General features: G+C 35.3%; 4 protein-coding genes across 4 annotated transcripts in view; 3 read left to right on the forward strand and 1 right to left on the reverse strand.

Annotated features, from left to right (window-relative positions):
* LOC117322976 overlaps positions 1-6,284 on the forward strand; it is a 9,561-nt gene extending 3,277 nt beyond the window's left edge. The window contains exons 4-8 of the mRNA XM_033877947.1: positions 527-633; positions 1,100-1,267; positions 4,180-4,314; positions 4,872-5,006; positions 5,838-6,284. Of these exons, the coding sequence (XP_033733838.1) occupies positions 527-633; positions 1,100-1,267; positions 4,180-4,314; positions 4,872-5,006; positions 5,838-5,972 (680 nt within the window). The 3' untranslated portion in view covers positions 5,973-6,284. The remainder of the gene's footprint in view (positions 1-526; positions 634-1,099; positions 1,268-4,179; positions 4,315-4,871; positions 5,007-5,837) is intronic.
* Positions 6,285-8,411: 2,127 nt separating this feature from the next.
* LOC117322977 (ADP-ribosylation factor-like protein 2) lies at positions 8,412-14,565 on the reverse strand. The gene is made up of 5 exons (XM_033877949.1): positions 14,378-14,565; positions 11,549-11,659; positions 10,889-11,051; positions 10,256-10,336; positions 8,412-8,868 (listed from the first exon to the last, which is right to left on the reverse strand). The coding sequence occupies exons 1-5, from the start codon at positions 14,440-14,442 to the stop codon at positions 8,734-8,736; spliced, it is 555 nt and encodes a 184-aa protein (XP_033733840.1). The 5' UTR covers positions 14,443-14,565; the 3' UTR covers positions 8,412-8,733.
* Positions 14,566-14,705: 140 nt separating this feature from the next.
* On the forward strand, positions 14,706-48,772 carry LOC117322978 (ribosomal protein S6 kinase delta-1-like). The gene is given in 16 exon segments (XM_033877950.1): positions 14,706-14,854; positions 26,900-26,935; positions 27,848-27,965; positions 28,580-28,695; positions 29,443-29,648; positions 31,020-31,258; positions 31,753-31,823; positions 32,715-33,189; positions 33,846-33,967; positions 35,000-35,155; positions 36,314-36,766; positions 36,768-37,939; positions 38,940-39,067; positions 40,659-40,741; positions 42,417-42,512; positions 47,422-48,772. Coding segments are annotated over 16 exon segments (3,693 nt in total). The 5' UTR covers positions 14,706-14,752; the 3' UTR covers positions 47,542-48,772.
* An 11,241-nt stretch (positions 48,773-60,013) lies between these two features.
* Positions 60,014-70,669, forward strand: LOC117324571 (protein enabled homolog). The gene is made up of 6 exons (XM_033880491.1): positions 60,014-60,233; positions 62,141-62,185; positions 65,429-65,475; positions 67,562-67,963; positions 68,710-68,835; positions 69,147-70,669. Exons 1-5 carry the CDS (start codon positions 60,014-60,016, stop codon positions 68,761-68,763), a joined length of 768 nt encoding a protein of 255 aa, XP_033736382.1. The 3' UTR covers positions 68,764-68,835; positions 69,147-70,669.
* Positions 70,670-72,089: the final 1,420 nt, after the last annotated feature.

The following is a 72,089-nucleotide window of genomic DNA, read 5'->3' on the forward strand; positions in this document are numbered from 1 at the left end:
TTCCGTTATATGTAAATTGAGTAAACTGGAAGAACATAACCCAAAACAAACAAGTTTTTAAGTTTTCTCAAACACTGTAACACAAACCTGTGCATGTATGTGTCATAAATCCTTCTCTGGTGAAACTTATCACTCCGTATGTCGCACACTTAAACATGGTCGCCGCCATCTTGGAAAATAAATCTTCCAGCTTCGAGACGGAAGAGGTAGAAGATCTTCCAGAAGCAGGACAGCTACAAATTTAGTGACCGGAAGTTATATTCTAGAAGGAGAAGAGTGCAAATTGAGTTGGCCTCTGGATGGCAGACGGACAAAGTGTACTAGAGAGTAGTGTAGACAGGCTATGAATATTCGTTCTAGTTTTGCTACAGCAATCCTATATCACGTGTTTCAATAAAGATTTAAAGTTTTACCAAAAAATGTTTGCTTTTACACATTTGTAATATTTTATAAGTGAAGTCTAGTATCGACAAATAACCATGAATACTCTACATTGTACATGTTATCCCCTGTATGTTTTATTTAGCGGGAAATGTTGTGATTGTGATGAGCACAGAAACTGGAGTGATCAGTGGAGTGCTGCCCTCTAGTGAGCTGTGGCGAATCAACCTCCATGATTTGAGCACCAACACGGTAGGGAACTGTTATTCAAATCTTTTTTATTTTTTTTTAACAAAAAATATTTTATGGGTTGAAATTTGTCTATATTACAAGGGGTGAAATTTGTCAATATTATAGGGGCTGTAATTTGTCAATATTATATGGGGTGAAATTTGTCAATATTATAGTGGATGAAATATATGTCAATATTATAGTGGATGAAATTTGTTGATATTATATATAGCGGGTGAAATTTGTCAATATTATAGGGGGTGAAATTTGTCAATATTATAGGGGGTGAAATTTGTCAATATTATAGGGGGTGAAATTTGTCAACAATATAGGGGGTGAAATTTGTCAATATTATAGGGGGTGAAATTTTTTTGTATTTAGAGATTGAAATTTATCGCTATTTTGAGATTGAGTTTTGTTTTGGTGTACCTGTATTAGCTATTTAAGGTGTTGAATTTTGGAGAGTTTACAATTCTAATTTTGCAAGAACCCTAAGGAGACAATTTCTGTGCGGAGTCTGTTAGCAGCTGAACTGGTCAATCAACATGGGCACAAATCAAGTTACATCATAGCTGCTGATGACAACAAGAACCTGATCGTGATCCATCAGGGTACAGTTGTATCTATCCTGAAGACTTTGTCAGTAATCACCGCTGTAAGTAATGGATATTGATGTCGATAATCACCGCTGTAAGTAATGGATATTGATGTCAGTAATCACCGCTGTAAGTAATGGATAATGATGTCAGTAATCACCACCGCTGTAAGTAATGGATAATGATGTCAGTAATCACCACTGTAAGTAATGGATAATGATGTCGGTAATCACCACCGCTGTAAGTAATGGATAATGATGTCGGTAACACCGCTGTAAGTAATGGATAATGATGTCGGTAATCGCCGCTGTAAGTAATGGATAATGATGTCAGTAATCACCGCTGTAAGTAATGGATAATGATGTCGGTAATCACCGCTGTAAGTAATGGATAATGATGTTAGTAATCACCACCGCTGTAAGTAATGGATAATGATGTCAGTAATCACCACCGCTGTAAGTAATGGATAATGATGTCAGTAATCACCGCTGTAAGTAATGGATAATGATGTCAGTAATCACCGCTGTAAGTAATGGATAATGATGTCAGTAATCACCACCGCTGTAAGTAATGGATAATGATGTCAGTAATCACCACCGCTGTAAGTAATGGATAATGATGTCAGTAATCACCACCGCTGTAAGTAATGGATAATGATGTCAGTAATCACCGCTGTAAGTAATGGATAATGATGTAAGTAATCACCGCTGTAAGTTATGGATAATGATGTAAGTAATCACCGCTGTAAGTAATGGATAATGATGTCAGTAATCACCACCGCTGTAAGTAATGGATAATGATGTCAGTAATCACCACCGCTGTAAGTAATGGATAATGATGTCAGTAATCACCACCGCTGTAAGTAATGGATAATGATATCAGTAATCACCGCTGTAAGTAATGGATATTGATGTCAGTAATCACCACCGCTGTAAGTAATGGATAATGATGTCAGTAATCACCACCGCTGTAAGTAATGGATAATGATGCCGGTAATCACCGCTGTAAGTAATGGATAATGATGTCAGTAATCACCGCTGTAAGTAATGGATAATGATGTCAGTAATCACCGCTGTAAGTTATGGATAATGATGTCAGTAATCACCGCTGTAAGTAATGGATAATGATGTCAGTAATCACCACCGCTGTAAGTAATGGATAATGATGTCAGTAATCACCACCGCTGTAAGTAATGGATAATGATGTCAGTAATCACCACTGCTGTAAGTAATGGATAATGATGTCAGTAATCACCGCTGTAAGTAATGGATAATGATGTCAGTAATCACCACCGCTGTAAGTAATGGATAATGATGCCGGTAATCACCGCTGTAAGTAATGGATAATGATGTCAGTAATCACCACCGCTGTAAGTAATGGATAATGATGTCAGTAATCACCGCTGTAAGTAATGGATAATGATGTCAGTAATGGATAATGATGTCAGTAATCACCGCTGTAAGGAATGGATAATGATGTCAGTAATGGATAATGATGTCGGTAATGGATAATGATGTCAGTAATCACCGCTGTAAGTAATGGATAATGATGTCAGTAATCACCACCGCTGTAAGTAATGGATAATGATGTCAGTAATCACCACCGCTGTAAGTAATGGATAATGATGTCGGTAATCACCGCTGTAAGTAATGGATAATGATGTCAGTAATCACCGCTGTAAGTAATGGATAATGATGTCGGTAATCACCGCTGTAAGTTATGGATAATGATGTCGGTAACACCGCTGTAAGTAATGGGTAATGATGTTGGTAATCGCCGCTGTAAGTAATGGATAATGATGTCAGTAATCACCGCTGTAAGTAATGGATAATGATGTCGGTAATCACCGCTGTGAGTAATGGATAATGATGTCAGTAATCACCGCTGTAAGTAATGGATAATGATGTCAGTAATCACCACCGCTGTAAGTAATGGATAATGATGTCGGTAATCACCGCTGTAAGTAATGGATAATGATGTCAGTAATCATCGCTGTAAGTAATGGTTGACCAAATGTTGACTGGATCACCTTGTTTGTGACTTGTTTTATACGATAGATTTATGTTATGTCCTAGCTATTAGCTATTATTTGTTTGAAATTCTACACTCGATTGGATTTTGATTGTCAAGGTCAAAGGTCATATGAACCACTGGAGCCTCCCTCTGATTTCAGTTTTGTAATATGGGCAACAGGATGATTTGGTCAGATCAAACGTTGGTTTGATAGAGGCAGCAGGTTAATTAATGTCTGATTCAACAGTGATGTGAAAGGGATGGCAGGTTGATTTAAGTCTGATGCAACAGTGATGTGATAGGGGCAGCAGGTTGATTTAAGTCTGATCCAAAAGTGGTGTGATAGGAATAGGGGCAGCAGGTTGATTTAAGTCTGATCCAAAAGTGGTGTGATAGGGATGGCAGGTTGATTAAGTCTGATCCAAAAGTGATGTGATAGGGATGGCAGGTTGATTAAGTCTGATCCAACAGTGATGTGATAGGGAAAGGAGGTTGGGTCAGACTTGATAAAAGTTTTGTATATAGGGGCAACAAGATGATTTGATCTGATCCATCAGTATTGTAATACTGGTAAGTGCACAGATTGACTGGTCTTATACATGTGTTGTGATAAGGGCAATAGGTTAATAAAAATTTGTTTTATATGATTGCGAAACAAGTCATATCATCTTAATTTATGACTCTTTTTGGGCTGGATGAAAGTGTGTAAGATTTTACAAAAAACCATGTGCAGGGCAGGTGACCTTTTCCCTTCAGATCGGTGAATCAAACCCGACTGACCATGTCCCCAAGGTAAAAGGCGAACGTTTTACCACTCTGCCACCTGGCCACGTGCACCCAGGTTTAAGGTTCAAGTCTCATTATGAAACATTTAATTGTATTACACAGGTTTTTGGGGGAATATAAGTTCTGATTTACCTTTGTATTCTGAATTAATTATTTTCCATTTCACCAACAGATGTGCCATGGAAGGTTTGTGGTGGATGACAAACTGCTGCCAACAGGACTGCCTTCCGGGGGAGGACACTCAGCCTCGTCACAAGTAGCTCTGGGGTCAGAGAGTGGCGCAGTGTATGTCTTTCACAACTTCAATGTAAGCATAAAAACATAACTGGAAATGTTCAAATTATAGCAATCAATAACATTATTTAAATATAATTTACCCTTGTTCGAATAGTGACAAAAGAAGTATATCTTTCACAACTTTAGTATATAAAAGCTTGAAACTAATATGAAAATGGGTAACTGTGTCATTAATTGACTCATATGTTTTCATTGGGTAAATGTGTCAATTAATTGACTCATGAATAAGTTTTCATTGGGTAACCCTGTCATTAATTGACTCATATGTTTTCATTGGGTAACTGTGTCAATTAATTGACTCATGAATAAGTTTTCATTGGGTAACCCTGTCATTAATTGACTCATATGTTTTCATTGGGTAACGTGTCATTAATTGACTCATGTTTGATGCATGAATGTTTTCATGGGTAACCCTGTTATTAATTGACTCATGAATAAGTTTTCATTTGGTAACGTGTCATTAACTCATCAATACGTTTTCATTGGGTAACGTGTCATTAATTGACTCATGAATAAACTTTCATAGGGTAACATGTCATTAACTGTCTTGTAAATTTGTTTCATCAGGTAACCGAAGATGAATATGCTAATACTCAGTATCCAATCACAAACTTGCGAGCTCTGACCGTTGCTGACAAAGACACTGACCTACTTCTGTGTACAGGTCACTTCAATTCCTTAAATATCTACTCAGATGGAAAGGTCAGTATCGATAAAGAGAAGAGTTTTCAGCCAGTTTACACAAAATAGTTTCTAGCAAGCTTAAGGAGTATCGTCTATATCTACAATAACAAAAAAATAAAATAAAAATAAAAGTAAATTCCAGGATAACATTTATCCAAACCAACCCCAATTAAGTGTTTTACCATTGAATTGAGAAAAAAATACATGGAGGGTATTGATGATCTTCCATTGCTGGCTATGTCAAGGCTCATGTAATATCAAATTAATGAACTCTTTTAATAATTTCCATGTAAACATTTCTATATGTATTACTTCTATTTAAAAGAATATACGAAGCGAAAATTCAGACAAGAAAATTTCAACTCGGCAGTGTTTTCCTTTACAGATAATTTATTCATTTGATGACCTTAAACCTGGCATACTAATTTCCTTTCATAGTTAGACAGCAATCATATTCATCCAATATTACTATTCAGTATGATTTAAAGGAAACTATACCATCGGGGATAAATATTTCCCCTCAAATTTAAGGGAGACCTATTGTTTTGGAACTACATGTCAAACTCTTAGAGATCATCACTACCTAATGTAGTTTTTTGAAAAAGCTGTGAAATATCAATGAAATACCCATAAAATTACCATGAACCCATGAAAATGTGCCATTAAAATTTTTTTTTTCATGATGCCATGAAAAATTCATGAACTGTATTTTTCATGGTCTATTATATAGTATTATGTAGTAGAGCATGTCATTAGAAAAGAAGGTTTTCAAGTAATCAGTTTCATTAGTCCTATGTCTTTTAGTATAATTTTCTCTGGCAATATGTCGTGTACTTTTTCCTTTCACAGAAAGTTGCCCAGCACCAAACTCCTGATTGGATCAATTCCTTGGAGGTTGCTGACCTAGACGGCGATGGAACAAAGGAGGTTGTGTTTGGTTGTCTTGACAACAGCGTCCATGCTGTTAAAGTGTCCCCCACTTGAACACCGATGGATTGAAGTTTGTGATGAAGACGCAGAAACTAAACAGATCAATTGTATTTCACCAAGAGCAGGACTCTTTGTGTTATTCAAGGCATGGTGTAGTTGACAGAACCAGTTCTGGACAACAGCTTTCCTGATTTATTCATCTGTGACAGTAGAATGATTTGTGCAAGAGGAATACTTCTAAAGCATTCGTATGATTGTGCTGTTCATTTGGTCAGGTCGAAATCTCATTTTGATATTATAAACATAAATATAATATCAGAGTGGGTCTTTTTATATCAAAAAGAAATAAAATTTTATAGTAAAACATTCAGATTTTGATTTATTTGTTCATTTTGAAATTTTATTAAAAAAAAAGATAATCAACAACTGAATTTTTTTTTTCTAAATAAAAATATTTATTTTGTTTCATAATTTTAATGCAAATTGTCATACAATCGAATATTGGATTCTTTATTGATTATTATGAAGCTAATATTAGGAAATGAACGACAAACACAAAATTAAATTTCAAATGATAGAATAATACAGATCTGACATTTATCACAGTTTCTCTGCAGAAAAGCAAGATTGGAACTACTCAAAGATTCAGTGATGTGTTGATAATATAATACATGTAGTTTGAAAAATATAATCAAAATGAAACAGATTTTGATTTTAAACTATGAAATGTGATACCAAGGTAATTAGGATAATGAGTACTGACATATACTTTCACTTTTCAATGACAAAAGTAACAATATTGCTTCAGAATAAGTGTTAAATAAAACCAAAACATTATTTAACGAAACTTCAATGTTAATTAAGTTCAAAATTTTGTTCAACTATTCTCGACAAGTTTTTCTGGAAATATTTTCAAAACATTAATAAAACAGTTAATAATACATTTAGTATTAGGTTACATGCATAGACTTAATATGATTATTTCATCGGAAATTGTCTGGTTGGCAATAAATCATTTCATTTATGAATCTCCTGTGATATCCATGACTACGGTACTTCTATGTTCACATACGTCGTGTAGTTTGGGATACAGCCAGAGTATACGATACTTGTACAGTTTTAATAGAGATTATGGGTGTGAATCTTGAAGTTCTAGTGGTATTTGAATATTAACCACTTAAAATATGGAAGTGTGGAGCAGGATATTTTTTATAATACTAGATTATCCTTCCCGAGTTTAAAATTCTGACTTGGCCTGGAACTGTCACAAGTATTCAATTTAACCTTTTACAAGTATAACCAGAGTGCTTGCATTACTGATGATATTGCTAACCAGTGTTAAAAATATTAATACTTTAGTCACCCAAATGTTTGAAAAATGTCTCTCTCGTTAGAAATCAATCATGCATATACCTTGTGTAAACAGATAATTTAAAAAAACATGTAATAACCTCTTTCTTTTGTAGCATTACTCACACTCAAATCTCATCCTTACACAACCAAAATGTTTACTCTGCTAGAGATATATAGGAATATAGGTAGTGGGTAATAGAAAGATCTTAATATATACATCTGTACTGTGTCGACGCCTCATTATAAGGAAATATTTGTTCCAAGTGCTTTTATAAAGCATTGTTCCCAGGGGTATGTCAAAAATAATAAAAACATGAATTCCTTGCACTCAATCAGCATATCGGTATCCTACAAGCATAGCAATACAACCACAGTCATACTTTCAAGCATCTGCTAAAATTTTTCACATATGCAGACACACCATGACACAATACATATTGTTATGGTTACCGGTAGCAATCATGATTAAGATACACATTAATCTAAATCATGATTCACTACGTTAGTAGTGATGTGACTCTGTTTTAGTTTTATAATCAACAATGGAACCTTGAATTCGATTGATTATCGATTATAATAGGTTTTCTAAATTTAGCACAGAATTGCTGTTTTGTAGAAAATGCATGTATGTCTCAAGTACATTTTTACATGTCTTTGTTATCAAACTTTTTAATACTGAATACAAGAAAGCATTTAATGGTTATTAATATATTCAAATTTTCTTAATCACTTGTATAAGACCAATGAATATATCAGTAAAATAAAAGATCATTTACTAAATTAATGCTGAACCCAGAAGTCACATGCAACACTGACTGCACATTGCATATGATATGAAAAAGACTGAGCAAAAATACTTTCTAAATTTAATTTCTACACCGATGAAACAACTCCCGCTTGTGATGGATAAAAAAAAGCTAATATAAGTAGAACATGTCCATGCAGTGATAAATATAGATGCAAGTCGCAAATCATGTACAGTACTCGTAGAATTTTGATGGGACTCACAGAATTTCTGGAAAAACTTCAAGTTAACATTGTGGGACTCATCTTTTAACCAAAACAGTTGATAATAAATTGAAGATTGTTCAATGTCCATACAGAATATTTTCTCCCTTGAACACTACACCTGTGATTTGTATGGTGAATTATCTCCCTTAAAAAATGGTTCTGTTCTCAGGAGTTGGTACACAAGACCTTTCACATACACTGAATAGGTATGTAAAAAAATCAATTATGCAGTATTTTCCACACATAGTCCCATCTTTCCACTCATTATAGTCCCATCTTTCCACTCATTAACTTTCTTAAATTTTACAGAATCTTAAATTTTTGAACAGTAACTAAAATGTGCATCACAAGTATTAAGCCTCTCCAAACATCTTTATAAGTAAAATTCAGCACTAGGGGAGGGGACTTATTTGAAAATGTATACAATAAATAACATTGTGCAAATATATATTTAGTCCATGGTGAATATACGAGATGCTATATCATCTATGACCCAATCAATGCCCTTCAGTAAGTTGTCCCCGGTTACAGCACTGCATCCCTGTATTAACCAGTGGTGAGTAGTAATGGCCTCTAACTGCAGTGCCTGAAAGTACAACAAGGATTTCAACAGACTTCAACAACTGAAATCAAGATATAAATATATGCTGGAAATATTATGAAAAGTCCATTTGAACAACAGGTGTGTGCTTCTGGTTCGTATTTATATTAAGCAAGAGGCCCATGGGCCTTAACGGTCACTTGAATTTTGAAATACATTTGTATTTAAGTTCATTTAATTGACCCTGTTTGGCCCTGCCCATCAGCCCAGGAGGTCAGTCAGGGCCAACATGTACATACCATCAAGCTGCCATTCCATGGTGATAATTTTAACAAAGTTAGAATGAATTCCAATAGAAATCAAACAAATGAGATTCAAAATTGTCATTTCCCTATATTTCACCTTCCCCAGGGGCAAACATGAGATCCCAGGGTCATGAAATTCACAATATTAGCAAAGCACCTTTCATATATGAAGATTATTTGATTCTACCTTATTTGGGTTTTGAGAAGAATTTTTTGAAATTTCAGTTAATTTTACCCTTTTCGGTTCCACCCTACAAGCCCCTTGCGTTCAGACAGTACATATATACATGTAGTTTACAACAGGCATCCGATACAGATAATGCTAACAAAGTTTGTATTATTTCCAATGGCAATTGGAACAAATAATGGTCAAACATGTGATTTTCCTATATATAAACTGTAGTAAAGTTTATCCCCTCCCCAGGGGGAAACATGAGACTCCAGGATCATGAAATTCCCAGGTAAATTACCTTAAGACCTCTCTATCTGTGAAAAGTATTTGATTCTACCATATCTGGAGGGTTCAGAAGAAGATTTAAATTGTTTTTAGTCAATTTAACCCTTTTTGGCCAGGCCCCTCAGACCCCTGGGGGGGTTGGGACCATATAATTCACAATTTTAGTTCACCTTTGGCCATAGAAGCTTTCTGCTAAATTTCATTGTATTTGATTCAGCAGTTTTGGAGAAGAAGTCAAAAATGAAAATGTAAATTGTTTACGGAAGGATGATGACATACAAAAAGGTGGTTTAGAATAGGTCACTTGAGACTTTTTCAAGGTCAAGGACAAGAATATCCTTGTCTTCATTATAGTGGCTTTATTTATAAAAGTTTTTTTTATTTCTTATTTTGGTCAAATATGAGGCAGAATACCTGAAAAGAGTTGGTCACAGGGCTTATATAAGTTACTGGAGAATTCACCTGGTAAATATGAGGGCATTTGTATCATTTCTGAAGCCTTAATCTTTAAGCTTTCGGTCAAGAAAACAATATGGCATCAAACCTATTTTATGTCTAAATATTTCAAAATCAAGCAAATTATTTTCTATTTTTCTTAAACAAGCTTTACAACTTTTTCCCCTTTATTATCTCCCTTGAGCTAACTATTAAATACAAAGAAAATACTTACATCTTTGATTGATTCTGCTGACAAAGCTCCAGGTAAATCTTGTTTATTTGCAAATACCAGTAATGTAGCTCCTGCCAATCTCTGAAAAAATGTGGAAAGGTAACAACTTCAATTATAAAGACTTAGCAGTTTTCACTTTCTTAATGAAAGATTTGTATCTAAATTAATTTCATTTCCAAAATAAAGATTTTGATAGAGATTTAAACATTTAAATTCATGAATTAAAGATATAAGATTTTCATTCTGCAAAAATTGTTCAAATACTTACAATAGTTAGACAAGAATTTTACTGCAAAAATTAATCAAATACATAAATTATAACAATTACCATTATGAACCATTTTGATTATGAACTAGTATTATTTAGTTAACTGGTCTGAGGGTCAAAGTTCATCATATATCTGATGTTCAACCTCTCAATATAGCCTTCAAATGCCGTGTTGGTATTGGTATCTGTATAAAACTGGGTATTATACTGTATAATAGGGAAAATCCTGAGATCTTATTACAGTAGACCGCTGTCAGAAATATCAACATCAAAAGGAGTAATTGTTTATAAAATTGGAATGAAATTGAGGGGTCATTTTTCATTTTGAGTCATAATTTAAAAAAAAAGTCATTTCCATTACTTACCTCTTCCACTAATAGGTTCTCCAGTTCTTGTTTACAATCTTGAAGTCGCATCCTGTCAGCACTGTCTACCACCCATATTAAACCATCTGTACTCTCAAAGTAGTTTCTCCAATAGGACCGAAGGGACTTCTGACCCCCAACGTCCCACACATTCAGCTTAAACCTAAACAGGAAGAACATCACATGGAGTAATTTGAGAAATCCTAGATATCACTGAAATTTAAATATCGTAAAATACCTTATTAAAAGTCATCAAGCACCTGAAAATACATAATTAAATGTCACCAAGCACCTTTAATTCCTAATTGATTCCATGCATGCACCTTAAGATAGCTACAATGTAGGTATTTGTAATTAAAAGATTTTTGTTAGAGTTATCTCCCTTGAATACTTGTAGTGGCATCATCACACTTTAAATTTAATCTACAGTATAAGGTACACGTCAAATATATATATTTATTGAATAAGAAATATAAATATATTTTTGTGAATAATCATCTCAAAGCTACTGTTCATCTTTTTGTATGGCATGTACATTTTGTAACATTAACATGTGGCATTAAAATTACTTTAAAAATTATCACAACCACAGTTTTTCATGGCAGAAAATACCATACATGTGCAGAAACCTGAATTCCAAAAATCTTCATTAATACATACCCTCTATGTTCAAGAGTCTTGATATTAAATCCTAGAGTTGGCGATATGGTATCAATATCCTCTCCATTAAACTTTTTCAATATTGTGGTCTTGCCGGCATTGTCAAGTCCTCTATAAACATCTGGTTAAGGTATATCATAATTATGTTATTCAACAAAACTTTTGTTGCTCTTTAGAAAAGAGTCATTGTTTCCTTCGTCCAATGGATCAGGAAATGTTAAATAAAACAATCTCAAATTGGACCAACATACACATCAACCACATAACATCAAATGTAAACAAATCATTAGGTCATTTAAAATGCAAAAATAAAATCACCACAAATCATTGAACACATACCAAGCCACAGCCAGACTAAAACAAGCTTAAGCATACTGGGTATTTCAAAAACAATACATGTCCCCTACTTCCCCAACCGCTTAAAATAGTAAATGATAAAAAAAAACCTGTAACATGAACTTGTCTGAGATATTATTGTCCTTTATCATTGTGTAAAGTTTGATCAAAATCCTTAAGGATTTTTTTATACACCTCTAAAGGGGCAACTGGCATACTCTGGCATTAGGTACATACAAGATGGGCGCAGAGGAATCACTGCTAGCCCCACAATTGATTAACTCAGGTGCTTATATTTTTTTTATTTTAAATTATCTTTTTGAAAGAACTTAGAGTCAGAGAAAAAGTGACATAATTGTTAAGATTGTTCCATGTGCATGCATATGACATCAGAAAAGAACAGTTGTAAAGTTCTAGATTAAATAAAATGTAAAAAAAAAAATCTACATTGTATATGCAATTGGTGATTGGCTTGTTTGTTCAGAGGTTCAATGATTATCAAATAAATAATCAGGTGTTAGATGGTTTAGATGAATCTACACAATGTACTTTAAATCTTTTAATTTTTCAAAACCTCTGTCATAGTGTAATTCACAGTGAGATGTTCCATTTCTTAGGCAAGTTACAACTTTCGAACAGATTCAATTAGTTTTTTTGTCACCAATATTACAGTTGTCCCAGACAGCAGTACAATATTGAACCACACTAGCCGACTTCAAGCAACGTAACCATTGAAGCCTTAAATTCACATACTTATACACCAGATCAGCTTTAATTTTTATCCTGCATAAATATCATGTAGTATAAAACTCACTGTAAATCACAGGGGCATGTCTAGTTTTATATCATTATAGCCAGAAATACCTATATATAAAGACCATTTTTAATATAAGACTAGACATGCCCCTGTGGTAAATCAACCCCTCCGCAATGCCCCTGCACACAATAATAGATACTCGATAGAATGCAACCAACACTGGTTAATCTGTAGCGGGACTGGACTGGGTCGATCATCAGTGATCAGGTAGCTCAATTGGTAGAGCATCTGGCTAGTGTTTGGAGGTCCTGGTTTTGAACCCCAGTCTGGCCGCTACATTTTCTCCTCTCCTGTAACAAAATTGGCGCCCAGCTAAAATACCCACGGTGGTGTATAAGGGTCTTGTGTGTCTTCAAGGGCAAAAAATTGGAAAAAATGAGGGAGGTGAGTAGTGGGACGGACTGGGTCGATCTAGGTTACCAGGTACCTCAATAGCTAGCCTGAGTTTCCTCTGGCCCTGTCACCATGTCTGGTGTAGGGCCAGAGCGCACTACTATATGAAAACGTGGAATTCTTCGACACCGTTTGGTGTCGCTAAGAATCTGGTGCAAATACAATAAAATCGGGAGTGACATAACACCTACCTTACATATATGGATAAATGAGATATTTATTTACCCCAGAACACCCATTTAGTCCCACATAGGTGTTTTATTCCGTCCGTATAGACCCTCGCTTTACGCTAGTCAAAATTTCATACTGTTGACCCGCCATTTTGTAAGTGATAGTACGACTAACCACCCGAATCGGAACGCAATGGACCGAAAAGACCACATATCAATTATTGTGTTTTTCTTCTTACATAGTTAAAATTAAGAAAACTAAGCTTATTATTTCCCAAAACCTGTTATATTCAATTCAAAAATTTATTATTTATAAACTATAAGCGGTAAAATATATAAAAATAAATGTTGTATTTTTTTTTCTTTTCGCTCCATCACGCACTGATCAGGGTAATTAGGCCGCCCACGACCTACATAGTTAGCAATATGGCGTCGAGTCAAGTATGAAATTTTGACTAGCGTAAAGCGAGGGTCTATACGGACGGAATAAAACACCTATGTGGGACTAAATGGGTGTTCTGGGGTAAATAAATATCTCATTTATCCATATATGTAAGGTAGGTGTTATGTCACTCCCGATTTTATTGTATTTGCACCAGATTCTTAGCGACACCAAACGGTGTCGGAGAATTCCACGTTTTCATATAGTAGTGCGCTCTGGCCCTACACCAGACATGGTGACAGGGCCAGAGCAAACTCGGGCTACTCAATAGCTAGTGTTCGGAGGTCCCGGGTTCGAACCCCGGTATGGCCGCTACATTTTCTCCTCTCCTGTTAAAGATCAAAAGTAACTAATATAACCACTGTGATTTGATGGAAAACCTACAACAAGAACATGCACCTAATTCCCCAAATTGATCACTCCCAGTGAAAAATACAAATAAGAAAAATATTTTAAAATCTCAAAACCGATTGCAACATATGATACCACATGTATTGTACCATAGGCACTTGTATCTGGTCATTAACACCAGAGTTATAGTACATATCGAGGATAATTTAACCTCTGGTGTTAATGATCAGATACAAGAGTTTATTGATGACTCACAAAATCAAACAACCACAGGCACATGGGCTATTAAAATTTTTGAGTAATGAATTACAAAAGGATACAGCATTAGGATTCTGACTTCTTTCTCCTTCTGTTTCATCTTCTTTAAAATTGTGAGTAGACCCATTGTGTAGAGTTGATTGTACAGATTTATGTTGTTTTTTTTCCAGATAACGAACTACTAGCTAGTCTATTCGGTCTACTTTAACACTCCATGTTGTTTATTTAGAACTCTTCAGTCGTGGAGATAACAACACAATATTACCAAAAATCGTCATCAAATTATTGCGACATTATTAAAGTAATTATTCAATAAATTCGGAAATCATGATCAGTTTTCAATGCAATGATTTGTTTTGACGTGGAATATATATGAACTATTTCTTTACATGATTTGCTAATAACTTTGTGTATGTCGCAATCCGTCACAAGGGAAGATGGCGGCGAAGAACAAGACTGCTGATCGGCTCTGGCAGTTTGACGTTTCCGACCCCACCAAGCACCCTGATGGCTTTACTATATACAAAGTATCGTGCAAGGTTGTTCTTTAATTAATTTTTTATACAAATCTGATTGATGATATCGTAAAACTGTTTCAAATATACATATTTTAAATGTAGATCCAGCTGTCCGCTAGCCGGTCTGAATGTGGGTCGGTGTTTTTGACATCAATGATGAATAAAACATATATATACATTATGCAACATCGTCAACGTTGACGACATGTCATTTTTATGAAAACCGTCGTGTAATTGACATTTTGTTTCTACTTGTTATGATATCGTGTTTTCAAAATGAATGATTTGCTCTTACATAAAGCCGAAAATATTTCATTAATTTTGTAAACCTGCACGTCAGCAAATTCAAATAATTGATAGAATCACAGGGGCCTGTTAAGTTACCTGCAGTATATATGTCCAGCGGAAACGATTATCCAGAGCGTGTATGCTGCAGAATCGGTAAAAAAACCGCCTGGCACTCATTATCAGATTATGTTTGTTATTAAAGTGTAAACGTATTTTGTGCAGTTTAGTTGGTTTAATCAGCGCTAGCGTGGCTCATCATTTATAAAGTCTTATTTAATTGTATATAATCGAAGACTGTGGCCAATGTTATACAAAATGCATTAGCGTTGTACTGCACCCAAAAGTGATGGGAATCGGATGATATGTTTTACTTGATTAATCAAAACAATGGGATGACCTCCCCAGTCAATTATCGATTATACATTTTAATTGGATTTTGTTACCTAGCTGATGGTAATTTTTGTGAAAACTGTTCTTAGGTTACACAAAAAAAGGTTTATATAACATTCACGCATTCTTATTTCTGTTTGTTATATATTAACACTAGGGATTAGAAAAGTGGAAATTCGCTCGCCAAAGTGGAAATTCCTACCACTTTTGGCTTAACCTACCAGAGGTTTTTAGTAGTTTCCACTTTATTTTTTATATTTCCGCAAAATGTTTCCTATTACCACTGCTTTAATAGTCTTTCCACGGATTTATCACTCTTACCACTAGCTGTTTATTCTTTCCAGTACAATTTAGTAATTACCACTAATTATATATAATTTGGTTTAATTGGTAAAAGTAGACCGCTAGTAACTATAAATCGTTCATCTGTTTCAGAATACTTGCCGATGGCCTCGTCACGGCTGAGCGCGTTCACCTGTGTGTCAAACGTGCCCCGTGACGATGGCAAGTAAAGGCTTCATACAGTGAACGCGCTGTAAGTTTAGCTGAACCATAGCTCTTGACGACCATGGAATTATTAAATGTATATGAACCAACTGATTTATGGTTGTTTTGTTTTCATTTCCATCCACTATTTTTACAGTTGAAATCAAAATCCTTTGATGATACAGCGCTGCGTTTGCTGCGTACATATCTGATGGTAGGTATCTAGATGTGCTGCTAAGTGAATCAAAATTACCATGTAAAACCATATGACTATCTTCTGAGAGATGTATTTACCGAAATTATTAAAATGTCCCACACAAAGTTGTATTACGGTGTTTGTTTTCACTTCCAACGGAGAGATCTCGACATATGTGTCTGTGTGTTGATAGCAGATCGAGAGCACCAACACTGTTACGTAGGTGTGACACGTGGGAACACACTGTAAGTTTAGCTGAGCCATAGCTCTTGACGACCATGGAATTATTAAATGTATATGAACCAACTGATTTATGGTTGTTTTGTTTTCATTTCCATCCATTATTTTTTTAGTTGAAATCAAAATCCTTTGATGTGCAGCCGGGGACGTCGTCCCCGATTCAGCGCTGCGTTTGCTGTGGGTACATATCGGTAGGTATCTAGATGTGCTGCTAAGTGAATTAAAATCACCTTGTAAAACCGTATGACTATCTTCTGAGAGATGTATTTACCGGAATTATTAAAATGTCCCACACAAAGTTTTATTACGGTTTTTGTTTTCACTTACAACGGAGAAATCTCGGCATATGTGTCTGTGTATTGATAGCAGATCGAGAGCACCAAAACTGTTACGTAGGTGTGACACGTGAATCTCGGCCGAGTTGTGTGCGCTAGACTTTATATTTTGCTGAAACTGTAATAGATTCTACTGGATTATTCGATTTTAAACGACAATACATTGTAGATATCATTTTACTGTTTTGCATGACTTCTGCATGTACGGACTATCCGCGTTGTCTTGGTGACCTTTCACCTTCAATAGATGGCGCTGTGATTGGGAACGTTTGTGTGCTTTTTTCTCGAGTTATATTTTGTGAAATAGTGCGGTAGCGCGATATTGTATTGAAATTTGTTTGGTACAACAATCAGACTACTACATTAACGGTATTGTAAAGAATTCCATGATAAAAGTGAACTAAATTCTACGTCCCGGATTGAGGTAAATGTGGTTAGCAGTAACTACAGATTGGTACTTTTATTGTAGGTTAGTCTACATCATCCTCTCGGATACAATGAAGTGTACGGGTAATAGGATTATCTGCGACGGACATGCAATCCAATGATTATTGATAGTTTCTTATTATTATTTTGAATGAAATATGCCACCGGGGAAAAAAAGGTATGGTTGATAATCAGAAGTGTGATAGATTTTACTTCAGGAACTGGAAATTGGATGACGACGGGTCCATAGTTTCATTTTATTTTGGTATGTCCATTATATACAGATCTGAGGGTAAAATATATAAAGCAATGTTACTACAAAAGACCACCGGTTTTATTAATTAATCCAACTCTTATCTGTTAATAATGTTAGAGAGTTGTCAAAAGGTAAATATCTCTACTTGGCTAGCAAAAGACAAAATTGATTAGTGTTGATTATATATCGAACAATTTTCATGTACATGTATGCAACACTCTCCTGTACACCTCAGTATTTGTTTAATGTTATATATCTTGTATACCTGAAGGCCTTAGGGCTTTTGGTAAATAAAAAAACGGGACGGCACCATCCGCATTCATAAAGACAATTGTTTTATAGATCATTCGATTGGGAATTTTAACTGGTCGGATTGGGAAAAATATCCAATTTTACCATGGGAAATGGGGCCAAAATTCTACCCCAAATCGGCCCCCAAAAACATGTTAGTGTGTTACTGTCGTGGGAGGGCGATCAGGGCTAAGAAGATCAACAAGATGTAGTATAGAAATATATTTTGTGCATATTAAAAAAAAATAAAAGGAGTGAGATAAAAAAAATTGTGTAAACAGTTTAATTTCTGTTGGTGTATGTGTTGATATGTGTTCCTATGGTTGTCCGTTTACTGCCCCGGGTCTAAGCAACCGGTTACACTGGACAGACAGTAAAGGATGTCACTGTTCCCACGAGGTACAGTATACAGTATTTGTAAGGTTTTGTCGGAAGCTTTGACCGTCCGGGGAGTCTCTATGGTGTGTGCTACTTCATGTATTGTCCAATAGTGTACATGCACACACAGTGATAGAGATTGAAAAACCAAAAATACAACAAAAAAAACAAAAAAACAATATTCACAAGATGTTATGTCAGATATAGATTAATTTGCAAAAGAAGTTGCCAAAATTCAGGTTTTGTAATAAGTATGCGTTAATAGGTATCAAGATTCTAGTTAAAATATCTTCATTAAGAGAAAAACACTTTCCCTTTCGACTTTTATGCTAAGTTATCGTGTGAATAAAATCAATGGATCCCATTTTGCCACTATTTTCAATCAGGGTACAGTGGACCCGCGATAATCCGAACGCCGATAGTCTGGAAAACTCACAGTCCGGACGGAATAGCACGGGAACGGATTTCCGTAACGTTATTTGTACTCACCAGTCTGGAAATTCGGATTCCGTTTTCGGAACCCTACTTTGGGAATGGAACGTACTTTTCATTAGTAAATTCACCCAGTAATCCGGACGATGCCCGGTTAAGTCAACCGTGTCGACAGCTGTACAGACTATCGCTTGACACTGTGCGTAGTCATAGCGACCGCTGCCAGGTCATAGCCCCGGGTGTTTACCTGTGTGACAATGTTAGCTTCTTTACCGGGTCTTTTATTTCAGGTTTTTAACTTACGTAAGAATCATAAAATCATGGACTGATCGTAAGTAAACTAATGTAAACAAAATCAACAACAACAAAACGAAAAAAAAAAACGGACTGATTCGGTGACATTACATCAGAGACGCCATATAGGAAAATATAGAAACGCGTGAACACGTACCTGCAATAAATGCGAATTAGACAACAATAATGTAAGTGCTGAATAAACTTTTGTGAATTAACAAGTGCTACCGAAACCAGGGACATATATAAGTTTCTATTATAACGGGCCATATTAATATAACATGTAACATCTTACTAATATTCTATTATAACGGGCCAAATACAACGAGTATCATCTTACTAATTTCTTATCATAACAGGTTGTTTATAACTTGTAACATTTGATTCTACTATGTTTGCTATGCAACGCCAGTTTTGATTCGTTTAAAACCATGTATTATTTTCAACTAATACAAGCTCGAAAGTCAAGGCTGTAATATTCACCCAATATTGGTAATACGGTTACTTTAGCTGAGTGTGCTAACGGGTTAGTCTCTCAATGACTTTTTATCAGGAAGTGTATGATAGATGTTCTTGATCATGGTACTGTAGTGTCTGTACAAAGACATGCATATTTTATACAAAAAAAAAAAAAAAAAAAATTCGTTTGATTTTAATCAACCTGAATTCCCTATAGTATAAACGCAATTCTTAACAGAATTCAAGTTAAATTTACGCACAACCTGTATAAGCATATTTTCGGAATTTTTTGAAGTGCACGGAAACCAAACGCGTCAACTCAAAAGTAATTATCGGCGCGTGCCAATTAGAACGCCAGAAATCACAGACACCTGTGGTGTAAGAGACAGGTGTGACGAGCGTAATCTCACACCTGGCAATTGTTTCTCTGAGCATGTTTGTTTATTTATTAAAGTCTGTTGACTTGCGACACACGAATTGAAAGTAAAATTACAAGGATCTCAATCAATTCACGATTATTACACAATTACAAAAAGTCATACACTTTAACCATTGCGAATTCATAGATTATATCTTTCTCAAGCATTTAATCGTCGATAATCCATGAGACCGTGACATGTAAAATAAGGGATAAAATCTGTATAATTATTTAGAAGTGTGTTGGAGGCTTCAACACGGGTTTTCATTCGGGAGAGATTTAGTCTATTGCAGATCGTGATCTATACAATATATTACTCTCTGAATGAAGTATCCTTCATGACTAAAAGAGGGTTTTGTATAGAATACAACGCATAAGTTTACTGTATCTTTGTATTTCGTCTTTTCTCACAAACCAGAGTATCCAGAACTGTTGTATTTTTGTGGTATGCTTATTTGAATATTAATTTGCGAATAAAATAGCACATTATTTTATTAAAAGAAATATTGATGCCGTGTTCCTTTTATAGTAACGAGGAAGAAATGGTAAACACATAACTAATATACCTTTATTGGTGATTGACCGATTATTGGGTCGTGTATGGCATCTGTTTGCCCCTGGTATAATACATTATTCTTTGTTACCCAAGCGGTCATTTTGAGAGTCGATTTCACTAAAATCTTCTTTTTTTTGAACGCTCAAACTGATATTGCTGGATTTCGACTTCTTGTCGCAATATTCGCCAAAATCATCAACCTCAAATCTCATGTCCAGATCGTATTCAGACATGCTGTGTTGTTTCTGTTCACACTGTCGTCTATACTGCTGGCCACCATTTCAGTTACTGTTAAACCTGTGGCGTCATAGACTTTAAAATCAGCGTGACTGACCGATACGCTGATTAGCAGTCGACCGACAGCGCTGTAATAAACAAATAAACTAACAACCGAAGGCAATCGTCATTTTAATGGCCACGTGTTTCATTGACAATCATTCATCCTTATGATATCAACCTAGGAGGTTCTTAAAAGTTTTTTTTTCTTTCTCAAATCAATCCACCGCAACTGAGGGACCTACATAAGTTGCGATGTCGTAGCTCAAGACGACGGGTGCATGCTTAGTGCAAGGATATAAGTACTTCAATGTAATTTGGCTATCTAGGATATGAATCATTTGATAAATCTTTCTGCCATTATCGCATCACAATGAATGGTACAATATATTAAAATTGCGAAATGCGCTGATGAATGATCTACACGTGACGTTATGGACACATTTACGTTTCTGGGCATGACGATATGACAACTGATTGTAGTTTTTTAGCCCACCATCATCAGATGGTGGGCTATTCAAATCGCCCTGCGTCCGTGGTCCGTCGTCCGTCCGTCCGTCCCTCCGTCCGTCCGTCCGTCCGTCCGTAAACAATTCTTGTTATCGCTAATCCTCAGAAAGTACTGAAGGGATTTTTCTCAAATTTCATATGTATGTTCCCCTTGGTGTCTAGTTATGCATATTGCCTTTTGAGACCAATCGGAAAACAACATGGCCGACAGGCAGCCATCTTGGATTTTGATAATTGAAGTTTGTTATCGCTATTTCTGAGAAAGTACTGAAGGGATCTTTCTCAAATTTCATATGTAGATTCCCCTTGGTGCCTAGTTATGCATATTGCATTTTGAGACCAATCAGAAAACAACATGGCCGACAGGCAGCCATCTTGGATTTTGATAATTGAAGTTTGTTATCGCTATTTCTGAGAAAGTATTGAAGGGATCTTTCTCAAATTTCATATGTAGGCTCCCCTTGGTGCTTAGTTATGCATATTGCATTTTGAGACCAATCGGAAAACAACATGGCCGACAGGCAGCCATCTTGGATTTTGATAATTGAAGTTTGTTATCGTTATTTCTGAGAAAGTACTGAAGGGATCTTTCTCAAATTTCATATGTATGTTCCCCTTGGTGCCTAGTTCTGCATATTACATTTTGAGACCAATCGGAAAACATCATGGCCGACAGGCAGCCATCTTGGATTTTGATAGTTGAAGTTTGTTATCGCTATTTCTGAGAAAGTACTGAAGGGATCTTTCTCAAATTACATATGTAGATTCCCCTTGGTGCCTAGTTATGCATATTGCATTTTGAGACCAATCGGAAAACAACATGGCCGACAGGCAGCCATCTTGGATTTTGACAATTGAAGTTTGTTATCGCTATTTCTGAGAAAGCACTGAAGGGATCTTTCTCAAATTTCATATGTAGGTTCCCCTTGGTGCCTAGTTATGCATATTGCATTTTGAGACCTATCGGAAAACAACATGGCTGACAGGCAGCCATCTGGATTTTGACAATTGAAGTTTGTTATCGCTATTTCTCAGAAAGTACTGAAGGGATCTTTCTCAAACGTTTTTGTAAGTTGCCCTTGGTCTGTAGTTCTGCATATTGCATCTTGGGACCAATAGGAAAACAACATGGCCGACAGGCAGCCATCTTGGATTTTGATAATTGAAGTTTGTTGTCGCTATTTATCAGAAATTGCAGAAGGGATCTTTCTGAAATTTCATTTGTAGGTTGCCCTCTGTGCCTAGTTATGCATATTGAATTTTGAGACCAGTCAGAAAACAACCTGCCCGACAGGCAGCCATCTTGTATTTTGACAATTGAAGTTTGTTATCGCTATTTCTGAGAAAGTACTGAAGGGATCTTTCTCAAATTTCATATGTAGGCTCCCCTTGGTCCCTGGTGTTGCATTTTCGGACCAATCCGAAAACAACAGACAGCCATTATCGCTAAATCTTAAATTGTTTGCAAAGTACTAGAGGGCTGTTTCTGAATTTACACAGATTAGTAAGACTTAGAGGAAGGGAAAAGTAGAGAAAAGCTCAATCTGACATGGAACCTATAAAGATCATTCAATGGTGGGCGCCAAGATCCCTCTGGGATCTCTTGTTAATATATGCTGGAGTATTAATCACGTACCCGTCCTTCTAGTACATGTTTTGTTTTAAGTACAGCAATTTAAATATTGCTACAGAATGACAGTTTAGAACAAAAAAATACTGATAAACACATGGGACCAATTCAAATCCGATCACTCAAGCCTTTCCAATAGAAACAATATAGGTCAAATCATCTTACCTTAGTTGGTCACCGAACAATTCTTTGCTTGCAATAATTGATAAAAGTGGGTACCAATGATAATAAGCCTCTTGATTATCCCATTTTGATTGCGGACTCTGTCTTTCGTTGTAATTCATTGTGATTAGACGGTTCTTCTGGAGATCTTTTTTATTAACAGGTGACGGTGGGTCCACGCGAGATTTGTATACTGGTCATAGTATAAGTTGTTGAAATCGACAGGCGTTAAACAAGTGAATACATTTCTACGTCTATGGACCTGGTACAAATGATGGTGTTTACCTTTAAAGTTAAATGAATGTTAATAAAACCAAAAATATCAATTCCAGCGGTATTTACAAATCAGTGTCACTTCAGTTCATTTAATTTCGTAGACCTATCTGCCCACAAGTCGCTACCAGACATCTTGTGAAAACAGAAAGGTAAGAACTCATTGTTATCTTTCGTGGGATGATGAAAATGACTGACGTCGCCATTTTTTTGTACCCTATAATGGTAAGTAATAACATCATGAAATTACTAGAAAAGTTCCGTTGCGTTAATTATAATAGGTCGTTTATGTATACCCTGGTACCAGGGACCTATATATTTAGTATATAGGTCTCTGCTGGTACTGTACATTAAATCCAATGGAGATATCATTTTTAAACCAATGATAAAATTTAAGACGATGCATTTTGAAAATTAGAAAAAAAAAAAAAAAAATGAAATCCACTAAAGCAGCCGACTATTTTTTAATGGCGGGAACCTTGCAATATAACGTGTTTAATTTCCGATCATAAATTTATTACATGTATTTGAGATTAATCAATTATCGTATCACGTAATGTATGATTGTGCATAAATTCTGTAACATTTAGGTCGTAGAGAAAAAGCAATGTACCGTTATAAAAACAAAAGCTACACATTGTAACACAGGTAAACACCCGGGGCTATGACCTGGCAGCGGTCGCTATGACTACGCACAGTGTCAAGCGATAGTTTGTACAGCTGTCGACACGGGTGACTTGGCCCGACATTTTTTTCTCCTCGTGGTGAAAAAATCGTCCGGATTATTGAGGGAAATTTACTAATGAAAAGTACGTTCCCTTCCCACTGGTGAGTACAAATAACGTTACGGAAATCCGTTCCCGTGCATTTCCGTCCGGGCTGTGAGTTTTCCGGACTATCGGCGTCCGGATTATCGCGGGTCCACTGTAATGTGATTTAAATCGTGTTTTTATTTTTTGACGAGTTTATGGTCACTGGTTACTTCGGTGAATCCAAATTTCAACAATCAAATTATTTTGTCACATGTAAACAGATTGCAATAATACTATCTTTGAAAATATGTCTGTCAACCCACCGTAATAGTTAATTTGGTAGACTTACGAATCTTGGTTCATAACGGACTATCACACGTTTATCAGTTAACTTGATTGACAGCTGACACTTTTATAAGACGAGTCCGTACCCGACCGAGCAAGATACGTGTGTAATAGGACTATAGCAGGGTTATACCAGGGACATAGATATAGAATACTTCTGGAGAAAACTTGCTAAAACCGACTATACATTATTTGATACACAATTTATTTCAAATATTTAATGAGTGAATGAGGAATGTATTCCGCTTTTTACATAGTTAAAACGCTAAAAGAGAACAAACAAAAACAATAATCGTTTTGTTATTAAAACAAAAAATTTCTTGATAATAACTTATAACCCATCTTGAAAATCGAGTCGCCGCGGGTAAACTTTCAGACGCCTACTTTTACCAAAATCATCACATGTGATATAGGACCTATATACACTTTAGGTCCGACACCCATATGATCTACGAAATGACTTAACCCATGGATGTAATGAAGACAAACTATTGTTTTCACTTATTTGACCATCGACGTGCATATATCAGTTAATCACGTGTAATAACAGGTCTCTGGTTTGACGATCCTTCTGAAATGAATTGAGAACAAATATCGTAAGATATCCCATCCTCGCTGTCGCTGGCCGTATTTTTCAAGGACTAAATACCAAGTCCGTGGTTGGAGGCCTAGCAGTCGAATTGCTGTAATCTACAAAAATCAAAAAACAAAATCTTGCCTTATAAACGTGACCGTTGTGTAGACTTCCTGAAGTTATTAAACAGCGCCGTCTATTGAAGGTGAAAGGTCATCAAAGACAACGCGGATAGTCCGTACATGCAGAAGTCATGCAAAACGGTAAAAACATATCTACAATGTATTGTCGTTTAAAATCGAATAATCCAGTAGAATCTATTACAGTTTCAGCAAAATATAAAGTCTACCGCACACAACTCGGCCGAGATTCACGTGTCACACCTACGTAACAGTTTTGGTGCTCTCGATCTGCTATCAATACACAGACACATATGTCGAGATTTCTCCGTTGTAAGTGAAAACAAAAACCGTAATAAAACTTTGTGTGGGACATTTAATAATTCCAGTAAATACATCTCTCAGAAGATAGTCATACGGTTTTACAAGGTGATTTTAATTCAATTAGCAGCACATCTAGATACCTACCGATATGTACCCACAGCAAACGCAGCGCGGAATCGGGGACGACGTCCCCGGCTGTACATCAATGGATTTTGATTTCAACTAAAATAATAATGGATGGAAATGAAAACAAAACAGCCATAAATCAGTTGGTTCATGTACATTTAATAATTCCATGGTCGTCAAGAGCTATGGTTCAGCTAAACTTACAGTGTGTTCCCACGTGTCACACCTACGTAACAGTGGTGCTCTCGATCTGCTATCAATACACAGACACATATGTCGAGATCTCTCCGTTGGAAGTGAAAACAAACACCGTAATACAACTTTGTGTGTGACATTTTAATAATTCAGGTAAATACATCTCTCAGAAGATAGTCATATGGTTTTACAAGGTGATTTTAATTCACTTAGCAGCACATCTAGATACCTACCGATATGTACCCACAGCAAACGCAGCGCTGAATCGGGGACGACGTCCCCGGCTGTACATCAAAGGATTTTGATTTCAACTGTAAAAATAGTGGATGGAAATGAAAACAAAACAACCATAAATCAGTTGGTTCATATACATTTAATAATTCCATGGTCGTCAAGAGCTATGGTTCAGCTAAACTTACAGCGCGTTCACTGTATGAAGCCTTTACTTGCCATCGTCACGGGGCACGTTTGACACACAGGTGAACGCGCTCAGCCGTGACGAGGCCATCGGCAAGTATTCTGAAACAGATGAACGATTTATAGTTACTAGCGGTCTACTTTTACCAATTAAACCAAATTATATATAATTAGTGGTAATTACTAAATTGTACTGGAAAGAATAAACAGCTAGTGGTAAGAGTGATAAATCCGTGGAAAGACTATTAAAGCAGTGGTAATAGGAAACATTTTGCGGAAATATAAAAAATAAAGTGGAAACTACTAAAAACCTCTGGTAGGTTAAGCCAAAAGTGGTAGGAATTTCCACTTTGGCGAGCGAATTTCCACTTTTCTAATCCCTAGTGTAACATATTAAAGAACTGTTGAACCAAAATTTTGCCAAATTTCAAAGAACTTGCACTGGCCTGGGATGATTGTGCAGATCGTCCATGCTATATATAATTACCGTTTGTACAGTTTAGGTCAGTGAGATGCTTGAATTCTATATACAATAAATGTACATGTAGTCTGATATTAAAGCATCTACGGATCCCGTAATGAGTAATGAAGAAAACGAACGTCTAATTAAGAACAATTCCAGAATACGGGAAAATTCAGGATGAAATTTAATTGATCGATTATGATGATTTATGATCAATGTCACTAGAATTATTATCAATCAATTGATTTTCAATTATAATTGATGATAATTATAAGCCCACCACTAGTACCCGAGTGATGAAATCATGTCTGTATGTTGGGGAATTTACCTTGGATCTTGTAAACACTCCAGTAATGGACACATACTATTTCTACTGAACAAGTGGTTATATTCAGTTCATTGAATTAAACTAGTGATTATAACTGGAATATTGAGGATTTCTCTTTATTTTTTAGGTGTTTCAAATCCACTCACCAGAAAGTTTGACAGAGGTAAGTGTGACATGCGAAAGTGATTACGTGATAATTACTGTAACTTTTTAAAAATAAGTGACAAAATACCCTTTCTATATGTCTACAATATTGGATTTCCTCATACTGATGTACCTGTATGTGCATATATGCTTCATCATTAACTATAGTGTAGTGTTAACTCTGGCTTTCTCGAAAAGGATAACCTACTGTAACATGATTATTTGCGTGTGGGGTTAATTTCGCAATTTTCGAAATGTAAACTATACGCGTGGGAGTCATTTTCGCAATTGATTCACCATCATTTGTAGTTCGAGATTGCGCAAATTGATATCAAAATAATACATGTGGGGGAAATTTTCATGATCAAAAGGACTCCACATGAATAACGTAAATTTCCCCTCACATAAATTTCCTCTTTTACAATATTTTAGTATTAAAGACTAATGTATATAAATGATACTGACATATTATATTAACAAAGTTTCATATACTACAGTTTATGAAACTGCAAAAAAAAAAACACATTTTATTCGTAATATTGAAAGAAATTCATATCAAACCACATAGTATAAAAAAATCTATATAGGAAACAACAAAACTTTATATTAACCAATACATGATATTAAAAGGAATTTAATTTCAAAGCATGTGATCTAAAATAAAATTTCATAAAACATATTATAGATACATCAAATGGAATTCATTAAAAACACATTGATCATATCTTGATATTTTAAGGTAAAATTGAAAATAAAAGCAGAGTTATCTTGACTCATCATCATAATCAAAGCTCCACTCATGCTCATTGTCTGTACCATAAGATTTACATTAGGCAATTATACACCTACATAAATATGTCATTAATATTATAAGCTATAAATGATACCAAATAGTTAAAATGGTATGATATCATCTTTTTTTTTCCTGCAGATACTTATTTGGAAAAGATACAATGACTTCAAGAACTTATTCAGAGTGATGCTGGCACTTCACAAGGCCCTTCATAGAAAAGAAGAATTTCCCCAGTTTGCCAAACCCAAACTTTTTGGTATGGAAATCTTTAAAACATCAAAATTATGGCGTTTTTAATAACTTTTTAAGATTTAAAAAAAAAAGAATTTTGGATCCTTTTAAAAAAAAAATTATCAGCCAAGAAAATACTTTTTTTTTTTCTTCTTTTATGTTAAAAAGGTATGGTAAGTTTCGTAAGTATATATATGTATATGTGAATTAAATTATATACTGTTACACTGAATGGTAAGATTTGATGGATTTTTAAAAATCTATCTTTAAGTATCTATCCGTGTACGTTGCATCAACTGTTTTGCAAAATTTCACAAAAGGGCTGCAGTTGCCCGATATAAAAAAATAGATAAAAAATATATTTTTAGATAGACCAAGTACAAAGACATATGTGATAGTACAAAAATCTATTTGTATAAAATCCAGTTATTTTCACCTTCTTTTCCAAGCTTCTGCTGTGTTTCCCATACCATAGATTTACCTATAGGTCTGCTGTTTTGTAATCGGACATCCCAACATTACACAACAGATGTTCCAAGGAGCAGTTTGTATATAAGGCAAACATTTCATTACATAACATATCTAGTTACCCATTGTATATTACCTGTATTAAAATATTCATTTTTGTTATTTTATCAGGTCGTTTTGAAGATTCTGTGATAGAAGAACGGCGTCTAAGTGCCCTACAGCTACTAAACTTTATTGGTAATCAAGCTCATCTTCATAGGTCTAAGGCATTCCAGGAATTTCTGAAGGTATTCAATTTATTGGTTTAAAAAAATAAAATCATTTATATGTGAACATAATGCCAAAAAAATCATGTTACAAAACATTTTACATCTACCTCTGAATTGTTATACTCATGCATGATTGTTCTGTGGTGATTTTTTCTACATGCACTTGTTCCAGGCAAAGTATGTGTAAAAATGTACTATGTGTTGTGAAAGAAATATTATTATTGAACTGAAGGTACATATATGAATATTTCAGAATCCAGATGCAATGTCATGGCCATCTTAAATTAAATAAGACAATTTTACAAAATATTTTTGTTCCGCAAAGAAAATTTGAAAAAAAAAGAAAAACAAGAAATATCTAAAAAAAAAAAAAAGATAAACGGCATTGTTTTAATGCTGGTAGTTATAATGTGAAACTGCTGGTGAAATAAATCAACGAACTAATGCGTTTCAGCACGGATAACAAAATTATATCAGTTTGAATCATTTTTGGTGATAATAAGACTGCATTTGAATCAAGTATATAATTTTATTAATGTGTCATTTGAAAATCTTAACTTTGTTTCGTTTTTAACTGCATATCTGCATTTTGCATCTACCGCTACATTGACCAATCACATACTTCATCTTGACCAGTAACGCCACCTGTCGCGTCATATCCGGGGCCAAAAGAATATTATACGGCTATGCCGAAATAGGTGCATAGTCCCATTATAAACTGATCATTATAAAGTTAATTAACAACTTTAATTTTTTCTTGCACAGGGAGGAAAGCAGAGACATGGTTTGTCTGGGAACGTGATGAAACCATCTAAGCTGGACATTTTGTCACCAGATTCTTCGTCCTCCACACAATCTGACGATTCCCAGACAAAATCCAGCGAGGAACTGCTTCAGCCAGTGAAACATCCACCGTACGATCCCAACAGTATCACCTCTGATAGCAACACAGATGGAGAATCAGAAAACAGGTTACTTTTGATTCACTTTCCTGTTTTGAACACATACAAAATATTGATATTGTAGCAGAACTGGACTGGGGTTAATTCCAGTTGACAGGTAGCTCAAATAGTTCAGAGTGTCCATCTAGAGTTAGGAGGTCACGGGTTCGAGTCCTAGTCCAATCGCTGTATCTTCTGTTACTATATTAAGGTGGAGTGTTCCAGTGCCTTTTGCTGTATCTCAAACAGAGAAGAGTTCCGAGTTGATGGTGACTAATTACCAAGTCTTTTGATATCTTAAGAAGAACATTATTGGCCATCGACATGTCTCTATCTTTGTAATGAGACTAAAATGATCAAGTCTGGCTTCTCTTTGCCTATTTCAACATATTTTCAATGTCTGTTTTTATTTCAATATTTCAATAAGGCTTATTTCTCACATGTATTCCATCGAAATCTGAAGAACAGTATTTTTTTATCAAATGCTTCTTGGTTTCCTCTGCACTTCAGATTTCAGTCTAATCACTAATTGAAGAATTTATTTTCTCGTTTGTTCCTTCAATGTAATAAAGTTAATTCAGAAATAAAGATGGACAATTTCTAACTACGTGAAAAAAAATTATAGTATGAACTTCACGGATACATTTACTGCATTTGATATATCCTGAATAATTCAAAATTAAATAATGTATCTAACATTTTTAATCTTCCACTTATACTACTGTAGATTCTTTTAGGGTGATGCTAGAGTTATCTCCCTTAGGGTGCCGCATTGGCTGAGTGTTTAAGATGTCCCAACACTTTATCACTAGCCCTCCACCTCTGTGTTGCGAGTTTGAAACCCACATAGGGCAGTTGCCTGATACTGACCGTAGGTCGTTAGATTTTCTCCGGGTACCCCGGCTTTCCTCCACCTCAAAAACCTGGCACATCCATAAATGACCCTGGCTGTTAATAGGACGTTAAACAAAATAAACCAAACCAAAATCTCCCTTACAAATTAAAATGAACATTTGAAAATACAGGAAACTGACCATAAATCTTGAAACTGATATTCATACTGCTGTGAATGTGTGCATACAGTGTACAGGTATGTTTTTGAGGTTCATTTTCAGAAAAAAATAATTGGACATTTTTTTTGAGTTTACATATACATTGTATTTGTTAATATTTAACTTGAACTGCATGGTAGCTGAACACTCCTGGATAAGACAAATATAAAAATCTATAACTTATCAAAGCTTTATACATTAAAGCATAATTTTACCAATAGTAGGTACAAATGTAAAATTTATATTTTCAGAAAACATGATATGGATGGATTTATGATCAAATTATAAAGCATACTTTTGTTTTAATCCCAAATGTTTTATAAGAGATAAAATTGGTTTGTTTTCTCAGTGATCAGAAGGAGATGAAGTTGGAAGGTGTGTGGAATTTCCCACAGATCCCGGACAACATCAGTCTGAATTCCTACGACGATGACACGGAGGACGGGGATGTGGAGTCTAATCTTAGTGCCTCTCTACCCGACACGGACATTGCCTATTTTGACCCCCTGTCTACTGAAGACCTTGATGGCAAACCAGATATACATACAAGCGGTAGTTGGCTTTTTGCAGCCATGAATACATGTGCAGGTAATTTTTTTTATAACCTTAACAAAACCTACGAATAATATCATTAAACAAACCACATCTTGAACTAGACTGTGTATTTGGTCGCTTTCATTGTTGAATATTTCGTAGAATTTTTATGCCAGGAATGCCAAAAATACAAAACTCCATAAAAAAGAAAAAAACAACAAAAAACAAAATTTAATGAAAATTGTGCTCACAAAGGATCTGGTATATATATACACCAGTACAAGATCTATCAAAGTGATAATCAAAACAAAATATTACTGTCTGATTTGATATTAAAATACAGTATAGAATGTCTCATCAAAAGTGAAAAAGATTAAATGTATTTTAGAAGTTACAACGATGCTATGATGTAAGAAAAAAAATAATGAAATTAGAATTTCTCCAAAAATGTATGTTAAACTCTACAAATATCCAGTAATCAACAAAATAGAGAAAAAGGATTTCTTAATTAATTAACCTGTAATTAAAGATTTCATTGTTTTCATAAGAAATGGACTCAGAAGACTTGAGAGATGAAACTGATTCAACAACCCCATCAGATACTGATGCTGGTATTCAGGTAATAAATGGAATGTTTAATATTTTGGTGAATAATTTACTTAATTACATAAATCATAAGCTTCATGAAATTCCACTTTTGATCCCACAATATGTATAAAATGGATGTACTTAGCTCAAGGATATTGTTCTGTAGAGTTAGTATTTTTCATGTTTTCAATTTTCACAAATTTACCATTTGTTTGAAACAAAAAAGATGTTGTTTTTCCAACAGAAATAGTAAAATAAGCAATAAGCTAATGTTTTATTTCTCTCTTTTTAAAAAAAATATTTTCATACAGTGAAACTGTCTTCCATAGATAGCAAAAACATAAAAGCCACTTGAATAAAACAACTTTTACAGTGAAAAGTTTAAAGTTTGAATGTAATCAAACCTTCCTCGATGACCATCACTATGTAAGGGCCATTCAGAAATAACTCTGTGGGAGGGACAGGATTAAATTAAAATTTGATGAGTGGTTGGAGTAAAGCCCAGTCTTTGTAGATTTTCTTCTACTAGAAATGTTTTGATATTTGATGGGAGGTTGGGTCTCTGACAAAATGCCTCCCACCCTTCCTACACAGATAATTTTGGAATATCCCTATATATAATAGGCTATACCAATTAAAATTTCTATCCGACAGGAGGACTCCAGTTTGATAAACAAGAACCACTAAAAGAATTGATTTAATTCAAACAGTACCTTAGTTACAAGCCACAGTTACGTTTTGACCTTTTTTCGAATAACTTAAGAAAATCTGTCTATAAATAAAAGCCTCTTGTTAAGTTAGACCACTTTTCATTGCAATTAACCTCGGTATCAAAGCTGTTTTTCTCTGTTTTCGGAGTGGCCTTCATAGACAGGACTGATTGAAGTTAATTTTAGATCATAATTGTTTGAAATTTTAACAGATTGACTTCGATGAGAAGACGGAAGAGATGACAGCCTCCACAGATACAGTGATAGAAGTCCGAGTTGATGGCGTTCATAAGTCGGAGACCGACACTGAAAGCCGGAAATCTTCAACACCTGATCTCAGTGAATTTGACCCACTGAGAATGAGGACTGAATCCAGTGTGGAGTATGGTAGAGGTGACCTTGACCTTTCCAACGCTACTGGCAAAGGAAGTGTGTCATCTCGTAGTAACAGCGCAGCATCAAGTGCAACATCTTCCCCTGCACATAAGGTTGGTCGCAGTCCAAACCGAATACGGTCACACACGGGCGAGTCGGTGTCTACCATGGACCTTGGGGGTAAGGAAGACTATATCTACATAGCAGCCAATCAGATCTGTCAGGCTCAGGACCATGAGGCGAATGGCCGATACGAGCATGCCTTCTCCTCGTACAAAAGTGGGGTTGGAATCTTACTCCAGGGAGTTCAAGGTGAGAACATATTTATAGAGTTGAAGTCATAATCTATATGTGTGCTCATGTTTTAAAGTCTAAATTTCAAAATGATTAAACAATATAAGGTTTTGTATTCTCAGCAGAATGGTAAGAATTTCAGCCTGGAGGTAAAGACACAATGTTAAAGTGTCAAACACAATTTTTTGATAAAAAAACCAACTTATCACTATTTCTGTTCTTGGTGATTTGAAGTATTAAATATGAAAATAAAGCCAAAAAGCATTCGAGGAGAATTTTATTATTGATAATATATGATATTTTTCTTATTACATCAGCGATTTTTTTAGAAAAGTCTTCTTTTGTATATGTATGCTTTTGGTGGTTTACTGTACAATGATAGAAACCTTGTTTTATTGAATCACAAAATTCTGAAAATGTAGCTAAATATAGATACAGTTAACATTCAAATAGATACCACTATTACCTGTATATAGATATTTATAGGAATACCGGTAAGAGGTTGATTGATGGATTTTACTGGACCTGATAATTATGTAGAGAAGAAAGACTATAGAAAATCTACCCTCAGTTAATAATTAACACAGGTAAACCAAGAGAAAAGAAATTTTGTAACTTTGAAGCAATGTTTTTTTCTAAATACTGTAACCAGTTTTGTTTTTACATATGAACAGGTGATAAGAATAAAGCAAGAAGAGACGCTGTGCGGAGAAAAACAGCCCAGTATCTGATAAAGGCAGAGGATCTGTACAACAGACACCTGGCTAAAGAAACGCTTGATCACAAACGATGGGCGGTAAGATCAGAAAAATCAACAAGAAATTTAGTTTACAAATGGCCTGATCAGATACATGTATACCATGAGTTTTTACAATTATGCAGTGTCAGTTTTACAAAAACTTTTTTTTTTTTTTTTTTGTATTGTATCCTGTATTAACAGCACCCAGATTTATGATATTTATGAAATTGTTTTAATTATCAAATAACTTTGACCAGTTTCAAAGACTTTTTGGTCAACTTAAATTTTCAAAAAGTGAAATGGCAATATATTATTTAAGACATGTGATTTTTGGCTTTAAATGTATTCAATTGTGCTATTGTTTGTATCTCTTTCATTCTGCTACATTTTACTTGCCAATTATTTGAGATTTACACAGGAGAATTTAATAAACTTTCCAATTTTTAAGGCCCAGAAAAGAGCACTTCAATTATACTAAGCCTTTTAACAAAATTATGCCTTAAAACTATATATCTTAAGCTGTCTTGTTTTTGTGGACCAATTGGATTAAAAAGAAAGAAAAATGAACAATGAGTGAGGTGTACTGATATGTCATGATCATTAATGTCTAAAGTTAGAATCCAAAATTGCGAGTCTACCTCTCAAGAGGAGAAAGTTGGCAAACAAACTGCATTAGGAAATTATCTCCCTTTAATTGACAAGTAGGAATATTAAAGCTTGGGAATATTTTGCTGTGTGTAGGTGAATCAAGGATTGATGATATGTTGGATAATGTATTAAAATTTCTATATTAAAAAATTCTGGTGTTGTTCTAGATATGTTGATCTCATATTAATGCCAAATTCTCCAGAATCAGCAGATTTTATCCTGAAACTTTCCTATTCACAAATTTGCTTCCCAATATGAGAAAAAGGTCTTCTGTATAATAACCATGATTTTTCATCCCTCAACTCTGCTGGGATAATAAAATTCAATTTGAAACAAAACAAAACAAAAAACAAAAAAAACAACAAAATATAAAATTTCTTATAATAAAAAAAAGAAGGAGGAATCTTTTTTCATAAAACAACGATGTCTTTTATTTCTTAGGCTGATGGAGACTTGTCACCGCTATCAGAAGTTGACCCCTCTCTGGCCCTGCTGAAGGGCTCCACAGGGGAACTTAAGAACTACAAGGTACTGGGGACTGTAGACTCTGTGTTACTAGTCATGGATAGAAGTACGGACGATACATACATCATGAAGGTAAGACCAATTACTGGTATACCGTAAATATCCTTATTTAAGCATTGATGTCATTTTTTTTTAGTTTCATTGGGGTATGAAACAAATTTTGTTTGCAAACTGTAAGAATCTGCTACGCGGATTCATACAGTTTGCAAACAAAATTTGTTTCATACCCCGATGAAACTAAAAACTAATTGACATCAACGCTTATAATTAATTTTTGAAAATAATTTTCTAATTTAAAACATGTTTTATGTACAATTTTACTGGTTTTAAATGGGATTCTTTTTCTCAAATCAATACGCAACGTCAATTGTCGTATTGTGATGTTAAATTTTTCGCGCCATTCTCGGAATTTCTTTCATAGAAGAATGAAAAGAATTTTTCGATCACATTTGAGTATTTACCATGAAAACAAAGAAAAATTAATTATATACAGTGTACATCATGAAGGTATAACTAATTACTGGTATACCGTAAATATCCTTATATACATCATGAAGGTAAAACTAATTACTGGTATATATACTGTAAATATCCTTATATACATCATGAAGGTAAATTACCAATTACTGGTATACCATAAATATCCTTATATACATGTACATCATGAAGGTAAAACCAATTAATGGTATACTGTAAATATCATTATATACATCATGAAGGTAAAGCTAATTACTGGTATACTGTAAATATCCTTATCTCGTGAACTTTGTAAACCATTTACTGGTATACCGTAAATATCCTTATATTGTGTGAACTTTGTAAACCAATTACTGGTATACCGTAAATATCCTTATATTGTGAACTTTGTAAACCAATTACTGGTAAAATATAAATATCCTCATTTTTGCTTTGGAGGATGGAATAAAATCACAAACAATGGATAGAAAATGAAATAATAGAGAAAAAGTTGAAATGAAAGAGAAAAAAATGAAATGATAATAGTCTGAGAGAAAAAAATAAAATGATATAGAAAAGTGAAATAATATAGAAAATAATAAAAAAAAAAATGAAATACTAATTGTATTAGAGAAAAAAAGGCACAATAGCTATAGTAAGAAAGAAAATAAAGAATTCATTTCATATTTGTACAAAAAATTTGAAAAAAATAAGAATTGCTTAAAACCATTTAAACCATTTAAAAAAACAATATAAAATGTTTTTTTATTGCAGACAGTCCACAAATCCAGTACCTGTAATACAAGGTCTCGGACCATCTTACCGGTATCATGCCCTTATATGGTAGGACTTCACAAGTTTTATGAAACAGATAACGCCATTCACCTGTTGCTGCAGTATGCCACCGGCGGCAAACTGTGGACCTACATTGGTGCTTATCTCCACGCTAACCGAGGCAACACCCGGGACAACGCTCCCGGGCTGGTCACAGATCACGACCAGTTCACTCATGCATATATGGGGCAAAAAATCCATAGCCATGATAACTTGGCGCCTGAGTCAAATAACCTGGTGGCTGGTAAAGAGAAAGATGATACGAATAAAATGTGTAATGATTCTGAATTTGCTGCGCTTCATATGAAATACACTAAAGACAATGAAACATGTGCCTACAGTCATAACAAAACAGACGATTCGTGTGCAGATTCGAAAGTTCTAGAGGCTAAAGTCTAAGGTGTCAGAAGATGAAAAAAACTGTGATAAGAGGACAAGTCCTGCCGATCGGAAAACGAGAACGCACACATTAAGTAGTATTTCTTCCTTGGACAACCAAGATATCGGAGAAACAGACATACAAGACTACAAGTCTTGTGCACTAGACCAGAGAGATTTTCAAATTAGTGATATTTTAGAGAACACCAAGCCTAATTTAGATTGTTTTAGTATAAATAGTGTAGAAAGTAATGAAGGAGTTCAGAGAATGGACAGCAATGCGTCGGATAATCCCGCATTTGAGTGTATTCCCGAGGAGAGTGAGTTGTCACCAAGACACCGGCCTCTTGTTGAGGACGATGTTTTTCCTGGGGGAAAAGTCGAAAATAACCTACAGGATCATGAAACTATACCTGAGAATGATTCAGACATGATTGTGCAAAACGCGAAGAAGTTGATTAAGTCAGTTGAAAGGACATTATCTCTAGTTGATTTCGAAGTTGAGGAAGTGATTTCACCGAAAAAATTGTCAGATTTTGATGTAGACCGTGAAAAAATTAGTTCTAGTGTTAAAGACAGTAATGATTTGTCCTCTGGCACGCCAACATCACAAAACATAAGTGACCTTCAAGACGAAAGGTTGCAAAGTCGAAATTCTGAAAATCTGGCAGATGATTATGATAGTTCGAATGAAACCAGTATATATGACCTCAACAGATCGGGCGAGGACACAAGTGAAGGCGAACCAGCTAAGTCGCTGAGTGATTCTCCGCATAAGCATCTGTCTGACCTTGATTTATTAGAAGATAGTAAGGATAGATCAAGCACATTAGTCAAACCCAATTCAGACCCAGACTTATCCTCAAGACGATATAGTGACCTTGACCGCAAAGAGTCAAGGTCATCAACTTTCACTGAACACTCCTTGACTAGACATCCGACTCCTCCTAAAAAACTTAGTCTGGCCCGCATGAATTCAAAAGATCTTTGCCGGTCAGCATCTATGGAACGAGAGCTGACCTCTCCATTAAAGACCAGACATAGGAATTTATCTGGAGTGTTTCAGCAGCTGGATCTTGCCACTAGTAGTCCAGACCAGGTTCATCTGCCAGAATCTTGTATCCAGCAGTGGGCGGCCGAGATGGTGGTGGCATTGTCAAGACTTCATGCTGAGGGAATTCTTTGCAGGTACATGTACATCTTGTGCTGTAGAAAATTATTTCTTCTTCTGGGTGATAAATAATTATTTTGGATTATGTTTGCAATACATTGAAGAGAAGGAGTTTACTAAGTTAATTAACTGCATATGCTCTGGCTTGCTGACTATACAATTTGTTTACACCTGATGATTCTGGGGGCTATCTGGTGGGGCGAGCCATTTGCAACAAATGTAGATTACTTCTTGGGTTTTATTAGGTCACCTGAGACGAAGTCAGGCATTGTCAGTCGTCCATCGTGCGTCGTCTGTCATAAACAATTTACATTTTCAACTTCTTCTCAATTGCCAACAGGCCCAGTGACCTGATATTTGGTCTGTAGCATACTGGAATGAAGGGCTACAAAGTTTGTTCAACTGGATGACCTTGACCTTCATTCAAGGTCACAGGGGTTAAATATGCTAAAATCTTTAAACAACTTCTTGATAACCAAATGGGCCATGGCCAGAGACCAGATATTAGGTTTATAGCATGCTTGGATGAAGGGCTACAAAGTTGTTCAAATGGATGACCTTGACCTTCATTCAAGATCACAGGGGCCAAATGTGCTAAAATATATCAAAACTTAGTTGACCGTTAAGGCCCATGATGCCATGCATGGGTCTCTTGTTTCCTATAGGGTGAAGTGATTGCTGCATGTATGCAAATACATGTATACATAACAATTATACACATTGGTCTTAAGTTCATATTGTAGGTATTGACATCATAAGTAACTTTTGTCATTAAGTCGATTGCCAAAAATATGAAAATTGTCGTGTTTTTTGTAAATGTAGCGTGAGTGTATTACAGAGGGTAATCTACCTTATATGCAGATAAAAAATGCTGCATGTTACTTCCCGTGAGATATTCTGTAGTCCTAAAAGCGAGGTATATATGTACAGGATATAATGATATTGAAATTATACAAAATTACGAAAAAGTAGATCTTTGATATTTTCTTATGATGACTCCCCGATCTCCTTCCACAGAGATTTGAAGCCTGACAACGTGCTGCTTGGGGAGCGGGGACATGTCCTGTTGACTTACTTTTGTCAGATCAGTACCACAGAGAAAGATGTCGACTTCGAGGCTGTGGACCAACTATATGTTGCCCCTGGTAAGTACTGATAACTCTATATCTCTCACAACAAAGTTAGGGATGGTGTATGTGTGCTGAAAACAATCCAGAGGATATTGCTATACCCCTGACATCAGCAACATCTGTATAGACAGCTTGGCCTAAAGTCTTCATGCCATGATGGTATTGTGTCAATACTAATGAGGATACAGCTTAGCTATTTCACATGTGTGTTACTTGTGACAGGACCATTCCATTGTTACTACATTTGCTGACCTTGACCCAGAGCTTTTTCTGAGGGCTTTTTGGGGCCGTTAATATAAATGGGCCCCATTCCCAATTGAAATTATTTCATATTTAAGCCATATTCCCAAAATTTGTTGTTTACTCCTGAAATAATGTTTCCCAATTCATCAAATTTCTTCCCGAATTGAGACAAATAGGCCCATTCTCAAACCAGTGAGAAAAAGCCCTGTTCGCCGTGATCTTTGATCAAGAACTTAACCTTGGTCACTGCAGTATGTTAATCGTTTGAGATGTAGGGCTTTCATATTCAACGTGTACATGTGTGTTCCTTGTCACCAGACCTTTCCATTGCTTCTATATTTGTGGACCTGCTGACCTAGACTGTGACCTTTGACCTACTTTTGATAAACTTTAACCTTGGCCACAGTACAATTAACTGTGTGAGATAGGACTTTTAGATCTGACATGTTTTCTTTGTCACAAGACCTTTCTATTTGTACTACATTTGCAGACCTGCTGATCTTGACTGTGACCTTTGACCAACTTTAAAAAAAAAAATAAAAAAATCTGAATTACAACCCATTCATGATCAGCAAGATATGGTGTCGTCTAACAACTCTTTTGGTGGAACTTTGTCACATGATCGGTAGAGTGTTTGTGCACTTGCAATAGGTTTTTGCATTTTGATGATTCTCCTTGGTATGATATAACAATGTTAATGATTTCCTTAATAGTTCAGACCTATTTTAATGTTGGAGTGACTGAGGGGCCTATTGTTAGCCTTTAGCTACTGTTGTAGCAGAAAAGCATCTGACACTTGTGTCAAATGCTTTTCTGCTTGTACAGTAGCTGCTTATGAGGTTTACAGTTCAAGTTGTAAGATATTTTCCCTATCTATTGAATTTCCTGAAACATAGGCAAAATATTTGTATAGAATCAATTACTTCCTACATTGGAGAAAGATTCCTAATTTCACATCTTACTTGTGAAATAAGTGTACCAGTATATAACTCCATCCATCTTGCTTTTAGTTAGAAATGAAAAAATCTAAGCAATTCACACCATGATTTTGTGTAGATAATTGTATTTTTTTTTTTTTTTTGTCATTTGGTCAATTCTCTCTCCTGAAGACAGGAGAAGATGTCAAGTTAGCAATTATTGATAATATATGTCAGATTTATTGTCTGTTAAAGCTTGCAGCAACTTGAAGCGATTCTTTTGATTGGCTGATTAAAGTCTGTACGAGATAAAAGGTGCACAAACTTTAAAGTTTTTCCCATAGAAAAGATTTAAGTGTCACATTTTGCCCATAATCTGACATTCATCCCTGCAATGTTTTAACATGACAATGTCAAGACTGATTGTTGGATTCTTTTTTACACAGAGGTGAGAAGTATATGTGGTTACACTGATGTCTGTGACTGGTGGAGTCTAGGAGCCCTTCTCTACGAGCTTCTTACTGGACGTGTAAGTATAGTCATCGGTAACAACCAGCTGTCAACCACAATTACTTTTTCTGCTCATTATTCGCAAACCAAAACAAAAAAGAATTGTTTTGCCATCATAAAGTTTTATCTTTTTCAGCACATCAGAGATAATAATAAGCCAGTCTACATGTGTGTGCAAAATATGGTTCAGATTTTTAGCCCACCATCATCAGATGGTGGGCTATTCAAATCGCCCTGCGTCCGTGGTCCGTGGTCCGTCCGTCCCTCCGTCCCTCCGTCCGTAAACAATTCTTGTTATCGCTATTTCTCAGAAAGTACTGAAGGGATCTTTCTCAAATTTCATATGAAGGTTCCCCTTGGTGCCTAGTTATGCATATTGCGTTTTGAGACCAATCCGAAAACAACATGGCCGACAGGCAGCCATCTTGGATTTTGACAATTGAAGTTTGTTATTGCTATTTCTGAGAAAGTACTGAAGGGATCTTTCTCAAATTTCATATGTAGGTTCCCCTTGGTGCCTAGTTATGCATATTGCGATTTGAGACCAATCGGAAAACAACATGGCCGACAGGCAGCCATCTTGGATTTTGACAATTGAAGTTTGTTATCACTATTTCTGAGAAAGTACTGAATGGATCTTTCTGAAATTTCAGATGTAGGTTCCCCTTGGTGCCTAGTTATGCATATTGCGTTTTGAGACCAATCCGAAAACAACATGGCCGACAGGCAGCCATCTTGGATTTTGACAATTGAAGTTTGTTATAGCTATTTCTGAGAAAGTACTGAAGGGATCTTTCTCAAATTTCATATGAAGGTACCCCTTGGTGCCTAGTTATGCATTTTGCGTTTTGAGACCAATCTGAAAACAACATGGCCGACAGGCAGCCATCTTGGATTTTGACAATTGAAGTTTGTTATCACTATTTCTGAGAAAGTATATAAGGGATCTTTCTCAAATTTCATATATAAGTTTCCCTTGGTGCCTAGTTATGCATATTGCGTTTTGAGACCAATCTGAAAACAACATGGCCGACAGGCAGCCATCTTGGGATCTTTCTCAAATTTCATATGGAGGTTCCCCTTGGTGCCTCGTTATGCTTATTGCATTTTGAGATCAATTGGAAAACAATATGGCCGACAGACCGCCATCTTGGATTTTGACAATTGAAGTTTGTTATCTCTATTTCTCAAAGTACTGAATGGATCTTTCTCAAATTTCATAAGTAGGTTCCCCTTGGTCCCTTGTATTGCATTTTTGGACCAGTCTGTCCTGAAAACAACCTGGCAAACAAACAGCCATTATCGTTAAATCTCAAATTTCTTATATAGCTAGGATTCCCTTGTTTGAAAAGTACTGGAGGGATGTCTCAATTTGCACAGATTAGTAAAATGAAGGGAAAAGTAGAGAAAAGATCAATCTGACATGGAACCTATGAAGATCATTCAATGGTGGGCGCCAAGATCCCTCTGGGATCTCTTGTTTAAATTCGAAGTCACTCTGGCAGTTTCGTTTTTGAAATATATGTGTGCAAATGTCCATAAGCTATGTAAATAACATTGATATAGTCTTGTAAAATTCCAATCAGCTCAAAGATCTAGGAGACAACAGTATGTCTTAACACAGAAACCAGCAGCAACTGTAATTAAATTTATTTTCAGTTGTAAGATTTTTTTTTTTTTTTTTCGTATTTTAGAGTTTATTGAGCTGTCATCCAGGAGGAATCACTTCACATACACAACTTTACGTACCAGAGAGTTTGTCTACCGAGGGAAGGGGTCTCCTCCAACAGGTACGTCATACACAAATCTATAATATACAGAGTTTGTCTACCGAGGGAAGGGGTCTCCTCCAACAGGCCTAGGTACGTCATACACAAATCTATAATATACAGAGTTTGTCTACCGAGGGACGGAGTCTCCTCCAACAGGTACGTCATACACAAATCTATACAGGGTACGTCTACCGAGGGAAGGGGTCTCCTCCAACAGGTACGTCATACACAAATCTATAATATACAGAGTTTGTCTACCGAGGGACGGAGTCTCCTCCAACAGGTACGTCATACACAAATCTATAATATACAGAGTGTGTCTACCTTGGGAAGGGGTCTCCTCCAACAGGTACGTCATACACAAATCTATAATATACAGAGTAAGTCTACCGAGGGAAGGGGTCTCCTCCAACAGGTACGTCATACACAAATCTATACAGGGTACGTCTACCGAGGGAAGGGGTCTCCTCCAACAGGTACGTCATACACAAATCTATAATATACAGAGTTTGTCTACCGAGGGACGGAGTCTCCTCCAACAGGTACGTCATACACAAATCTATAATATACAGAGTGTGTCTACCTAGGGAAGGGGTCTCCTCCAACAGGTACGTCATACACAAATCTATAATATACAGAGTGTGTCTACCGAGGGAAGGGGTCTCCTCCAACAGGTACGTCATACACAAATCTATAATATACAGAGTGTGTCTACCGAGGGAAGGGGTCTCCTCCAACAGGTACGTCATACACAAATCTATAATATACAGAGTAAGTCTACCGAGGGAAGGGGTCTCCTCCAACAGGTACGTCATACACAAATCTATAATATACAGAGTTTGTCTACCGAGGGAAGGGGTCTCCTCCAACAGGTACGTCATACACAAATCTATAATATACAGAGTGTGTCTACCGAGGGAAGGGGTCTCCTCCAACAGGTACGTCATACACAAATCTATAATATACAGAGTAAGTCTACCGAGGGAAGGGGTCTCCTCCAACAAATACGTCATACACAAATCTATAATATGGTCAATGCATCAAAATCCTACCCTCATACATGCACAGCTCCACAAGCAGTTTTGTTTTTGTCATTTAAAAAAAGAAAGACTTAAATGTCTCTGACAATATGCAAGAGATTTCAGTATTGTCTCTGACAATATGCAAGAGATTTCAGTATTGTCGAGGAAGCATATACACCATATCGTTGCCTGCTCCTGGTGTAGAAAATACTGTAGCCGTGGAATATTTCATAGATTTTGATCAGAATCGGGTAAAAAATCCAAATATTTTATAAGCTAATCAAAAATGTAGTGGAAAAAAAAATACTGAAATAAAAAAGGACTGGCACTTTTGTTGAAATGTATTGATTGGAAAGCCATTGTACCCTGTCATTCAAACCATCCAGCTTATCTCACTAAACATGTACTTTGAGGCTAGTATGTGTTTTTATTTTTTATGGTTGTCTGGCTCCATTTGCATTATAATATGAGACTCGTATTTTAATTATGCATACCGCGACTGACACCAGCCTTTCAACAATGAATATTGATGACCATAGATTAGATATCTCTGTGTGATATTATCTAGATTTTTAAATATCGGTTGAAATGGATTTAAATTCAGTTTTTATCACAGCTGTAAAAAGATCAGAGGTGATCAGTGCTACATAATTCAGCAGCACTTAGTATGTATCTAATAAATATTTAAAGAAATTTAATCAATATTTAAATAGACCAGTATCAACACTGAAGGAAACTCAACAGATCCACATGTACTTTTTTCATATTTAAAGAAACATAATTATTGATTTATCAAGGTAGGTCTCATATCTTAACATTTGTGTCCTTTAATGGTAGGGGTTTTTTGTCCGTCTGGCCAGCTAACCATTTGTCTGGGTTTTTAGCCCACCATCATCAGATGGTGGGCTATTCAAATCGCCCTGCGTCCGTGGTCCGTGGTCCGTGGTCCGTCCGTCCCTCCGTCCGTAAACAATTCTTGTTATCGCTATTTCTCAGAAAGTGCTGAAGGGATATTTCTCAAATTTCATATATAGGTTCCCCTTGGTTCCTAGTTATGCATATTGCATTTTGAGAGCAATCGGAAAACAACATGGCCGACAGGCAGCCATCTTGGATTTTGACAATTGAAGTTTGTTATCGCTATTTCTCAGAAAGTGCTGAAAGGATCTTTCTCAAATTTCATATATAGGTTCCCCTTGGTATCTAGTTATGCATATTGCATTTTGAGGCCAATCAGAAAACAACATGGCCCACAGGCAGCCATCTTGGATTTTGACAATTGAAGTTTGTTATCGCTATTTCTCAGAAAGTAATGAAGGGATCTTTCTCAAATTTCATATGTAGGTTCCCCTCGGTGCCTAGTTATGCATATTGCATTTTGAGACCAATCGGAAAACAACATGGCCGACAGGCAGCCATCTTGTATTTTGACAATTGGAGTTTGTTATCGCTATTTCTCAGAAAGTGCTGAAGGGATCTTTCTCAAATTTTCATAAATAGGTTCCCCTCGGTGCCTAGTTATGCATATTGCATTTTGAGACCAATCGGAAAACAACATGGCCGACAGGCAGCCATCTTGGATTTTGACAATTGAAGTTTGTTATTGCTATTTCTCAGAAAGTGCTGAAGGGATCTTTCTAAAATTTCATATGTAGGTTCCCCTCGGTATCTAGTTATGCATATTGCATTTTGTGACCTATCGGAAATTAACATGGCCGACAGGCAGCCATCTTGGATTTTGACAATTGAAGTTTGTTATCATTATTTCTCAGAAAGTGCTGAAGGGATATTTCTCAAATTTCATATATAAATTCCCCTATGTGCCTTGTTATGCATATTGCATTTTGAGGCCAATCGGAAAACAACATGGCCGACAGGCAGCCATCTTGGATTTTGATAATTGAAGTTTGTAATCGCTATTTCTGAGAAAGTACTGAAAGGATCTTTTTTCAAATTTCATATGTAGGTTCCCCTCAGTGCCTCGTTATGCATATTGCATTTTGGGACCTATCGGAAAACAACATGGCCGACAGGCAGCCATCTTGGATTTTGACAATTGAAGTTTGTTATCGCTATTTCTCAGAAAGTACTAAAGGGATCTTTCTCAAATTTCATATGTAGGTTCCCCTCGGTATCTTGTTATGCATATTGCATTTTGAGACCTATCGGAAAACAACATGGCCGACAGGCAGCCATCTTGGATTTTGACAATTGAAGTTTGTTATCATTATTTCTCAGAAAGTGCTGAAGGGATCTTTCTCAAATTTCATAAGTAGATTCCCCTCGGTGCCTAGTTATGCATATTGCATTTTGAGACCAATCGGAAAACAACATGGCCAAAAGGCAGCCATCTTGGATTTTGACAATTGAAGTTTGTTATCGCTATTCCCCAGAAAGTACTGAATGGATCTTTCTCAAACTTTTTTGTAGGTTCCCCTTGGTCTGTAGTTATGCATATTACATCTTGGGACCAATAGGAAAACAACATGGCCGACAGGCAGCTATCTTGGATTTTGACAATTGAAGTTTGTTATTGCTATTTTACAGAAGGTACTGAAAGGATCTTTCTCAAATTTCATATGTAGGTTCCCCTTGGTCCCTGGTATTGCATTTTGAGACCGATCTTTCTCAAATTTCATATGTAGGTTCCCCTTGGTCCCTGGTATTGCATTTTGGGACCAATCCGAAAACAACATGGCCGACAGACAGCCATTATCGCTAAATCTTAAATTTTATATATAGGTTCCCCTTGTTTGAATAGTACTAGAGGGCTGTTTCTGAATTTAAACAGATTAGTTACACTTAGAGGAAGAGAAAAGTAGAGAAAAGATCAATCTGACATGGAACCTATAAAGATCATTCAATGGTGGGCGCCAAGATCCCTCTGGGATCTCTTGTTTTTTTTATCTTGTCTCTTCGAATTAGAAGAGGGAGAGCAAATGATCCCCTCCCAGAGTCCAATTTAAAAAAGTTTGGTGTAGGTGTTGAAAGGAATTAACATATCACTTTATAATTGTAGAAGGGTACTGATATTTGACAGAAGAGTCCCTTTGGGGTTAGACTGTCATATCTTGGAGTTGAACTGAAAGTTTTTCGAAAAATAAAGTGCTTTTTTACTTGTTTTGGACTTTGAATTTTTATGTGAACAAAAGCTGTAAGCTTTTTAGCCCACCATCATCAGATGGTCCAAAATTTTATTTTCAGGAATCCTTAGCATACTGCTATCGATATAGATGAAAATATTTACTTAAAAGTTCCCAAATATATAATAGATTGTCCACAATTACCTACAATGTATCTGTTTTAACATCTATATTTTTTTACAAATGATAATTTGTCACACAAACAATGATATTGATTTATCACCTATTTACGCGATGTGTTATGCAAAAACAGAATTTGTTGCGTATCAACCTCCAAACAATCAGTGAAGACAACTACAAATTTAATGACATAGACTTGGGTTAAAGATGACGTGGGAAAGATTTCCCTTCATCATGGTGGGTACATGTATTACCAGTCCTGCTCTGATGTCATTAAAACTGTCACTCTGAATTTAAAGCTTGAAAAATAGCAAAACTAATATTACTGTGAATTTCAAGTAATCTGTGTGTACACATATTGTATATGACATTTTGTCTAAAGAAAATATAAGTCAGTGAAAAGGAAATATCCAGATATTAAATTATAAAAAATATAATTCATATTATATTGTATTATTTTCAACCAATATATATACATGTATGTATACATATAAAATTTTGTATTATTTTCAACCAATATATATAGTATTTTAAAACCTTTGATATAATTTTGTGTTATTAAGAGTATAAAAATACTGAAATAATGCCTAGGTTTTTTGTGAGGGTGCATTTCTAATATCAATTTTCTTTCATTATTTTCAGCTATTGTGTTACAATCCACGTGAGCGTCTTGGAGCTGGGATCAATGGCGCGGAGGAAATAAAGGCACATCCTTTTTTCAATGGAGTGAACTGGAATGCTCTGGAGAATTTGTGTACATGAAAAAAAAAATCCACTGGAAGCCTGAAACATTGACATGCTAAATGTATGATCCAAATGCAATTGCTGGTTACACAATCCAGTTACATTTGCTGGACACACAATCCAGTCACATTTGCTGGACACACAATCCAGTCACATTTGCTGGACACACAATCCAGTCACATTTGCTGGACACACAATTTTTAGTCACATTTAAAAATGAATTATGCTGGATACACAATTGAAATCAAGTCACATCTACTCGACATACAACCTAGTCACATTTGCTGGACACACAATTAAAATACAGTCACATTTGCAGGACACACAATTAAAATGCAGTCACATTTGCAGGACACACAATTAAAATGCAGTCACATTTGCAGGACACACAATTAAAATGCAGTCACATTTGCTGGACATACAACCTAGTCACATTTGCTGGACACACAATTAAAATGCAGTCACATTTGCTGCACACACAATTAAAATGCAGTAACATTTGCTGCACACACAATTAAAATCCAGTCACATTTGCTGCACACACAATTAAAATCCGGTCACATTTGCTGCACACACAATTAAAATGCAGTCACATTTGCTAGATATACAATCTAGTCACATTTGCTGGACACACAATTAAAATCCAGTCACATTTGCTGGACACACAATTAAAATCCAGTCACATTTGCTCGACAAACAATTTAAATCTGGTCACAATTGCTCGACACACAATAAATATTCAGTCAATCTGCTGGATACAATTTAAACATTGAACAATAAGTACAGTTTGCTTGACTTATCAAACTCAAGGATAACAAACTTTCATACTAGATTTTCAGAAATTTAAATCTAGATGTGAATACAACATTACTGCTGTCAAAAGTGCATTATTTTCATGAACACAGACCTAAACAACTGCCCATTGCAATGTCATCACGATGGCATCATTTAACTGTAGATAGCCTTCTCCACATAAAACTCAATTAATTCCAGGAGAAAAAGTATCCCAGCACAGTTTTAACTAAGCTACTTAATTCCAATATGCCTACTCATATGACTTTTAAAATTGGTTGATCCACAACTAGCTATTGTAGTTGTAGGAAAAAGTATGGATAGATTCGGATCAAGGGTGATCCACTGATCATGACTCATTTGAACATTTTTTAACATTTTATAAACACAAAAAATGAAAATGCATATACAGTGTATTTTCTTGGTGAACCAGTCTTTATTTAATATTTTACCACAATAGGTGGGTTTTATTCAACTCCCAAGCCATGAAATAATCATAACAACTTTTGAATAAATTAAGTTTATACCACACGTTGAATTAACTCTTAATGCGTTTTGATTGGATGACACACTGACCTTCGACCTGGACTAATTTTTAATCACATGGTTCAATGCATTTTGTTTGGCTCACTCTTGAAGGCTGCTTCAAATAGTCCCGGATGTGATAATGCACAAGTATTAGTTTGCAGTAGTTTTTTGTCATATTTTTTAAATATATATATATAGACGTCGATCTATCAATTCATTGCTTTGAAAAGAATAAACTTGCTTAGCTTTTGTTCTGATTTGTAAGAAATTGTGATATTTCCATACATTTCCAAATTCGACAGTTGTGCATATTAATTACCGGCATTGCATGTTTGGTCATATCCTTACACCCCAACTGATACTAAGTAATGTGGAAAGAACACACGTTAATACAAAACAGGTAAATGCATCCTCAGAATAGCTTTTCTATTGTGGTAACTTCGGAGTGGGGAGGAGCTAATGTCAGATCGAGATCAGTGGGTTATCTGAGTACGGAACTTCGCGTTAAGTACAGAACTATCACATGGTTCAATGCATGTATTTGTATTTATACAAGACATGTAGATTTGTGTTTTTGTATATGCATGTACGAAATTAAGATTTAATATCAATCCTCAAACTAAGTCACAATTTGTTAAATTTTAACAATGACAATACATATGTACTTTTATGTTGGTAATGATATATTTAAATTATATAAAAGACATTGTTGTATATAAGAAACTACAAATGTATCAATATGAGATGAGATAACACATGGAAGGTTGCCTGATTAAGTTATTTACAGTACTATATTCTGTTTGATATTTTTGAAAAACTATCTGTCCAGAGTCTGTTTTTACTGGTTAGCTTCTTGTTTTTACTGGTTGGCAGGCTTGTTTTTCTCGCTCACCTGGTCCGAAGGACCAAGGTGAGCTTATGCCATACCGTGGCGTCTGGCGTCTGTTGTCCGTATAATATTCAAAATTATACAAAAGGTTGGAGTTCCCCACAACATAATCATACATCAACATATAAAGCTATTAGCAAATGGAACATAAACGTTATTTCGATGTTTGCTCAAATAAACCAGGTGAGCGATACAAGCCCTCTGGACCTCTTGTTTTACTGGTTGGCCAGCTTCTTTTTTTAACTGGTTGGCCGGCTTCTTGTTTTTACTGGTTGGCTTCTTGCAAAGAAAAAAAAAATCAGGTATGAGCAAATTAAGGTACCAGTAGACTTGCTCAAGTCCCAGGATTTTCTATGGCAAGGAATCAATTTGATTAAAGAGGTACAGTTATTATAAAGTAATTTAGAAGTCAGTTAGAAATGTATTGTGATATTAACAAATGGAGACTGGCCATATGTTTGTGTGTAGTTATTAAATGGTGTATACGTGCCTTTGTGTCAATACACTGATTAATTAGTCAGTAATGTTTTAGCTGATGAGATATTTAATTGAGGTTATTAATTAATACATGAGAGATGACTATAAAACAAATCATTGATGAATGAAAACACTATTGATATATTATAAATGCGTGTACTTATCTTAATCTCCACATTCATTCATTTTTGAAGTGATCTGTCTTAAAATAAAGAGATTCTTTCTAAAGATTCTGCTAAATAATTCGGCTGATAAAATATAAGAGTATTTTGACATCAGCCTTTACACTTACAACATTTGGTTTTATCTTCACTCATATCACAGCTTGTAAAGTTATAAAGACATGTTTTTACAGGTAGGTCATCTGAAACGAAGTCTTGGGTGACCAATTGCAGTTGCCTTGTCCATCCTATATTATCCACTTAAAAAAATTATAGAAGCGCAAGCCATTGTATTGGACCAATGGCAAGCATGGATGAAGGACTACCAAATGTGTTCAAATAAATGACCCTTAACATGAAATTTCAAGGTCACAGGCTTGAAATAGGTTAAAAACTATAAGCATCATCTTCTCAATAATAAAATAGTGCAGAATTATGATAAATGGCTACAAAATTTGTTCAAACGAATAACTTTGACCTACTTTTAAGGTCACAGGGGTCATATATGTAAAAATCTTTAAAACAGTATTTTCTCAATTACCAAGAGGCCCATGGGCATGATTTTGGCCAAAAGCATGCTGGTTTGAACAACCTTGATATACTTTCAAGGTCAAGTGGGCTATGTTAAATCTTATTCCAAAAACAAAGCATCGATCAGAACTGCAGTGATTCTTAAGGCCCATGGGCCTCTTGTTTAGCTGCAGTTTTCATGAAATAAATGGACTGAATATATGGTTTGAGACTTGTTTTGGTCCTCAAAGCTGTCAAAATTCAAAACCTTCCAGAAACAAGAATTCAAAAAATCATTGTTTCTTTTATTTTGAAAATCTCTGCTATACAATTCAACACAATTGCTCTAGTATAGTAATTATTCTATGGGTTCATTATGGAAAACACTTTAAAATAACTAAATATTCAAATATATGCATATTTTGGCATGATATTATATTATTTGAATATTCAAATTTTGTAAATGTATGTACCCTATAGATACCATTATAGTCAACAACATGCTGGTATGATAATGACTTATGATCCTATTGTATCAAAGGTATGTAGTATTCAACATTTTAAAATGAAATTAAATAACATAAACTTTTAAATGATGGAATTTCAGGCCAAAATTAACCCAAACCATATAATCCTCTACAATTATTTTGGTTTTTTAATCGATAGATAGCTACTGTATTTTATTTTAGTTGATACTTTTAACATATTATTTAATTATCACTAAAGGTTATTAATTTTTTTTTTATGTAATTGTATGAATTTCAAACATTTTCAAACACTTAATAATTTTGTCAAAGATTTGTTGTTGTACAATTGCTAGCACTTGTTGATCATCAGCCCACCTATATACAAAATATATACGAAACATATTGATGTAATTGAATATTGTCTCAATTAGATATTATTGTATTTTATTATAATCATATCATATTTTACTTTGTAACAGTATTGCCCTGGACAAAGTATTATCCTGATCTAATGGATGTGTTTCAAAACCGAGGACATTTCATTTACACTAGTTGCAATATCTATATATAAAAATGTATCTGGTTTTCGACAAGGAAGGGGAAAATGTTGATGACTTGTTGACTAAATAAGTAATTAATGATAACATACTATTCTTTCAAATGTAAAAGCTCAGATTTTCCATATGTATTTTTTCAATGCTGTGAGTTCCTCATTAAAATGGTATTATTGATATAAAAGTGAATTAAATTCCTTGGGAATGGGGAGTGTTTTATCTGTTGTAATATGTATGGTCAATTGAAGTATTGTTTTATGTAAACAAATCTGGTGCAATATACACTTTATATGTCGTAGCCCAAGAATCCTCTGGCCCTAACACCATGTCTGGTGTAACCCGAGTTTCCTCTGGCCCTGACACCATGTCTGGTGTAGCCCGAATTTCCTCTGGTTCTGACACCATGTCTGGTGTCAGGGCCAGAGGAAACTTGGGCTATATTTGTCTGTGCGTATGGCTACTAATTGAGAAGAATAAAACTCAAATCCTACAATGTTATATTTGTTGTCTTTGACTGTTACGCTAAACTTTTAAGGTCACACTATCGCCCATTTGGCCTAAATGTTACGACTGACCATATAAGAGTGCTTTGTCCCACTTCGAATAAACAGTCGTTCTGTGAGGAAAAACACAACTGGGTAGAAATTTCCTTCATTCAATAGTAGTATTCCAACTTTCACGGTTTTATATGAATGGGAAAGTAATACAATTCTCTGTGCCGACACTTGTTCGTTTGATATCGCTGTTTTATCATACTATGCTATTTACATCTGTATGGGGAGTCATGCTTCCTGTAACTGAATTTATATCTAGGTCACCTGAGACAAATGAATGACATTGACCTACTTTCAAGGTCACGGATATCAAATATGTCCAAATCTTTAAACGACTACTCAATAACCAAGTGACCCAGAGTAATTCTATTGAGTAGGATGCTGGGATGAAGAGCTACTGAACTTGTTCATTTTAATGACCTTCAACTGCTTTCAATGTCACAGGGGTCACTTGCGTTAAATTTTAAAACAACTTCTTCTCAACAACCAAGAGGCCTATAGCAATGATATTGGGCCCGTTTCATTGGTGGGATGAAAAACTAACAAAGGTGTTCAAATGAATAACCTTTATGTACTTTCAAGGTCACAAAAGCATCAACTCTTTGTATTTCAGACTCGGTTGACTGTTAAGACTTATTTTCCTCTTGTTTCATTTCTTTCGGTGTCTCCTTACTCTTGGTGTTGAATATGGCGCTCGCTTGCTAGTTCCTCTGCCCCACCCTTAGTGGTCAGTTAAGTTGATATCGTCCCCATAAGGATATTTAACGAGTACTTCCTGACGGCGTCAACTTTCAATGATTTCTTAGCCACAAGAATACTGACATTTGGCGAGTAGCATGCTGTATAACGTGCCAATTTGTTAAAAAAAAAAAACAACTTTAGTAACAATTGGGCCGTACTTGACGTATTTGGCACGCTATATCCTGTAAAATAATTGTATTTGTTACAAAAAATAAAAAAATAAAAAGTTTGATTTCACCACACTACGCTTAGTGCAATCAACCATGTGTACCCGGAGCGTTGTGTAAAGCAATTGTGGGTATCCAACGATGTGATTTATTCTAATTAGATGGTCCTTAATTCTGTGAAAATTAAAAGTAAACACAAATGATTCCTAAAAAAATGTTAAAAATTGCCTAATAATAATTAATATCATTATCATTATCGTTTAGATGTGTTCGAATCTCGAATGGCTATATGTATTCCTTCCTTCGATAAATTTTCTTTGATGTACTCGTTCAATCGCAACATCTTGGGGAAATTTCCGGCAACACTAGATTTCCGAGTGTTGCCGGAAATTTCCCCGAGATGCGATTGGTTGAGATTGACACATCTGCAACCGGTTGGACAATTCGTAAATAGAACTAAAATTTACAATACAGTCTAAAAATAACTTCATTATATGTTTAAAGTGTGATCCGTTTTAGAGTTAGGTAATTATGATTACGACAGCTGGTGCACGTGGACTCCACGCACGTGACAAATGTTAACACGAATCCCCAAACTACTGCATATATTTTATTGAGTGAAAAACGAACGTCCGAAAGAATCACGTTATCGTTCGGCTATCTCCGATCAGAGACCTATATACTAGTATATAGGTCTCTGCTCCGATCAAACATCGAGTGTTTATTAGTGAACGTTTCAAATTTACAATATTCGTCAACTTTTCCACAAAACAGTGTTTTACATGTAATAGGCACTTGCACCTTCCACTACAGATTTAGAGTAAAATTACATTAAACAACCGCTTTGTCCACAGGGCCACGTCACTAGCGTATCGTTTTGTAAACACATAATATGTCTACCCTACGACTCATAACCTGTTATGCGTCGTAGGGTAGACATGTTAAGTGTTTACAAAACGATACGATAGTGACGTGGCCCTGTGCTATGTCCTTCTAGGACTCGCCAGTGATGGCAAGAGCTTAGTAGACTCGAAGAAGCTAAATATAGACCGAAAGATATGTCGAAATGTGGATGAGTCGGTACATAAGTCGCATAATTCATAGATTTCAATATTGGATTTAAATGTATATTATCCACCCTGAAACAATCTAAATGATTAGAAATTAAAATATAGATCTGCAACATAGATGTTTGTCTCGGTATTGTACTCTCCTGAATGTCTGATACTTGGTTTATTTTGGTTTGGTTTGGATTATTTTGTGTAACGTCCTATTAACAGCCAGGATCATTTAAGGACGTGTCAGGTTTTGGAGGTGGAGGAGAAGCCGGAGAAAAACCATCGGCCTATGATCTGTACCAGGCAACTGCCCCGCCTGAGTCCCAGAGGTGGAGGGCTAGTGATAAAGTGTCGGGGAAACCTCACCACTTGGCTTTCAAAATAAATAAATAAACAAAAGTTTTTATGGAAGTGATGTTTTCAGAATAAATTGACATTCGGAAAGGACTGCATTTAAATTCATTTGACAAATTTTCCTTATGCTCGATAAGTATTTCTCTCTCTCTATTTCTGTATACATGTGCATGTATTTGAACTATACAACATTCGAAACATTCGAAACCCCCCGCCCCCGCTTATCGAAAATCTTATCCCCGAAAGATTGCAAAATTTGCTATAATCATTTCATTTTCCGAAATTTTGGCCCCAGACCCCTCGCCGAAATTCGGCTCGGGCCTACGGCGCTCGCATTACCACTAAACTACTGGACCACCCCCTTTTCAAATTCCTGGATCCGCGCCTGGGATCGATACTTTGTATATATATATATACATTGCCATGAACTACAGTGTATGTACTGGCAGTATCTCGTACGTTTATTACCTGTAGGATTCGCTGATGAGTTCGTGAACGATGCCTGCAATTTCGTATCTTGCTTTCTTCGGGATTTTTCTTTTAGCGGGTAAGTCATTTTCTATGAAGCAGTATCGATATAGGATTGAATCATCAAAGCCTAGGTTAGCTAAATTGTCTGTATGTTGATTACGTATCAAAATATATGAGATATGTGGACAGGAGCGACAATTTTGAAAGCAACTATATTGTACCATTTATATTGCCAGGGTGAGATGGAATTCAAAATCACCCACTATTTCATTGTCATTTCCCATAACAATTTCTTTCTATTATATGTGCTGTGGATGAGTAATGCGCACATTCATATCGATTCCGGTAAAAAAAATATTAAAAAAATAATATATATATATAGACTCTATATATATATATATAACCTTGAAAGGGCTGTACAGAACAGAATATACTATTTCTAATTCCATGTAACTATTCATTATGTAAGTAAAAAGTCTTTAATATATATATATTTCACAAATACAACGGTGGTCGGATTAAGCTGTGGTATCGCAATGGCACTTGCCTTTTACCTAGGCAGCAGTAGGCCTAGGGTTCGATTCCCCGACCGGACGTGAAAAGATAGGGGGTTACCTACTCCGACGTACTCCAACAGCGAGAGCCATGATGTAATTCCATTCGGGGGCCAACAAAGATTGATTACTGGCTGATATAGCTTGTTTCGTCGATATTGTTAAAGTTTATATATACATTTGTCCCCTGACTATTTCATGTAACAAAAACATGGCGTATAAACGTAATGGGAATCGTGTAACATCAACTGCAATCACTCTTAAATTGTCTGTTGCCTCTCGTCAACAGATATATAGCAACCTCTTGATACATATCAAACTTGGTAGAGTGAGATTTTAGGGATTGTCAGTATCGCCTTTTCAAAAATGAGTTATAGGTCCCTAGTTGGTTGAGATATGTAGCGTTAGTACCAGAAATGTACATTAGATATTCTCGGAATGACAGTTCCTAGAAATCTCCTGAGCACACCTAGGAATTATGGTTTTTACAATGTAAGTCGTTGTTCGGATACATCATGAATATTAATTCCTTGACGTCCTGGAAATAAAGAATAAATAAATAAATAAATAAAAAAATTAAAATGAATGAAATAGAAAAAAAATAAGAAAAAATAAATAAATAAACTAAAAAATAAAAATAAAATACAAACAACAACAATGTAATTATATATTAAAATGAATTCTGAACCGCAGTGTCATTCTAGATCACAGCAAACGGTTATATAGGTCAATAAAGGTAAAACGGATCACTTACATTTTAGCACTTAACTGAATTTAAACAGATCAATGAAAAATTGACGCCCCGCATTACTTGTCGTAAAAATGTTATACCTAAATTGACCACAATGACGTTAACGCCAACATTTGTCTGTTTACATTATTGAATTCACTGGAATAAGTATTGCCCTTATGTTTGCCAGTCGAAACGACTATGTACCGAATCAAAATCCAGTTTTATACCAGTAGGACATTCTTCTGAATATCAAGTGAACTGTATGCTTAAAATATAGGCATGAAGTGTCAAAAATACATTTATGTACATCTGTAACATTTAAACACTTACTCGATTTTGCAAAATTGCAAAGTATTATATGTTGTATCTATGTTAAAAGCATGGATCATGTACACAGTCATGTTGTTGTTGATATACCAGAAATCAATTAAAAAATTTAAAAAAAAGAACGACAAGCCTCCGGATATTGCTACAGATGGCAGGATTGTTTTTAACGGCAGCTGAAAACTACGGAATTCCGTCAGCTTAAAGATTTTTTATAGTGTACTGCAAGGCCAAATGAACGTCAATTTTGGAGTTCGAAAATGCTCCAAGCCGGAATTAACAGACTTTTCACGCGTTCCTCAGCCTAATTATATAGCCTATATATACGTGAAATCTTGTGAATAATTCAGGTAACAAAACAGTTGTGTTTCTTGTCTTATCAGTCAACAGTCAAAACTATTCCACGAGGTATTGGGACCCTCGGCCCTCGGTGTTGGGACCTCGGCCCTCGATGTTGGGACCTCGGCCCTCGGTGTTGGGACCAACCCAGTGAAATGTTTCCCTCGGCCTGCGGCCTCGGGAAACAGTTCATCAGGTTGGTCCTCGGCCCTCGGGTGTTGGGACCAACCCAGTGAAATGTTCATCAGGTTGGTCCCAACCCCTCGGGGAAGAGTTTTGACTGTTGACTGACAAGGTATGAAGCAACTGTCTACTGCCCCATACATGCAGTAAATAGTAGGCAGTAAGCAATTAGCAGCAAGTTGTAGGCAGTGTAGGATGTACACAATTAGCAGTAATTATAAGTTGTAGGCAGAAAATTGATGAAATCAGACGCTGGTTTTTATGACGTTACTATACAGTTGACGTTAAAAATGGCTATAAACACAGGGTATATATACAACATTTATTCTTTGTTGTTCAGGAAGGTCGACGCATGCGCAGGAACCGACCCTCGTGTTTCGGATAGTGAACGACAGTACAACACCCGTGTACAAAACCTTCAACACCCCAGGTCGGCTCGGCCATCCAGATGATTTCGGCGACCATTTCAAAAGCGAAATTATAGATAATTGGGACAGATTTGATATAACAGAGGTAAGGAATTTAAGTCAAAAATATCTTTTGGTCTTTATAATTTCTTAATATATTTGTGATTTCTTTATAATATATCAATATCTTTGTAATTTCTTAACAATCTATTAATCTTTTTCTTTATAATATATTTATCTATTTGTAATTTCTTTATAATATATTTATCTCTCTGTAATTTATTAACAATACATTTATCTACAAAAGACACATTTCGATTCAGAAAAGTCATGTTATATGTAAAAGAGTAAAAGAGACAGCATTAGATAAACAAAAGTAAAACTAATACCTGGTTTGTAAACAAAACTGCCACTTTATTTAAACCAATAAAACATATGTAAACAAAAGATTGTAAACAAAATATAGATTCACATAGATACAAGGATAAGAAGATCAGAATAGGACCATGCAGGTGTTCCGGTGGGGTAAACGTCATCAGCTCCATGTCAGTCAGATCCAGGTTACATCAGATCTGGCACATCAAAGAACATGAACACCTGCGTTTGTACATAGCAAGTTAGAAAAAGACTTTCTAGTACAAAGTAGTATTCAGCTCGTTGTGTTGTGCATTTGTACCATGATCTTGAACATATCCAAAGGCTGATGAGCGGCAAACCTGATATACCGCCAAACTCGTTATACCGCCAAACTCGTTACATCGCCAAAATCGCACAGAACGGAAGGCTGCGATATTTTTTCAGGACGAGTACATTTTTGATCACTTATATATTCTTTATATTTGTTAATGAATAAAATGTTATTGTTTTTATGTTTATATTTGATAAATTATTATTTTAATAAACCTTTATTTTACTAAGGTGAATGTATCAGTGAAGGTTGGTAATACAGAAAGAAGTTACTTTCATTTTGATGGGAAAAACACCACTAAAGAATCCTGGTTCTCTGCCACTAACCTCCTGAGAAGTTTCCCTGACGTTAATTTGAAGGATACTTACAGTAATTCTCGGCCTAACTCTGGAAAACACTTTAAAGTGACAGCGTAAGTGACGTCATTATTCATTTATCCAGCAAACATCATCGACACTTCAAGCAAATTACTTGTAAAATTATTTCATTTCATTTTTATTTGAAATTATTTTTATCATAGACAAATGTATTAACTCTTCAAATGTGCTTTATCGGGTTGAAAGAGAAACGGAACTGTTCGCAGATGGGTCTTCTGTCTTTTTTGTATATTTTTAGAACTCATTTCATATTTCCCTAAACGTTTGCTATAAATGCCTTGATTGGTTATATAGTTCTGTCTAAATTCAATTCTTTTTAGAATTCAGAATAAATTGACATAGCAATTAAAGAAACTGTCTAATTTATTTCCATTATCAAAACAAAACAAATCTCTCAGTATGGACGATACAAAACTTATCACCTCATTTTTTTCAAATCTGATATCATCTTCGGAACAAACAATTAGAGATCAAGTTATTAGTCAAGCAAATTATTTCCCTTTGTTTTCATGGTAAATACTCAAATGTGATTGGTCGAAAAATTCTTTTCATTCTTCTATAATTAATTTTTCTTTGTTTTCATGGTAAATACTCAAATGTGATTGGTCGAAAAATTCTTTTCATTCTTCTTTGAAGGAAAAATAAATAATGGCGCGAAAAACGTGACGTCACAATACGCGGATTCATACAGTTTGCAAACAAAATTTGTTTCATACCCGATGAAACTAAAAAAAAATGACATCAATGCTTAAATGAAAGAAATTCCGAGAATGGCGCGAAAAATGTGACGTCACAATACGACAATTGACGTTGCGTATTGATTTGAGAAAAAGAATCCCATTTAAAACCAGTAAAATTGTACATAAAACATGTTTTAAATTAGAAAATCATTTTCAAAAACTAATTATAAGCGTTGATGTCATTTTTTTTTTAGTTTCATCGGGGTATGAAACAAATTTTGTTTGCAAACTTCTGTAAGAATCCGCTTGCAAACAAAAAAAAAAAGAAACCACTAATTTGTATACAAAAAAGTTCTTGAAAATCCATTAAACGAGAACATTTTAATACAGTGTGATGGTTTGAAAATTTGGGCATATCAGCTGACGCTAGCTATCTTTTGTGGTCGTGCTGTTGAGTGTCGAAACCTTTAAAAATCCAAGTAATGTCATGTCCTCAAAAAGAAAGTTTCTTTTCCAGAGAAGTACAGCGACTCTTCATTATCAACAAGCTGTATAAATCCTGTCCTGGCGATATCGGATGGCTCATGGTTCTAGATTCTCAAAGGGAGGCACCATGTCAGTTTGAGTCACAGAACGCAAAAGATAAAGTGATTATCATTTATTCAACTCTAAACGGACCAACAACATGGCAGTCACTTTATGGTATGTATCGGTATGCCCACCATAGCTCGATTTCAAATTATGTATTTTTTATATTTCGCTTTGTCATCTTGTATTTTGCATTTAGATTTTGCTCTGCTGTAGATTGGTTGTCATTTAATAAACAACCTACTATATTAATGAATTTAAAGAATAAAATATTTATCCTCTTCTTTTACACACAAAAAATATAAAATAATAATAAGCAATATTGCATTTGGGAAAGGAATTAATATAAGCTTTAAGCTTGTTTTCCCATCCCATTTGCAATTTTCTGTATATGTAATGTTATTGTGTCTTGTTGAATAAAATAATGTTTAAACTAATATTGCATGCATGCCAATAGCAGTTTATCAGATAGATGAGATCTTTAATGAGAAGCTATTGCATATATGATTGACGCGTTTAAGCAATTTCATATGGAATGGCCATATCACTGAAGGCTCACCTAAATAACTAATCAAGTGATATTTCCAAGCCTATAAATCACTTCTATGACACAATTCAACAGAAGCAACTTTTTCAATTGTCAGTATAGATTATGCCTAACCACGAGCCGTGCTGTTGACACGGATGCATGTTTCAGGGGAACACAATTAGCTCATGTGTATCACATATATTGCATAGAATATCCATGCCATTGTGCTTGTTAACGCAAAGTAACTCTTCAAATGCAAATGCCAGCATCAACAACAAATCATAATGATTTTGAACAACTACACGTCCAGAAACAATATTTTGTATTATTGCATGACCATTTTTGTTACATTTTTATAAATATCTGTTCTTTTTAAAATTCAACATGATTTTCCTCTATATTCATAATTCTCAAATTAATGTCTATATAATACAGACAAATCTAGATTTGGTATGTATAATTTTGTCCAAAGAGACAACCCTGCAGCTATTATGATTTCATGAATTACTAATGACATCATAATATTCTTATAAAATATGTGACTAATACAATTTATGGTATTCATATAGTTGTAATACAGAGGCCAGGTATTGCGCTAAAATGTTCTTAAAATAGTACACCATCCATAACCATCTTCCAACTTCCAAAAGATAATCTTCATCTGGGGTCTTAATAGCTCAGTCGGTTAGAGCGCCGGCCACGTAACCTCAGGTGAAGATCTGAGGTGTGTGGTTTGATACTCCCTATAAGTGTCGGTTTGTTTTTCTCGGGAAGCTGGGAAACGGGTCGGTCTGTGCTGTCGTGGTTGTATCCTTGGACAGGTCACTTTACCCTGATTGTTCTGGATGGCATGCGACCGACCTCCCGTATGATGTTCAGTGATGTTGTCCCCAACTTCTACAATGAGACCTAACATAAAATGTTTAAAAATTGCTTCAATTTCACAGATAAAGCAAATATGAATTGTAGCTCACAGTTTGAGAAACATGCTATCATCAGTTCTAAATGTCGTGTTTATATATATATATATATTGGTCAGACTAGGAATAAACTTTGAATACGCATGATTGTACATAGACCAAAAACTAAAACTGACCCTTAAGTAATTTATATGTCAGTAAGCATTTTCGTGATTATGCTGTAGAGCATTTAACCTATCACATATATATCAATAACATTCATTTGAGAATAAACATATCAAAACGCATGCTCACTGTGACGTCAACCCATTTATGACGTCATTGAGTTGTCCTGTGAAAATAAACCTTACCTGAAGATTCAAGCAATGGGTGAATGCTGCTGATACATTGGTCGTAGAACTTTGTTATTTTTCACACATACATATGTACGCTTATATCCGAGTGCTTAATTGGAGAAGAAAATTAACTTCGAGAACTTGGCAATAATTTGCTCATTACTACATAATCATCAACCATATTAATCTACATTTAATTACTCGTATCAATTATTTTAACACAATTTGTTTTTGTAGAATCTAATGATGGCAGAGCCGACTTCCTAGAAATCTACGTTGATGGTAAGTAGAAAAACCCTTTATTAATATCTGCCATTGTCCTGATGCTTGCTCAATATATTGTTCAAAAGACACACAAGATGGCAGCACCGTTCAATATTACTTGAGAGTGAGATACAGTAGATAAAACTAAACTAAACTTCATCATACACCTGTTTCGTACTAGGAGTCATCAGTGATGCTAAGGGCTTTCATCGTTGATACATAGAAAGCAGCGGAGGAAATTCAAAAAAGGTCGAGAAAAGTGTCAAAATCTGGATGGGGAGATACATAAGGCTCATAATTTAGTAAAGTTTCATAATTTTCTATATTTGATTGTAAAAATGGATACACCATACCTCAATGCTTCTAATATATCTTTTAACCTCATAATTCTATTGTAATTCTGTCGCATTTTGTCCAAACCTGGGCGATTCCATGTGGATAGGTACGCATCGTTACTCTCCTCAGGCCCTGTCAATTGACCACTGGTAACATTTCTTGACAATGCTACCACTTGCGATTGAGAAGTGGTCTCTTAGTAGAGGTGATGACTGGGTTCATGTGGTCGTTAAACAGAGTATCGATTCCATATAGACATGTCTTAGTGTATTTAAGATAAAGATTGAAACAGAAAAGATCAAATACAAAAGAGACAATATATTGTGTGCTCTTAATGTGCAAAAACACACATTCACCCCACAAAACACAGCAATTCTACCGGCTATAACGCAACATTCACTTAGACATTTTTCCAATAATCAGGCATTTATTTTTTTTCTACCCTTTAAATTTTTAAGCAATCGAATGCGTTGTAGACCAGGCACAACATGTATGGTAATTTTAGACTTACGTTTTAAAACATCAATACATCCTCTCGTGACCTTGTATATCTTGATGGGATTTCAGTCACATGCTCGGCCTATTGTACGAGTAATGTATTCGGACTATGAATTATTCGTTTTCTCTTGGTAGTTCAGCCTACAAGAACTCTTTACGAGTTTAATGCTGTGAAACGAAATGATAAATTGTATAACAAGAAACATTAGTTGCTAGGTGATCATGACTGCTTGTGATTTATTCAGTCTCTGGAATCCCCTTTTCCTTGTTCAATAACCATCATCTGAATAATTAATTATATTGTGGGACAAATTCCCCTTCTTGTCTCTACATTTTAACAGTTGCTTTTAGACTTTCCAGACTTCCCTCAATGCTTTCACATTTGGCAATCATTGAAGAGCCCAAACACGACGACATAGTTGAATGCATCCGTTGTATCCATCAGCTAGCAAATTGATATTCAATTATCTTAATCAACTGTCAGGTATTTGTATGATCAAGAATTCAGACACCAATCACTTTTCTGTCTAATTTCTCCACCTAATTTTATATCATCATTTCACTGGCAATCCATTACAACATTTATTTCATTTCAAATATCGTTACTGTAATAGGGTGATTAATATTTCATGCTGCTGCATATAATTTGTATGTATGCATTTTATTGACTTGTGTTATTTATATGTTTGTGCCCATATTGTTCAGTGTGTGTGTAACAGAAGAGGTGTTTGTGTGTTATAGATTACAGGCAGTGATTGTTTGATGACTTACCTGTATTTCTATTTTTAGGTTACCTTACCTGTATAGTTATATTTTTATACATCACATGACGTACATGTGATAGGTTTTCATACTTTCCATTGGCCTAAATAGTATAATAGCCTTTGGTCAGTTTGGCGGGAATCTCTTTGTAAGGGAAGTTAGTTCTCTACAGCCTGCCAAACTGATCAGACCTACATATTTTGAGTCGGGACATTTTTGACAAAGGACTGAAAGACAGACAGAGAATTTATAGGTAAGTTATGGTTTTAGTAAATTATTACTGTTTCAATTTATTGTATCTAACTAGCTTATAGTGTAGATTTGCTGTGAACTTTATTAGTTTGGCATTTAAGTTAAATTATTATCTTTATTCAAAATCTCCATTTTGAATTGTAACTTTGCCTTATACAGAGTAGTATTTTTCAGTAATATATATATATACGAGTACTGGTTAAATTAATCCATTATATATGTATAGATCTTCAGAATTATTAGAAAGAACTGTTTTTTATGCATTTTTTAGATTATCATTAGAAACATGGAGTACTGGTGATCATGATATGAGGTTGAAACGGCTCTGTGCCATACACAAGTGAATACCTTTTTATTGTGTTATAATATTGTGCAACTTATTATGGATTGATTGATTGATTGATTGATGGGGCTTAACGTCCTTGTTCCGGTTATAACCGAGCCTAGGACACATCTTATTATGGGATCATCCAGTTTGTCTATATATGTTGATACAGATCTCTTTGTAGGTGATTTATAATAGAGTAGATCTTTCGTCTCAAAGATCAGTTTCATGTTAAATGTATATGATCGATATCTAATGTAATTTGAATAAGATAGTTGTAAAGATTATTCTTATCAAGTTAATATCTTAGTAAAATATACTTACATGTGTCCAGATAGTTTATATTTCGTGTTTAGCATAACTAGTGTGATTCGCGAGTTATCTCCCTTGATTGTATCCTGTAATGTATGTGCTTTTTGTAATTTTAGTCTTTTATGTTTGATACAGAGTGTAGGTGTTTTAACTTACTGTACTTGTCATGGTGTAATAAAGAAATCACGACAAAACAAATCATGTCCTAGTGGTCATTTGACATCCCCGGTTACATTACGGAGTAGTCATATTTTAATGTATGTGTAGTGTTATCCTCTGAAATTTCGAAAAGTTCTCCGAACAGCAATGTAATGGGTTTTCGTAATCAGACAGGTAACGTCAAAACGTAGGCCAACTTATCTTACTGTAGTTTCATTACACATGAACTGTGTGATGCATGTATTTTAGTAATGGGGTTTTATTGTTATTAACACTGACTTCGGATGTTTAAGGTTCATGACCAGACTTCCAGTGAATATTATTTGCTATTGAAATAGTTTGTACACACACCAGGGTGTTTACGAGATTAGCTATGGTTTTACCTGTTTCTTTTGAAAATGTAACACTCTTTTATTCACAAAGGCCTACCAACTCTTCCTAATAAACCAAATTGTTGGTTCGTTTACAGCGAGAATAAATATAATCTTTTAAAAAATCTATCTCAAAACAGGTAACACGCAAGAAATTATACTTTTCTATTGATAACCATATGACATTTACAAAGGTACTATCCTATGCTTGAATTCTAAAAAGACCTTTTAGATTTTAACTTTCAGTGTTGCAAACTCACCTACTCTATGTAACAACAGACCACTTCAGAGGGGTAGGTGCATGTGTCAATGATTTTTTGGTATTTATAATCAATACTCATGTAAAATATTGATAGCAGTACCTTTCCGACAAATGGATAAACAACTTGTTTTATTTTTATAATGATGCCAGTTCCAGAAATGGCTCTGGATTTTTTTGAAAGGAAATAATTTTTGCCATTGGATTTGCTAATATTGGGCAATGTATGGGTGAAATACATAGTTATTATGTCCTTGGATTGTATAAGTGCAGGGTAACCTGGGGTCCACTGCGGGTACAGTATACATTTTCAATGGAATCTTACATAACAACGTGTTTCAGTTTCGTTAAATAACTAATGCAGTACCTCACCAGCAAAACCTGTTTGGAAGCCAGTAAGGTGTCTGCGGTCAAGCATGACGGTGTTACAATAGGATTCAATTAGAGTGGAGTCTCAATGGCCCTGGGCATATACGGCCAGGTGTGTTTACCGTAGTCGCTTCGTAAGAAGCCCTGGTTTTACAGGTAAAATAAACTTGAACGGAGATTTTATGTATGTGTGGACATGTACCTTAAGATTATGGACGTGTACTGTCCAGATAACTCGTATGTTTATAAACAGGTCCTTAGGATTTTCAAAACTAAGCGCTTGTCTGACCATGATCGATATGATATAGCTAGGGTGTGTGTTGTACCCGATATTATGGTGTTGTTTATAACAAACTGCACTCAGAAGAAGTTAAGGGCATGTGCATTTTTAATAGATATACTTTAGGAGCAATGCTACTACACACACTTGAATGAACACAGTTCTCTTTTATTAGTGTTATCATTCATTATTTATTGCGCATTACTTACGTATAATTCTTATACAAATCTAAAGTTGTCCGATGTATACTTATCTGCATTTAATATTTCATTTCTACTGAAAGAGCAAAAGGGGGTAATTTGTCTGTATTGTTATAAAATACTTCTCTAAAGTCCAAGTGGGTCCAGTGGAAAGTGTTTTACCATAATCAATGAAATATCCAGGCCCTCTGGACCACTTGTATTACAATGTGTACAGACACTTTATGACGTCATGCATAAATGACGTCATACGATTGCCTCAATGGTGACTATAATCCTTCTTTTTTGAAAATAACCTGTCTTATGAAGAGACGCATATCATTTACAAGTATGTTGAATAGTAGACTTTACACGAGTGCTCTTCATATCTTCTGTCCCGATTTCAGCTTTTTAGGTCACCGGAAATTTATCTAATGCGCATGTTATATGACCTGACATGGACCTTAGTCAGTTGCCAATCAGAGTAAGAGTAAGCAGCCCAAATATATAGCAAATATATAGTCCATACTGTTATTGCTGAATTAAAGCCTATTTTTTGTTGTTTTTTTCCAAACGTCGGGCGGAATCCAGAAACCTCGTTCTGGATGGATGGAGTTAGGATTATAAACTTCCTGGATAATCTCTCAGATCTCAATAAAGTTTGAATGTGCGTCATTCAGGAACAATTTTCATACACATTATTGTTGAAAGTATCCGTCATATAATCTTGTTTTTGCAATGAATTTCAATGTTCTCCAAGTAGACACTATTAATTCAAATACTGCGGTTTGGTCGAAAACGATTTTGGTCTCTTCCAGCACAATTGTACCAACAATTCCGTGCAAAACATTTTGTTTTTCAATTGGTGGCTGATTTACATTATAGGCTGACGCATTGAATTATTTTTATCTTCTTAAGGCAAAATTACCAAATCTGTTGTATGGCAAAAATTTAATCCAAACTATAGATATATATATTTATATTATAAAATGTTGGTATGTTTAAGCCAAAGAAAAAGGCCATTTTTAATTTCGCCTCACTTAGCCCAAAGCGCTGGTGAGCTGCCATGGAGACGTCCGACGTCCGTCTGTCTTTTTTTTCATAAAAGTCATGAATCACTGAGCAGATTTCTATCCGTCAACTTCAACTTACATGTGTTTTGATGGAATTCAATATATAACATGGCCATGTTGACATTCATTTAAGATCCTCTGTATCCTTCAAAGCATACATTTCTGTATTCTTCTTTGCGTATAGAAGGTGTAGTAATATTCCAACTATTACTATTTCAGCTAAATTTACTACAACAACCACGGAAACAAAAACTGAAGCTCCAAATCAAAGTACAACACCAGATAAAACAACAGCTTTTCAGGATACCACAACAACTCCAGATACAACGACTACAACTCCAGAAACAACGACTACAACTCCAGAAACAACGACTACAACTCCAGAAACAACGACTACAACTCCAGAAACAACGACTACAACTCCAGAAACAACGACTACAACTCCAGAAACAACGACTACAACTCCAGAAACAACGACTACAACTCCAGATACAACGACTACAACTCCAGAAACAACGACTACAACTCCAGATAAAACAACAGTATTTCAGGATACCACAACAACTCCAGATACAACTACAACATCTGCTGGAGCATGGGAAACGACATCGAGTAATCTTGGTTAGACAGCAATATGAATCTTGTATCAAACAATGTTCAGAACTGCTATTTTTCAATGGGTACCTAATATAGAAACATATTGTACTTTGGCAGAGGAGTGACACAAAGCAATAGTTTAATCTAACAAAAATATTGAAAAAATCAAGATTTAGAGCAATGCCTGAAACCTCTGTTCAGAACAGACATATCCTATGGTCATTGGTGGATGGTGGTGGTGGTGGTGGTGTTGGTGTGTGTGGGGTGGGGGTTATGGAATATTCTATTAATTAATATCAGAACATTCATGGGAAAAGCGTCTCGTCCCAAAACTATCAGGATGTACTGATAAGTCCTTATTAATTTAATAATAAAATTCATGATATGAATTGTCTGTCACATGTCATTGTCAGTATTCAGTTAGTGCGATTAAATTGAAATATTTCTTGCAACAACAAATAGGCCATGCATCCCTGCATTCCTCCTGACCTTGCTCATCTTAAGAGTGCGTGCATATGTTCGTGGTAGTTATGTCTTCATTTGTTGGAAATAATTTGAAAATGTGTATTCAACATTCTGAAATATATGAACACTGATACTAATATATAGAACATGGGTTTGGTACATTGATTGCAATTTTACTTTATGTGTATGCCAATTCTTTAATTCTAGATTGTAATATTGTAAAAATAGAAATATCAGAGTTAAATTTCCCGGATAATATCTCTACGGTGACCATCATGTAAGGGAATATGAACCTTATATTACAGCTCGCGATCCTGACTGTGTGGACTGCGCATGTCCGAGAAAAATGGCAAACATAACATTTGAGGAACTTGTGCAAACCGTTAATCAGCTGAAGGAAGAGTTAAAAGTAGATAAAACCAAAACAAGTTGTAAGTATTCAATCCTCCTCATCCTTGTTGTTGTTGTTACTGTTGTTGTTGTTGTTTTTGTTGTTGTTTGATATAAAGAAAGCCAGCTGCGTTTCGTTCCTGCTTATGATCCATGTCTAGTCAATTAAAAAAATCATTTCGTAATTTTTGTTATACTTGTACTAAAATAATTGTAGTATCTTTCTCCAAAATAATGAAACGGAAGGTGTACTAAGCTATTGCATTTGTTGTATGCTAAATACAGAAAATAATGAACATGTAAATGATTGTAGTACGGATTGTTACTGAATGATCTATCTTGTCCTTTTCAGCCAGTATTAGACGCAAAATAAGCGCTAGTGACCCCAGACCGTCGGCGAAAGCAGTAGGACTTGTTGGAGCTGCCATGTTGGCTATCCCCTTTGTTTTTATCATTCTGTGTGACTTGATCAGTCTTTGTCGATATTTTCATGATAAGACAAGTAATACAACACCTAAATAGAGATACTAACAGTTATACAATGTGTGTGACTGACAGTGTCCTGTCAGGGATCTACATCACCACAATGTCTCTATGGAGTTGTTGACAACCTTGCATTAAGGAATTTCCAAGGACAAGTGAATTTCATGTCGTTTTGTTGTGAACAACGTCATGCTTCAATGATCATTGTGTCACATTGTCTGATCGTGACGTAATATATGTGCATACTTATATTTGAATACTATATACATAGTACAAAAATGGCAGATAAAACTGTTAATATACTTCCAGCTGGTCGATGAGATGAGAGCGCGTCCCATGGCATATCAATACCTGTTGTGATTTTTTTAAATATTAACTTTTAGTTGATTTTACAAGTAAATATAGTGTATTGGTCCTTCATGTGATCATTGCCCATAAGATGTGATTTCCGCATTTGAATAAGAATAATGCCAATACAACGGAAAACAAATAGGACCCTTACCTTGCGAGGAATTGATCCCAGTCCAAGGAAAAACCAGTTGGATTAGACTGCAGATTCAATCGGCTAGAGTTATCGACGTTCGCCTTTAATTAAACCACATCGTTACCTGATAAGGGTGTCCACAGAAACATGAGTCAAGTATTGAGCAACTTGTAACAACAATTTCGAAAAGGCAAGGTAGACATCTCCCTGTTGACGCGGCCACGAATGGGCAGTCAATCATAATGGACAAAAGACCTTGATTTGACACTTGATGTGCCGTTTACTATACAGACTTCAAGTACCTTACCGAGATATTTATTTATTTTGAAAACAGAAAGAATCCATTTAAGTTTGACATTTTTTCCTTATCCTATCATTTTTATTTCATATCTATGTCGGTATGCATTGGTGGAAAAAGCATTATTTCATTGATGCTGTTATTTATAATTTAATTAACATTCCTATTTCCAGATTAACCATTTTTATTCTGTACTGGATATTCAAAAGTGGTTGTATGTATCCAGGAATATGTTTAAATTATGAATTGTTACGATATGCTACAATTGATTACGTGGATGTACCTGGAACAATATCTACCCAATAACTACCTTGGTTTCACTCATACGGCACATGATTAAATTCGAAACAGTGTGTTATTGTTTATCTTTACGTAGCCACTTTCGCAGCCTCCGATTGGTCATTTATGACCCCCTACACCAACAATTCTGATTAGTTAACCTTGGGCCTTTGACCACAGACTACTTTAAGGCCTTCTGCTCGCACTTCATGTATTCGTTGTCGTCTGGCATTCGAAATATCGGCCTGGACACGTTTTGTGGATTTACCGTAGGACTAATGCTCATTTAAGTCATTTTACAAGTGCTTCAATAATAGAAATACAAAATTGATGATTGTCAGAGTAATTTTTTAAAATTGCACATTTTACATATATATTACCATATACATAAGCCGTTTATCTAGAATAGATGATAAACTTTTCTTCATTACGAACTATATCTTATCGGTAGTGATTTGACTCGCATAGTTTAGTTGATAAATTGGAAGAATTTGAACTCGGTTCATTTGTAGGTAAATAAGTTATGGGATGAACATGTTCTTCAACGAGTCACGGTTGTTTATCACGTTTATCTAACTAGCGTTAGTTAATTTTCAAATTAAAAAAACACCCACTAAAGCTCATGGCTTTTTTATATTTAAGAAATAATTAACGATGATTCGTGTATTGTTGCAGGATATACAACGAGGACGAGGATATTTTGCAATTAAATTAATAACGAAGGCCGCAGGCCTGAGTTATTAATTAAAATTGCAAAATATCCGAGTCCGAGTTGTATATCCTGCAACAATACACGAGTCAAAGTTGATTATTTCTATTCTACCATGTACTGTTTAGTTCTGAGATCGACCTCTTTCTAATAGAAAAACAGCAAAGAAACCCCGAGAAAACCTTGTAATTTATTTCTTGAGTATTGCATTATTTGTTGATGAAATATACAGGCAATACAGTACTACGATCAAAAGCATCTATCATATGGCATTGATTTTGAAAAAAAAAAAAAAAAAAAGAGGGGGCCTCCGTAGGATTCGAACTCGCGTCGTGATAAAAATGTATTGAAGGACTAACCCATTAGCCCACTCGGCTATAGTAACCTTTTATGTAACGGGTCAATTTTAGATATATAAAATTGTAACAGCCGTGACTCACGAGCGTGTATTATTGGCACGAGCGTGTATTATTGGAAAATAATACATGGTTTTAAACCAATCAAAACTGGCGTTGCATAGCAAACATGGTAGAATAGAAAATAAACTCGCTTGAGTTTCTAAACCTTCTAATCTATGGATGAAGTGTTTTGGATTCAGAAGATAAATATAGAATAATTCAATATAGCATTGGTCTGTTCCGTGGACAAGGATATCTCGACCCGAGTGTAAGAGTTTGGCCAGACAGCACGAGGCTTGTCGAGTGCTGGCCAGCCAAACTCTTACACGAGGGCTGAGATATCCTAGTTCGCGGAGCAGACCCATGTTTTATTATTTTTCTCACATACTTGCAAGCAGATAAAAGCTTTTATGAAAGTTTTTCATATCGCCATCTTCAATAGGGGCCGCGGTGGCCGAGTGGTTAAGGTGTCATATGTCATATAGGAGTGTCATATAGCGCGTGCCAGCTGTCTTTACCCTCCTGTGTGAGATCGATTTATCTTTTCCCCAGCAACCGCGAGATAACCCTATGAAGTATGTGATAATAATTACTTCCATGGAGAATAATCAAGCATTATTCTATAACTTTTAACAAGTACAATG

Source organism: Pecten maximus, chromosome 3, assembly GCF_902652985.1.
Source record: "Pecten maximus chromosome 3, xPecMax1.1, whole genome shotgun sequence".
NCBI classification, from domain to species: Eukaryota; Metazoa; Mollusca; class Bivalvia; order Pectinida; family Pectinidae; genus Pecten; species Pecten maximus.

What these genes read in the sequence shown, in the direction of transcription:
- LOC117324571 (XM_033880491.1), top strand. Translation starts at nt 60,014, where the DNA reads ATGTCATGTCCTCAAAAAGAAAGTTTCTTTTCCAGAGAAGTACAGCGA. An exon ending in AACATGGCAGTCACTTTATG is followed by an intron (nt 60,234 to 62,140) that starts GTATGTATCGGT and finishes TTGTTTTTGTAG; the next exon opens with AATCTAATGATGGCAGAGCC. An exon ending in AACGACATCGAGTAATCTTG is followed by an intron (nt 67,964 to 68,709) that starts GTTAGACAGCAA and finishes CTTATATTACAG; the next exon opens with CTCGCGATCCTGACTGTGTG.
- LOC117322977 (XM_033877949.1), bottom strand. Translation starts at nt 14,442, where the DNA reads ATGGGTCTACTCACAATTTTAAAGAAGATGAAACAGAAGGAGAAAGAA. An exon ending in AAGACTCTTGAACATAGAGG is followed by an intron (nt 11,052 to 11,548) that starts GTATGTATTAAT and finishes CTTCCTGTTTAG; the next exon opens with GTTTAAGCTGAATGTGTGGG. An exon ending in AGAACCTATTAGTGGAAGAG is followed by an intron (nt 10,337 to 10,888) that starts GTAAGTAATGGA and finishes ACATTTTTTCAG; the next exon opens with AGATTGGCAGGAGCTACATT.